The sequence below is a fragment of the Staurois parvus genome, unplaced genomic scaffold, assembly GCF_062004578.1.
Source record: "Staurois parvus isolate SC_StPar_1 unplaced genomic scaffold, SC_StPar_1.0 ptg000025l, whole genome shotgun sequence".
In the NCBI taxonomy this organism is placed as follows: domain Eukaryota; kingdom Metazoa; phylum Chordata; class Amphibia; order Anura; family Ranidae; genus Staurois; species Staurois parvus.
In genome coordinates this window covers 17,717,835-17,789,923 of record NW_028317821.1, presented here as the reverse complement: position 1 = coordinate 17,789,923, position 72,089 = coordinate 17,717,835, and positions in this window count along the sequence as shown.

Below are 72,089 nucleotides of genomic sequence, written 5' to 3'. Positions count from 1 at the left end.
TTGGCTGCAATGAACACCATGGATTTCGGAATGAGACTGAATTGCCAGAGCCAAAGGTTCAATTACCAGTGCAAAAAAATCAGTGGGGAAAGTGGACAGTCCTGTCTAGTCCCTCTGTGGCCTGCAGGGTAGTAAATAAATATTCCCACGTCAGACTATCAAAGGCCTTATGAAGGTCCAGAGAAAGAAAGAGTGCCCTAGAGAGAGGAGCATCCCAATTGGAATGGGCAGCTGATATCAGGGTAATAGATCTATGAATCTGGTCCAACGTTTGATGACTCGATATAACTCCCGACTGATCTTTATGAATATACTTTATGAATATATTGTGCCTGAAAGGAATTAAGGCATACAACTAGGATTTTCCTTAAAATTTTCAGGTCGCAATTAATGAAATAGGACGATAATTATGAACATCAGTGGAATCTTTATTGGGCTTAGGAATGACACTAATATATTCCTTATTCTCATCTAAAGGAAGTAAGAGGAAGTAAATGTTCACAAAAAGTTTTGTAGTACTGGTTGGGGAGGCCGTCAGAGCCCGGGGATTTATCCAACGGTAGTAATTTAATAGCTTTTAGGAGCTCCTCAGAAGTAAAGGGTTGTTCCATAAGCTCTTTAAAGGCTTCAGTAAGGGAAGGGACAGGCAAGGACTCTAGGAAGGATTGAATAGAAGAGGGTTCAGCTGGCCGTGGGTGACTGTATAGAGAAGCATAAAAATTGTGAAATTCCCGAACGATCTTCTGAGAATTCTGCGTGATAGTACCCCCCGTCTGCCAGAGTTTAGGTAGTGCCGAGTGAGTAAATTTGGTAAGCTTACATGCAAAAAGAGAACCCGGTCTATCGCTCCACATGAAATATTTATGATTCATCCAACGCAGTTGTTTTTCCGCCTTTGTGGTGAGGCAAAGGTTAAGCTCCAGCCAAGCGTGTTCCACCTTAGATAAAAGATCCAAGGTCAGGGTAATTTTATGTTGGGCAGCTAACGATTCATATTCTCTAGATTTGGTAGAGATCAACTCTTCGCAGGATTTTTTAATTCTGGAGGACAGCTGGATAACCCCCCCCCCCCGAACAGAGGCTTTATGGGCTGCCCAATTAATGGAGTGATTCGTGTCTTCCACTTTTTTAATTGCAAAATAGGACTTGAGATGTTCACCCACTTCCAAGCAACAGGCTTCAGGACTTAGTAAGGACTCGTTTAATCGCCAGTGTGGTTTAACCGTTTTAATCATCAAATTATAGAGCGTTAAAAGTGCAGGGCCGTGGTCTGACCAAGGTGTCGATATAATTTTAGCTGTATGCAACTTAGCGATCATGTCCGAGGGGAGGAAAACATGGTCTATACGGGAATAATAACTATGAGCCCTTGAAAAGTGGAGGTAGTCTCTAGAGGTGGGATTGGCCTCTCTCCACGCGTCAATTAGGTCATAGTGATATAAAAGCCACGCAATATCGCAGCTTTGTTTAGAAGGTGATTTAAGTTTAATCACATTGGATTTATCGAGTATATGGTCTAAGGCCAGATTTGAGTCCCCGGCCAAAATCACATTTCCCTCTAGTTCTTTAAACAGAGACTTGAAAAGAGAATGGAAAAAGGCCACCTGGTTTGTATTAGGGGCATAGTAGATAAGAAAAGACACCATATTATCCTCTAAATGACCCTTCACCAGAAGGTATCGTCCCTCCCTATCCCTTAAAACTTTAGTTTCAGTAAATGATAACCGTTTACAAAAGCAGAGCACCGTCTTTTTTTCGGAGGCTTTAGCGTAAAAACCCTATGAATATATCTGGGAGTAAAGGATGGGGAAAAATATGTTTCCTGTAAGGCCACAATATCTGCTCCCAAAGACGTATAATGGGAGAATCAATTTTATTACAAGCCTCTGTGTTAACAACTTTAGATTCGATCTTCTCGAGGCAATCCCCCAATTTCCAAAAATCCTGTTTCGGGTCAGAGGCCAATTTCGTGGTAGCTTTATCTAATTCCCGCTGCAGTAAATCAGCAAAATGTGCAATAAGTATGGAATCTCCAGAATAGTGTGGGAGTGCAGGAGAAAGGACAGGAGAGTCCACTGGACGGTTGTGAGCGGAATCTTGGCTGCCTGATTGACTAATGAAAGTGTCTGCCATCTCCCTGTCTAGCATGGAAGAAGTGTGGGAGTCATGGCCCGGAGAGAGGTTTGCAACCTATGAAGGAGACCTGGGAGAGCTAGGAAGAATGGCAGAAGGTGCAGGGAGAACACTCACGTGAGCCACGTTGCAGAGTTTTTGTCATCCTGCTTTCCAGGGTCATATGAAGAAGGAGCAGTCCCCTGTGAGCACTGCCTTGATCCCTCAGCAGCCAAGGAAGCCTTGGAGCTGGAGCTGGGTACCATCTTGCCTCCCCTGCCCACTCCTTTAAATAGTGTGGGAGCTGCCTGTGGATTTTACTGGTCAGTCGGGTGTGCATGGAGAGAGCCCCCACCATCTCCACCAGAGGCTCAGGTGTGTGTCTGGGGTGTTGGTGACCTGGGGCCACTATATTTCACCTCTGAAATGCCGTGAACAAGTGGAGCGGTCAGCAGGACATCCGCTCTGGCCGCCCGAGCATACGCACTCCTCTCTTACAGCAATTTAAATGTTTTTATTGCTCTGCTGTGCAGTGTATAAAAGTGTCTGACACCATTGTTCTCTATACTGTCGCAGATTTCACTGACCATTATTTACCAGAGCTTCTGATAGGTTTTGCTGCGTGTCAGTATCATGTTGCAGTCTTCAGGATTGCTTCACCAGGAGGTGAGCAAGCTGGGGTCCAGTAGGGATCAAGTAGAAGCATAGTCAGTAAAAAAAGCCAAAGGTTGGTAACAAGTGGTTGCGGGTTAGGATCAAGTGGAAGTGTAGTCGAGGAACAAGCCAAAGTTCGGTAACGAATGGTAGTGGAGATGAGGACAGCTGCAGATATGCAAAAAGCAAGATAGAGAGTGGAGAGAGCACAATAATCTGCCAAACAGGAAGCGCAAATGCATGGCTTAAATGGGAAGTTCATGGGAGGATGAAGGAGTTCAAGGTTCTCCAGATCAAGGAGTTCAAGGTACTCCAGAAACCAGGTACAAGACAATATTACCCAATGAATCAGACAAGCATCTCAGGAGGCTCAGTGAGAAGAGACAAAGTACAGAAGTTGTTTTAAAACTGGTTTAATGCACAGATCTGAAGAAATATACAAATGACATCAAGATTCAAGTTCAAATACACGTGCCACTTGTATATACAGGATATTTGTTAGCGTTGGTTTAAATATCCACTGGCACTTTACTAATAGTAAAAAGGTACCAAGAGATGTATGGAGGGTGCATACTTCTCCTTCTGAAAATGGTAGTTGCTTGACTGTCATGCTGAAGTAATGGTTTCTACCTGAGTCACTAAGCTGAGACAAGTAGCTTAACTGGCTGCATTCATATTCCAGCCCCCATGGCTCAGATAATGCTGAAGTCAGATAACTGGGCTCTGACAGGCATTTGGCATTTTCAGTAAGAGATCAATAAAGTCAGCCTTCATATTTCTTGTTACAGTTATTTTTTACTCATGGACACACCTAGCATTCTGCATGCTCTACCTTGTGTGCTCCACTCTAAAAAACATAATCATATTTTATTAGGCCCCCATTTATATATACCCTGACACGTACATTTTCTCTCTAATTATTTCTAATTATGATGGCTGCTAAGCAGTTTTTACTATTGTAAGGTTTACTCTCTAATTTGAAAACATTTTTGGGATGAATTAGAGTGGAGACTGCGAACTAGGCCTTCTCGTCAATACCTGACCTCACAAATGCACTTCTGGAAGAATGGTCAAACCTTCTCATAGACACACTCCTAAACCTTGTGGACAGCCTTCCCAGAAGAGTTGAAGCTGTTATACAGTTGCAAGAAAAAGTATGTGAACCCCTTGGGATTACGTGGAGTTTTGCATGAATTGGGCATAAAATGTGCTCTGAACGGCATCTAAGTCACAACAATAGAAGAACACAGTCTGCTGAACATAATACTACACAAATATTAGATGTTGCCATGGTTTAATTGCACATAACATGTAAACATTCACAGTGCAGGGAGGAAAAAGTATGTGAAGCCCTAGCTTAATGACTTCTCCCAGAGATAATTGGAGCCAGGAGTGAGCCAACTTTGACTCCAATCAGTGTGATGATATTGGATGTGTTGCTGACAGCTGTCCTGCCCTTAAAAAACACACACCTGTTTTGGGTTTACTGGTTTCAAGAAGCACTGTCTGATGTGAACCATGCCTCGCAGAAAAGAGCTATCAGAAGACCTACGATCAAGAATTGTTGACTTGCATGAAGCTGGAAAGGGTTACAAAAGTATCTCCAAAAGCCTTGATGTTCATGTGTCCACGGTAAGACAGACTGTCTACAAATGGAGAAAGTTTAGCACTGTTGCTACTCTCCCTAGGCGTGGTCGTCCTGTAAAAATGACTGAAAGAGCACAGCGCAAAATGCTGCATGAGGTAAAGAAGAATCCCAGAGTGTCAGCTAAAGACCTACAGAAATCTCTGGCACATACTAACATTTTTGTTGACACATCTACAATAAGGAAAACATTAAACAAGAATGGAGTACATGGGAGGACACCACGGAGGAAGCCATTGCTGTCCAAAAAGAATATTGCAGTAATTGCGTTTTAAGTATGCAAAAGAACACCTGGATGTTCCACAGCACTACTGGCAAAATATACTGTGGACAGATGAAACCAAGATTGAGTTGTTTGGGAAGAACACACAACACTATGTGTGGAGAAAAAAATGCACAGCACACCAACATCAAAACCTCATCCCCACTGTAAAACATGGCGGAGGGAGCATCATGGTTTGGGGCTGCTTTGCTGCCTCAGGGCCTGGATGGATTGTTGTCATTGATGGGAAAATGAATTCCAGAGTTTATCAAGACATTTTGCAGGAAAACGTACGACCATCTGTCCGCCAACTGAAGCTCTGCAGAGGATGGGTGAGGCAACAGGACAATGACCCAAAGCATACAAGTAATTCAACAAACCAATGGCTGCAACAGCACAGAATACGCCTTCTGGAGTGGCCCAGTCAGAGTCCTGACCTCAACCCGATTGAAATGCTGTGGCATGACCTTAAGAGAGCGATTCACACCAGACATCCCAAGAATATTGCTACACTGAAACAGTTTTGTGAAGAGGAGTGGTCCAAAATGACTCCAGATCGTTGTGCAGGTCTGATCTGCAACTACAGGAAACGTTTGGTTGAGGTTATTGCTGCCAAAGGAGGGTCAACCAGTTATTAAGTCCAAAGGTTCACATACTTTTTCCTCCCTGCACTGTGAATGTTTACATGTAATGTGCAATTAAACCATGGCAACATCTAATGTTTGTGTAGTATTATGTTCAGCAGACAGTGTTCTTCTATTGTTGTGACTTAGATGACGTTCAGAGCACATTTTATGCCCAATTCATGCAAAACTCCACGTAATCCCAAGGGGTTCACATACTTTTTCTTGCAACTGTATCTGCAAAGGGTGGGCCAACTCAATATTGAACCCTATAAACTAAGACTTGGATGCCATTAAAGTTCATGTGTGTGCAAAGGCAGGTGTCCCAATACTTTTGGCAATATAGTGTATTTAGAAGTAGAAGTATGTAAACATCTTGAGACAATATATGAACTGTCATATGTCACAGAAAGTTTATTTGTTGGAAACCCCATGAACTTTAGCAGAAGCACTTGCACTTTAATTTTTTGTAACGTACTTTTTGTATTTTGGTATATATTTATGCACTTTTTTGCACTTTATATACTGTATATGAATTGTGTATTTGGGAATTTAGTGCTGCTTTAAATATTCTGATTTGGTTATTGATTGGTCTTACAATTGTAAAGTGGCAGCTTTATTCTGCCTTTTTTTAACACCTTTTTTTAACACTTCTTTAACCCCCCTTCCTGACCAAGCCATTTTTTGCAAAACATCGCTGCGTTACTTTAATTGACAGTTGTGCATTCATGCAATGCTGCACCCAAATGAAATGTATGTCCTTTTTTCCCCACAAATCAAGCTTTCTTTTGGAGGTATTTGATCACCCGTGCTTTTTTTATTTTATGCGCTATAAACCAAAAAGGACTGACAATTTTTTTTAAAAAAAAAACAATATTTTTGACCTTTTGCTGTAAAACATATCCAGTAAAATTTTTTTAAAAAAATCAAATTTATTCAGAAATTTGGGCCAAAATGTATTCTGCTACATGTCTTTGCTAAAAAAATCCCAATACATGTAAATTAATTGGTTTACATTAAGGTTATAGCGTGATATATACTGGAATTTTTATTTTAATTTTTTTATACTAATAATGGCGGCGATCAGTGACTTGTAGTAGGACTGCGGCGGGCATTCTAACACTCGGTGGGAACTGACTAACTGCCACTGACATCCCAATGACACTAATGTAGTGATCAGTGCTAATAATAAGCACTGACACTGTCCTAATGACACTAGCAGGAAGGGGTTAACATATGGGGCAATCAAAGGGTTAACTGTGTGCTGTGCAGTGTTTTACATGTGCTGTGTGTTTGTTTTACATGTGCTGCTGTATATTTCTCTGCTGTGCAGAGTGAGCACTGACCACTGTCTGCAGTACACTGTGATCTGTGAACTGTCCCCATCTCCCTCCCTTCTCTCCCCCATGTCCCCCCCTCCCTTCCCTCTGTTCCTCCACTTAGCATTTAGGCAGTTCATACATTGATTGTTTTTTTTTTGTTCAACCATAAGGTTGAACAAAAAAAAAAAAACGATCCAATTCCCCCATCAAAACATTCCAAGTGGATGGGGAACCTCCCACTGAGACAGTGGCAAAACTACCAGGGTCGCACTTGCGACTGGGCCCTGGCGTTTCGCCATCGTGGAGGTTATTTGCCTCCCTTTGTCATCCTGCCCCTGCTATCGACAGCGCTGGTCCAGCTGCAGCAAAACCTTAGGACCCAGTGCTGGTTACATTATGAGGTTTATTGGGCACAGGCACGGGAGGGCTAGCACTATTGCTTGTGGACATGTGAGCCCCCAGCTAGTCACCCACCAGTGGTAATGCTACATAGTCTTTTCTGTTGACATGCTGATTGAGATGCCATCTAATCAGATCTAATAATAAATATGATAGTAGTTTTATTGATTGGTTGCTATATATGTGATTGTAACCTTGGTTCTAATAAATACAGTTTTTATTAGATCTGAATAAGAGCATCAACCGGATTGCATCCTGATAGGCATGTTAGCAGAGAAGGCTATGCACCGTTACCACTGGTAGGTGACCTCCTGGGGGCGCAGCTGTCTACATCCAATAGCGCCGGCTCTCCCATGCATACACCCACCAGCCCCATAATGTAACCAGCACTGGGTCCTAATGCAGTGCTGCAGCTGTCTTGCAGACAGAAATGCTGGACCTGGACTGTCAATAGCAAGGGAAGGACAGCAAGAGGAGGCTGGGAACCCTCACAGTGGTGGAATGCCAGGTCCCGGTTGCAACTGCAACCTTTACAACCCTGGTAGTTTTGCCACTGTGTTGGACCCTTATATGGAGTTCCCTAGTGTGCTGGTTACTTATCTCTTGCTGTCTGCCACTGTGGCGGGGACCCCAAGATGGTTGGAAGGGGACCTGCTGCAGAAAGGGTCCCACTATGAGACTGTAATAAAGGGCCCCATGACAGGATAAAAGGGCCCCGGGATCAGTGGGAAGGGCTGTGAGGCCAGAAGTAAGGGCCCTGGGAACGATGTGAGGGGGGCCCTTCATGGTTTCTTGCAGACCCTGAAGGTTCTAGTTATGCCTCTGGGAATGGGGCTGGTAAACACATGTTTATCAGCCCCCCCACACTCAGGAAATGAAGGGGGCCCCACCTCTCCAAGCTGACAGCGATCTGTCAGCAGCTGCAGCTGTTGGGAGGGAAATCAGGGAGCAGCAGCTGCAGGCAGGGGCACCCCAACATAACAGAAGTGGAGGGCACTAAAGTGGGGATTGGAGCAATGTGGGAGACATCTGGTCTTGCAGATGGATTGCTCTGTGACTGCCCTGCAGCACTGAAAATCGGCAGGAGAGGCAGTGGAGGGAAGCTGACAGCTGCAGGGCAGCCACAGAGAGTTTGAGGTTTCCTAGAGGAGGATCGGTGCTGGGGGGGGGTGAGTGATTAATGAAAGCAGGGGAAGGCAGTGTTAGAGGGAAGGCATAGGCAGGTGGAGGGATGGGAGACACAGGGCAGAGAAACAGTGGTGGAGGGGGGGTCACATTTTAGATTAATAGCTCTAATCAGCAGCTTGTTGGCTGCTAATCAGAGCTATTCTTTTGTTCAGCAGAGTCTGCTGAACATTTCTGCTATAAGTTCATGGTCACTGAAGTGACCGTGAGCTTATAGCAAAGGAGAAATGCAGGTCCATACGGCGTACAGACCTTGCCAGCTAGAAGCAGTGCTGTAGGTTCATAAACCGTACGGACCTGGCAGTTAAAGGATTAAACTGACCTCTACCAACTCTACTCGCCATTTCAGTAACATTACTGGCACGTGCGGCAGATTCAGGTAGTTCTTAATAGTGCCACTTTTACAAAGCGGAACTATTAATGCACCAAATTAAAAAATAATTACTTCCAGTTGATAGATAATGAAACTGGAGGGGTAATTAAAATTAAGCTACTCTAAGTTGACATACAGAGACAGGCAAAAAAACCCCCAGAAAACAAACAAACAAATGAATTAAAAAAAAGATTCAAAGGTCTTTTTTCTGCCATCAGTTTTGTGTGTTTCTATTAGGCAAAGTGCCTGTAACTGTGGCAGTGTAGCAGAGCGGCATATTCGCTGCTGCTACTTCTTCCCTGTCACTGGTTGTTAAGGAGGCTTTTGGCCACACAGCTGACAGTCTCCTAACAACCAATGATGCTGCAGGGGGTGGTGCCTGATGGCTATGCTGAGACACTAGTTCCCAATCTGGTCTGCTTTTGCCTTCTTCTTTTGTCAATCGTAAGCTGTCTGTTGGTTAAGGATACACCCACTGCTTGCTGACAATCACAAGGAGAGCTGACCTGATGGGAAACTAGTATCTGTAATCCCCATCAGGCTCTGCCCCCTGTACCAAACTCCCTACTGCTGCGCTCTCTGTGTAACAGATTCAAGCAGCAAGAGAGATCCGTTGTACTGAGGTTTGAGTGTCCATATGGACACTCGGCTCTCAATGTGCCTCCACACTCGGTGCTTGCTCCAAATTCATGTACTTGTGTACAACATGTACATGAATCTGCTGCCCACACTGACATTTGTTGTGTGGAGGCACATTGGAATACTAAAGAGTGTCTTAGGAACTCTGTATGAATTCCAGGGATTGACCTTTAACATCTAGGCACAACTGAAATGTAGCACTCCTTCTCTGGCTAGTTGAGGATGACCACCTACGTAATGTGGCTGGCTAACCCATTTCAGGGTTAGGTAACTGACATGTGGTGTGGAAAAAAAGAAGATGGCATTAGTCACTTTAGTCTTTTTTACCATTTATTGCTGAACTCAATTCTGAGAGAGGGGTAGGGGTACAGGATGCTTGAAAATATAGCAGTGAAGCTGGTCTACATGCAAGGTGAATCTCAATTTCCATACCACAATTCAGTGTAGCTAGTACTTGCCTTTTTCAAGCTAAATTTATTAATAGTTTGTCCATTTTAAGAGTAGCTAAATAACATAAAAGACATACTGTAGATTACTGATAATTTTCTATAGTGACTGGCTGGGCAGTCAAATATTTAAAACTCAGATTGTCTTTCTTACACTGACTACTGGAAGCACTTCCTCAAAAGTACCCAGCAGAAACAATCAACATTCTGAGTTCAAGAGAACCTGCAGAACTCAGAAAATGCAAATAATGCTCATGCTGGCACCAGCCCAGTTGAAAAACATACTAAAATGTAATTATGGACACACCAGCTTAAGGCAGGGTCCCTACGGATAAATTTAAATTTCCATGTAAATACGTACATTGGCAGAAATGGCCATTTTTACATTGTTGAATGTATCATTCCAATACATTGTTTAGTGGATGTCACTTGTTAGGTATCAGTCAAAGGTGAAAATCAGGGTCATCCAAAATGTGGATACATTTTCTCAGTTTAGGTCTAAAACACATTGGCAACTACTTTATACCATGACACATGCTTTGCAACAAAAGTCAAAGCAATATAAAAAGCACAAAATGTCAAGGAGCCATGTGCTCTACATCATTGTAGGTTGCTGGTTTCAATATCAGATAACAGTCAACAGGCATAACTTACTGACTATCCAGCAATTAGGGCTGCCACTCATAGGCATGTAAGACCAAAATGTATCAGGTCTCATGTTAAATAGCTTGTTGGATGTCTGCTTTAATCAAGCCTGTTTCAGGATAGTGTGTATATTGGAACACATTGTAATTCTTGCATCCGTAATAGAAACATACTTGAAGTTTGTCTAGGATCTTAATTTGTTGAATTTGCTTTGCTGTTTGTGGATTTGGATCATATTCTTGACCAGGATAGCTGTGACTAATCTTTCTTGTGGAAATTTGTGATAAGGAGACCAACAAATTAAATAGTGGTCATCATATCTTGATACATAATACTCACAATTCAGTATTGCCTTGTGGATTAGTTGTTTTGTTTAAAGTTTTGCATATTTAGATTTGAAATATATTTGGTGTATTTATAATAATAATAAAAAAAAACCCAAAACTTTATTTTATATAGTGCCTTTAAAGGTAGTTTCTCAAAGCACTTTACAATGAAAACAAACAAGTAATACACAGGATAAAACAAAGGAAAAAAGGACCATTAAGTGAAAGCTTGTCTAAAGAAAAAAGTGTTTAGATTTCATTTGAATGAGTTTAGAGAAGATGACTCTGATGTTCCTTGGAAGAGAATTCCAGAGTTTTGGAGCATAGCAGGAGAAGGCTCTGTCTCCTATCGAGTATAAGTGAGTAGGGGACACACACAGAAGACCAGGATTTGAGGAGTGGTGGTTGCAAGAGGGGAGAGTAAGTTGATAAACGTTCAGACAGATAATGTGATGCTAACCATGAAGAGCCTTGTAGTTGTGCAAGAGGATCTTAAAGGCTATGCGATGGGTAGCTAGTGCAAGGACTCCAGAATAGGGGTAATATGGTTACTTGTAGCAGACCTAGTGAGGATTCTGGCTGCAGACTTTTGTATGTATTGAAGTCGATTATTCAACTACAATATTTACATTTATATTTTTCAATTACATTCTTTGTGGTTGTGGAGTCATGCAATATATAGTTGTGTTTGTTTTCAGGCACTTATATATTTTGGGCAGTACAGCTTTTGTATTTTTACATATTTGTAGGAATATGCATCCCAAGTTTCTAAACAGTTCATTTTCTAATTTATAGTTGTTCATTTACCTGCTTCCCTACTAACTTATGTATACATGTATACCTACATACAGTATACTGTATATATACAGTGTGTGTCATATATATATATATATATATATATATATATATATATATATACTCACACACAGAAGATATAAAAAGTCTACACACCCCTGTTAAAATGTCAGGTTTATGTGATGTAAAAAAATGAACTTTTTACACCTTTAATGTAACTATAAACTGTACAACTAAGTTGAACAACAAACTGAAATCTTTTAGGTGGAGGGAATTAAAAATAAAAAACTAAAATAATATGGTTGCTTGGTAAAGGTGTCTTTCTGGAAACTTGACCATATAGCTAATTTTTCTTCAAGTATCGTCATATTGTGCTCCTTGAAACAACCACACCATCTTTTTCCAGAGCAGCCTGCATTTCTCCTGATGTTACCTGTGGGATTCTTTGTATCCTAAACAATTCCTCTGTGGCAGTTGTGGTTGCAATCTTTCTTGGTCTACCTGGCCTTGGCTTGGTGTCAAGAGATCCCCAAATTTTCCACTTCTTAATAAATCATTAAATGGTACAGACTGGTATATTCAAGGGTTTGGATATCTTTTTTTAAAATTCTTTTCAATCTTTATAAAGTTCCATAACCTTGTTACGCAGGTCTTTCGACAGTTCTTTTCTTCTTCCCATGGCTCAGTATCAAGCCTGCTCAGTGCATCCATGTGAGTGCTAACAAACTCATTGCCTATTTATACACAGACTCTAATTGTAATTTAAAAATTGATGTTACAGATGTGGGAAATTAACCTTTAATTGACATTTTAACCTGTGTTTGTCACCTTATGTGTCTGTATCAAGGCCAAACATTCCAGGGTATGTAAACTTTGATCATGGTCATTTGGGTGATATCTGTTATCATTATATTTAAAAAGGAGCCAAAAAACGATGTGATAATAAATAGCTTCATATGATCACTATCCTTAAATAAACAACAGTTTTTGGAGTGATCAGTTAATATTTTCAATATCAATAGCAAAGTTTTGCCATGTATATTCTGTATATATACGTCCTTGGGAATTGGGGGTAATATCTAGATTATGGCTACAGCTGCAGCCATGATCCAGATTGTGACAGACCCAACCGGGACAGGGGCTTTTGGAGGGGACTATGGGCTAGCCTTCTACCCACTGATTATGGCCCATGAAGGAGACCGGGGATTTTGTCTGCTTCTGGAGCATGGAAGAGAGCTGTGTCCTGAAACCCTTTGAATAGCTGGGAGTATCTAACAGGATTATGCATCCAGGAAGTCCCCAGAACAGTGATGCATCTGTGGGAATATTGTATCATACAGATCATGCAGAGGCAGTTCACCAGCCAGAGTTATGGAACTTTTCTTGGGCATATTTCCTATCTAGCCCGGCTACTACCAACTTTATATTATTAACTTTTTACAATATTTCCACCGAAGATGTGTCATTTGGTAAACTAGATCCAAGTTGGATCTCAGGTAGGACATTTGGAATTGAGTGGTATAATGCACTTTATGTATCCGGGGCTATGGAACCATTTCTGGGCATCCTGGTGGGCACACCCTGGCTAATCAAGACTTATTGTGGATATGTTTTCCAGCACATAGACAAGGGTGGCAGGGTGAGGAATTCCTATGACTAATAACCAGACTGATAAGACTTGTCTAGGTGCCTAGCTGTTAATTAGATTAATGTTTAAAAGCTACATTGTCATGTTTTTACTGGTTGTATGTATTATCTATGCTATTATCCCCAAGATGGGGAATGTCCTCCTGGGGGTATAAAATATGTATCTGGGTTTTAACAAACAGTTATTCCTTTTGTTTTACCTCAACATCTTTTATGCATATGATGCTTGGGGTAAGTGGCTGGTATTAGCTATCAGTCTGCTGGAAGGGTTTGGAGGGCAGGAGGCACTGTTTGGCGGAGTCACCCAGCCGAGGTGACAGGTGGTCCGTCACACAGATATAATTCTTTTCAGCCAGTCATGCCCTTTTTGTAAAAGTGGCCTGAGTGGCTAAACAGCCACTTGATCACTTTTACAAGCAGTGGAAAAGCCCCCCCCCATCCCACTGTGCGCCCCAGTCTTTAGGCTCACCAGAAATTGCCAGATGACTACAGAGACAAAGAAGGAACATTTATTCCACGATCATCGCTGTGGTGTATGAAACTGGAAGTGACGAAAATTTTGTCACTTCCGGTTTCAGTCTTTTGCTTACTGCCTGTTACTGACTAGCTGATCAAACCAATCTCAGTTTGACTGGCTGCTTTGGAGGGCAGAGGAGAGACACCAGATCTTTCAGTAAAGAGAACTTGTCACTGCCCATGCTATCACAAGGAATTCTGTTCATCAAAGTTGACAAAAAAAATAGAGATGGTGAAAAAAAACCATGGTAATACTGGTAACTTGTAAAGGATTTAAAGTGTTGTCTATGGAAAGTTTTGGGTACTATAGTTTCCATTCTGGGCATAAGCAATTTTATAGTGTAACATGTTAGGTAGCTATTTACTTGGGGTAACATCTTTTATATTTTTCCCAAAAAGTGGGTATTACAGTTCTGTGAAAAAGTATCTGCTCCCTTTTTGATTTTTTTTTTGTAGTAGATACAAAATACAGTTTTAAGTGATGATTTCATTCATTAAGGGAAAAAGGTTGTGCAAACCTGCTTGCCCCATATGTAAAAGGAATTGCACCCTAAACCTAATTACTGTCTGTGCCACCCTCGGCTACAAAAACTGCAATCAAGTGTTTGCAATAACTGGCAATGAGTCTTTTACATCGCTGTGGAGGAATTTTTGTCCATTCTTCTTTGCAGAATTGTTTTCATTCAGAAACATTGGAGGGTGTTTGAGCATGAATGCCCTGTTTAAGGTCATGCCACAGAATCTCAATCAGATTTAAGTTCGGACTTTGATTAGGTCACTCCAAAACTTTAATTTTGTTTTATTTTTGAGCCATTCTGAGTTGGACATGCTGGTGTGCTTTGGATCATTGTCCTGCTGCATAACCAAAGCGCACTTGAGTTTAAGGTGAGGAACTGATGGCCGAACATTTTATTTCAGGATCTTCTGATAGAGTTTAGAATTCAGGGTTCCATCATTTGTGGCAAGTCGTGAAGCTACAAAGCAGCCCCACACCATCACATTACCACCACCATGTTTGACTGTTGGTATGATGTTTTTTTAATGAAATGCTGTGTTAGATTTACGTCAGATGTAACAGGACACAAAACTTCCAAAAAATTCTACTATTGTCTCATCAGTCCACAGAATATTTGCCCAAAAGTCTTGGGGATAATCAAGATTTTTTTTGGGGAAATGTGAGACGAGCCTTTGTGTTCTTTTTGATCAACACAACAAACAAGAGATCCCTGTGCTCAAATCCCAACAGCTAGTGCATGCATTTATCCATAAGGTGCTAAAGGGGTATAACCACATATTAACACTAGAAATTCGGAGGACCCTCTGCACACTGGTATATACCCTTTCAAGCACACTTTGCAATAAATAGGGATATTTTGTTCACACATATTGCAATACATGCTTAAGCTGGCCAACTGCGTCAAAGTAATCCCTCTATGGCCAGTCCTACTCTGCTCTGCCTACGCAAATGCTACTGTGGACACAATGCTAACATAGGGGAAAAGACACAATGGGGAGAGCTTAAGCATGTATTGCAATATGTGTGAACAAAATATCCCTATTTATTGCATAGTCTGCTTGAAAGGGTATATACCAGTGTGCAGAGGGTCCTCAGAATTTCTAGTGTTAATATGTGGTTACACCCCTTTAGCACCTGATGGATAAATGCATGCACTAGCTGTTGGGATTTGAGCACAGGGATCTCTTGTTTGTTGTATTGTTGGGTCAGTAGCCAGACCTGAACCTTGTAGCTCTCCCCATTGTGTCTTTTCCCCTATGTTAGCATTGTGTCCACAGTAGCATTTGCGTAGGCAGAGCAGAGTAGGACTGACCATAGAGGGATTACTTTGACGCAGTTGGCCAGCTTAAGCATGTATTGCAATATGTGTGAACTAAATATCCCTATTTATTGCATAGTCTGCTTGAAAGGGTATATACCAGTGTGCAGAGGGTCCTAAGAATTTCTTTTTGATCAACAGTGACATTCACCTTGGACCTTTCCCATAGATGCCATTTTTGCCCAGTCTTTTTCTTATTGTTGAATTATGAACACAGAGCTTAACTGAGGCAAGTGAGGCCTGCAGTTATTTAGATGTTGTTCTGGCTTCTGTAATGACCGCTTGGATCAGTCATTGTGCTCTTGGAGTAATTTTAGAAGACCAGCAAGTTTTTGCTATTTGTGGATAATGGCTCTCACCGTAGTTCACTGGAGTCCCAAAGCCTTAGAAGTGGCTTTGTAACCCTTTCCAGACTGATACTGTACATGTCAATTACTTTAGATCGTGGCATGATGTGTTGCTTTTTGAGATCTTTAAGTGTGCTTCACTTTGTCAGGCAACTTCTATTTAAGAGATTTCTTTAAATCAATAGGTCTGGCTATAATCAGGAGTGGATGTGGCTAGTGAAATTTAAATCCGCTTTTCAAAAAATGTGGTTAATCATAGTTCATTCATGATTTAGCAAGGGAGACGGGGTGAGGCAATTACTTTTTCTCAGAGGACCAGGCAGGCTTGGACAGCTTTTTTCCCTTAATAAATAAAAACATAATTTAAAAACTGCATTTTGTATTTAATTGAGTTATCTTTTTGTAACATTAAAATTTGTTTAATGATCTGAATCATTTAAGTGTGAAAAATATGCAAAAAAGATAAAAAATCAGGAAGAGGGCAAATACTTTTTTAAGGCACTGTATCTGTATGCATTATTTTTCCCCCTGAAAATCTGTGTTTTATAAACCACTCTACAGATGTTATGTAACATTAAAAATTTCAATACCCACCATTTTTATTCTCCAGAGACTTTGCTTTCAAAAAATATCTATTGGGGGTTCCAAGTAGATTTATAGCAAAAAAATGCATATTTTTACATCTGTGTGAGAAATGTCAGAATTGGCCTAGCTTTGAAGTGGTTAAAGTCTTCTGAATGTTTAATTTTTTTAGTGATATTCAAGTATAATGGACTTTTAGCCATTTGTAATGTTATACTATAATCTTGGAAATCAATGAAATGTAGATTTATGCCAGAGGAAATAGCTGCAAATTGATAAGAAAGCAATTGTTTGCTTTACCATAACCTAACCCATTCGCGCCTAAGGGTAAAACAAATGTTAATGTCTAAGCACAATTTTGCAACATTGACCTATGTTAGTAAAACCGTACATATCATCAACTACTTTGTGCATCCAGATGATTTATACCTTGTTTTTTTCAGGACAAATTGAGCTTTCATTTGGTGGTAAATGGTAATGGGTATCTTATGATTTTTTGTTATTGTCAAAGGAAAACTGGTCCAAAATAGTAAGAACAATTTTTTTTAAATTTAGCTTTAAATTTCTTGTTACTGTCATAAACTACCACCAAAGAACAAATCAAAATAAATTCTCCTGCTCCTGACGATTGCAGCAATACCACATATGTGTATGTTAGTTGTAGTTTGTACCTGTAGTACAGCCCAGAAACAACAGTGAACATTTTTCTTTTTTTTGTTTATCCTACCTAAAATACACTGACTCTGACACTAGTGAAAAAAAACCTGCCCAAAAAATACTGACTCTGCCCTTTGACCCTGACCTTGACCCAAATGCTAACCCTGGTACTGACCTAGATCATACCTTGATCTAGGTATTTTTTGTATATTATTATTATTAGTTTTTATTTATTTATTTTTACACACTTGTCTTTTTTTTCTCTCTGCAAGGATAGAGAGAGATACAATGTATCTCTCTCCTCCATTCAGAGAGAGAATACAAGGGATGGACTTCACAGCAACTGATCAGTTAGTACGGGACCTGGGGCTCTCAGTGAGGCCCTGGTCTCTGTGCTGGCGAGCTCACAGCACAGAGACAGAGACAGAAAAGACAGATACACAGATGAGGTCCCACAGGAAAAAGCCCAGTTCAGTGGGGGTCATATATTTGTGTATGCTCAGCGCCAAGGGGTAATGTCATCTGAATACAGAAACAATGCACTGTTTTAAGCATTATTAGAGTAACCCTGTACTCTGATGTCAGTGTCAGTTAGTCAGTTCCCAACAAGTTGTCAGTTAGTGTCAGACTGCACACTGCACCATCACAGTCCCACTACCATTATCACTGCCATTACTAGTATAAAATAAATAAATAAAAAAAGCAAACAAATAAATAAATAAATACCAGTATATAAAATCTTTTGTACAGGCTATAACTTTCACACAAACCAATCAGTCTACACTCACTGGGATTTTATTTTTACCAAAGACTTGTAACAGAATACAGTTTGGCCTAAATTTATTAATTGAATATGTTTTATAGCAGGATGTAAAAAATATTGTTTTTTTTCAACATTTTCTGTTCTTTTTTTGTTTATGTAATAAAAAATAAAAAACCCATTGGCGATCAAATATCACCAAAAGAAAGCTTTATTTGTGTGAAAAAAATTATATAAATTTCAATTGTGTACAGTATTTCATGGCCGCATAATTACCAGTTAAAGTAGCCCAGTGCTGAATAGCAAAAAATGGCTTGGTCATTAAGGTGGTAAAATCTTCTGGAGCATAAGTTGTTAAATGCTTGTATGCTGGGGTTATATTGTCCTGGCACATGGCCATGCTCCTGGCATCCTACAGGTTGCAGGAATAAGCAGGAAACACACCCTGTCTATATGCTGCAGTCTGTGTACTTAAAATAAACATTTTAATAGCAGCAGGTAAAGCAATTTTTTTGTTTGGTGGAAGAAACTTATAAAGTCACTTCTACCAAAAAGCTTCACCTTCTAGCATTTTCTTCTGTTTAAGTTTAGTTTTACTATGATGCAGTGTGATGAGGTTTGTCTATCCATATTTGATGTCCACGCAACAAACTTTGTAATGGCATAACCTTATGTGAGTTCAAGGATGGAGCTAGTGAACTTATCAAGCATGTAATAACAGAAAAAAATCTAGATTTCTATTGTACATTTTATTATTTTTTGCAATGGCTCCATTAAAGGTTTTAAAGTTATAGGTAAGTACAGACTATAGTCAAATGGCCAACTGAAGGAACGCGCACAGCAGGCCTACAACATTGCTAACTGTGAAGCAATTACAAAAACTTTATTATTTTTGCTCTGGTTAAATACCATATTAAGTGATATTGACTCAGAATAAAAAGACATGCTGATATATGTCAAAGGTCCATTATTACCACTGTCTTGCTCTCTTGTGATCAGTTATAAATCCTATAAATTTACACGTCCTGTAAAGTTGACCATACATAGATTGAAATTCCACCAGTTGAGCAGCTGAGTTTTATTCCATGTATGGAGACAGTGGTTGTACAGAAGTACATCTGCCAGTTGACTTCTGTACAACCAGCCTGTTGGATAAGCACCACCGACTATAGCCAGCAGCGCTGATCAATGTATTCTTATGGCGGGGAAGTCTCCCTGCTATCCAAACACAATAGCTCATTTCGAGTGATTCTCCCATCATCAAATGTGTGGATAGAGGATTTGGGTCAGTTTTTTTTGTTCAACCCTCTGGCTGAATGAAAAAATGGAATAATCTATGAGCTACTTAAGGATTTTCAGGTATGTACTTCATATAGTACTGAGGAATCCAGGTAAATAGATGAAACCAGTTCATGTGTATGTGCTGGCATGACATTCAGTACTCACACCCTTATTCCTACCTACTAGTGAACAGGATGATGAGTAATGGTAAACCCACAGGTTACTCAGGGATGACCTAAAAATTACTTAGGATTGCAACTAGAGATGAGCGAATCGAACTCGGCGAAGTGGAATTCGTTTCGAATATTAGAAAAATTTCGATTCACGCCGAATCCGAAAATTAGCAGACTTCGGATGCGCGAATCGAAATTTTTCCAAAAATGGCGGCGACATGTGCGGCGACGGAGCAGGGATCTCTGGGAAGGCGCGCAGACAAGGTGCGCTGACCCATAATGCATTCATTCATGACATGTGATCGCATTAGCCAATCAGCAGCCAGCCAGCCAGCACTGTGTAATGGTGGAGCTATAAATTGCGGCCATCTTACAATTCTCCATTTGCCTCTGGTCATTCAAGAGAGACAGATCTCTTTGTATTAGGGACACAGAATCGTTACTTAGGGACACAGAACCGTTACTTAGGGACACAGAACCGTTACTTAGGGACACAGAATCGTTACTTAGGGACACAGAACCGTTACTTAGGGACACAGAACCGTTACTTAGGGACACAGAATTGTTACTCAGGGACAGACACAGAATTGTTACTGAGGGACACAGAATTGTTACTGAGGGACACAGAATTGTTACTCAGGGACACAGAATTGTTACTCAGGGACACAGAATTGTTACTCAGGGACACAGAATTGTTACTCAGGGACAGACACAGAATTGTTACTGAGGGACACAGAATTGTTACTGAGGGACACAGAATTGTTACTCAGGTACAGACACAGAATTGTTACTGAGGGACACAGAATTGTTACTCAGGGACACAGAATTGTTACTGAGGGACACAGAATTGTTACTGAGGGACACAGAATTGTTACTCAGGGAAAGACACAGAATTGTTACTGAGGGACACAGAATTGTTACTGAGGGACACAGAATTGTTACTCAGGGACACAGAATTGTTACTCAGGGACAGACACAGAATTGTTACTGAGGGACACAGAATTGTTACTGAGGGACACAGAATTGTTACTGAGGGACACAGAATTGTTACTCAGGGACACAGAATTGTTACTCAGGGACAGACACAGAATTGTTACTGAGGGACACAGAATTGTTACTGAGGGACACAGAATTGTTACTCAGGGACAGACACAGAATTGTTACTGAGGGACACAGAATTGTTACTCAGGGACACAGAATTGTTACTCAGGGACACGGAATTGTTACTGAGGGACACAAAATTGTTACTGAGGGACACAGAATTGTTACTCAGGGACAGACACAGAATTGTTACTGAGGGACACAGAATTGTTACTGAGGGACACAGAATTTTTACTGAGGGACACAGAATTGTTACTCAGGGACAGACACAGAATTGTTACTGAGGAACACAGAATTGTTACTGAGGGACACAGAAGTGTTACTGAGGGACACAGAATTGTTACTCGGGGACACAGAATTGTTACTCGGGGACACAGAATTGTTACTCGGGGAAACAGAATTGTTACTCAGGGACAGACACAGAATTGTTACTGAGGGACACAGAATTGTTACTGAGGGACACAGAATTGTTACTCAGGGACACAGAATTGTTACTCAGGGACAGACACAGAATTGTTACTGAGGGACACAGAATTGTTACTGAGGGACACAGAATTTTTACTGAGGGACACAGAATTGTTACTCAGGGACAGACACAGAATTGTTACTGAGAGACACAGAATTGTTACTGAGGGACACAGAAGTGTTACTGAGGGACACAGAATTGTTACTCGGGGACACAGAATTGTTAATCGGGGAAACAGAATTGTTACTCAGGGACAGACACAGAATTGTTACTGAGGGACACAGAATTGTTACTGAGGGACACAGAATTGTTACTGAGGGACACAGAATTGTTACTCAGGGACACAGAATTGTTACTCAGGGACAGACACAGAATTGTTACTGAGGGACACAGAATTGTTACTCAGGGACAGACACAGAATTGTTACTGAGGGACACAGAATTGTTACTGAGGGACACAGAATTGTTACTCAGGGACAGACAGAATTGTTACTGAGGGACACAGAATTGTTACTGAGGGACACAGAATTGTTACTCAGGGACACAGAATTATTACTCAGGGACAGACACAGAATTGTTACTGAGGGACACAGAATTGTTACTGAGGGACACAGAATTGTTACTCAGGGACACAGAATTGTTACTCAGGGACAGACACAGAATTGTTACTGAGGGACACAGAATTGTTACTCAGGGACAGACACAGAATTGTTACTGAGGGACACAGAATTGTTACTGAGGGACACAAAATTGTTACTGAGGGACACAGAATTGTTACTCGGGGACACAGAATTGTTACTCGGGGACACAGAATTGTTACTCATGGACAGACACAGAATTGTTACTGAGGGACAGACACAGAATTGTTACTGAGGGACACAGAATTGTTACTGAGGGACACAGAATTGTTACTCAGGGACAGACACAGAATTGTTACTGAGGGACACAGAATTGTTACTGAGGGACACAGAATTGTTACTGAGGGACACAGAATTGTTACTCAGGGACACAGAATTGTTACTCAGGGACAGACACAGAATTGTTACTGAGGGACACAGAATTGTTACTGAGGGACACACAATTGTTACTCAGGGACACAGAATTGTTACTCAGGGACACAGAATTGTTACTGAGGGACACAGAATTGTTACTCAGGGACACAGAATTGTTACTCAGGGACACAGAATTGTTACTCAAGGACAGACACAGAATTGTTACTGAGGGACACAGAATTGTTACTCAGGGACACAGAATCGTTGAATTAAAGAGTATGTCAAACAACATGCAGAGGAGTGGCAGAGGAGGCAATGTTTTAGGAGTGAGCAGACGTGGCAGCAGAGGAAGGGGTCGAGGCAGCACTAGTCGCAGCCAGAGGCCAGTGCTCCCAGTGTCATCCAGCGGTCGTGTCTCCACCGACAACCCTGCCGTCATCGATTGGTTGGCTCGGTCGTCTTCCTCTTCCCAGGTCACCTCTGACACCTACAGCCAACGGTCGGTGGGTACGTCAGACACAACCGTTAGTTGGCATGGCCCGGGAGCAATCCCACTGAAATCACGTGTCCTCTACCTGCCCCTGTCCTTTAGTGTTCCCTCACCAAGCGAAGTATCGCATGCTGTGGGCTCAGCCCCACTGTACAGTGAGGAAGAGCTAACAGAGGGCGGTCAGGAACGGGGCGACACATCCGCCTCTTCAGCAGCCAGGCGAAGAAGTAGTGGCGAGGAGAGTGGCTCGGTAGCCGGTCTAGAGACAGGTCTGTCTCCTGACCCACACGCAGCCGAGGGGGCTAGTAGTGAGGCGGAGACCCTAATTGATGATGATGAGGCTGATCGCACTTGGCAGCCTCGTCGTCATCAGGCTATTTCTTCCGCATCATCAGGAGAAGAGGGTGCCAGCTTGGCAGCGAGCAAAACAGTCGGTGGGTTGCCCAGGAGGCAGCAGGGTTGCAGCAGTGTCAGTGGAGGCAAACGGCCACGGAGTAGAGCACTAGCTCCACTGCAGCCTACCACCACGGCCAGTAGTGGTGCCGGTGTGCACGGAGGAAGTAGCAGTCAGCCAGTGAGGAGTAGCAGGGGCAAAGTTTCCTACTCGGCGGTGTGGCAATTTTTCGTCAAGCCGCCCGAGGAAGTAAACGTAGCCGTATGTCGACTATGTGGCCAGAAAGTCAAGCATGGCCAGGGGGCCCATGTTGGGACTACAGCGTTGCGGCAGCATATGCAGCGTCGCCATTTGGTGGCCTGGGAAAACCGTGATAAAGATACGGCGGTTCTGCCTGCCCCTGCCCCCGCTCCATCACCCGCTCCGTTACTTGCTCCGTCACCCGACGTCAATCGCCCTCTATCAGCCAGTCAAGGCTCCAACACCTCTGCTGAGGGGAGTTGTCGCTCGTTGGCATCTTCCGCTCGTTCAGATGCTCCTTCTCCTGCTACTCCTCTTCACGGATTCCGTCAGCAGTCTTTCTTGGAATCCGTTTCCAAGAGACAACAGTTTGCGAGCACGCACCCGACGGTGCAGAAGCTGAACGTCCTCCTGTCCAAGTTGCTGGTGCTGCAGTCCCTCCCTTTCCAAGTGTCATTTACGGCCCACTGGGTGAACGTGGTGCCGGCACAGCCGCACCAGCAACTTGGACAGGTCACGCCGCTTTTGCCTCCACGTTTGCACGTCCTTGGTCCGGCAAAGATGTCCTCCTCTACCACCTCTTCTTCCGCCGTGTCCTCAGCCGCCACCCCCGTGCCAAGTCCCATTACCCGACCGGCATATCACATGTGCAGGGCGCAACGGTGTCACGCTGTGCTGCACCTGGTATGCCTTGGCGAACGTAGTCACACAGGGGAGGAACTTCTGAGTGTAATGAACAGAGAAATCGACAGATGGCTGTCTCCGCGCAAACTGAAAATCGGAACCATGTTGACCGACAACGGAAAGAACATGGTGTCTGCTCTGCGTCAAGGAAGGTTGTGCCATGCGCCATGCATGGCTCACGTGTTCAATCTGGTTGTCAAGCGGTTCCTAAAATCCACCATCCCACTGCAAGACATCCTTAAAATGTCACGTAAACTTTGCATGCATTTCAGCCATTCCTACACCGCAAAGCACACCCTCCTTGAGCTGCAGCGGCAGAACGGAATTCCACAGCATCGCCTGATCTGCGACGTTGCAACAAGGTGGAATTCAACCCTACACATGTTAGACCGCCTTTACGAACAGCGAAAGGCCATCACCGATTTCATGATGTTACAAGCGGATAAAGGTACTCCCCTGTGTAACTTAGATGTCAGCCATTGGCAGCTCATGCGTGACACCTGCCGCTTGCTCAGGCCCTTTGAGGAGGCCACGCTATTCGTGAGTCGGCAGGACTATGGGATGAACGACGTCATTCCTCTGTTGCACGTCCTGGAACAAATGCTGTTAACAATGGCTGGTCAGGGTGCGGTAGACGTGGCGCACAGATCTCAACGCCACATGACCCCTGTGGGGGCAGGACAGGAAGAAGAGGAGGAGGTAGAGGAGGATATTGGTGCTCAGGAATTATTGAGTGAAATGGGTGGTTTTTCCACTTAGCGGACAGGAGTGGAGGAGCAGGAGCATCTGGTAGAGGAGGAGGAGGAGACAGAGGACCCAGACGCACCGTGGCAGTATGCTGTGGAGATGGAGGCAGGGAGTCCCTCGCATTCCTTGGCACAAATGGTCCATAGCATGCTCGGTTGCTTGCGTAGCGACAGCCGAATAATAACCATCAGACAGAGGGATGACTTTTGGCTGTCCACCTTGTTGGACCCTCGCTACCGTTCAAAAATGGTGTCCTTTTTCACACCTGCTGAGAGGGAGGCCAAAATAACGTACTATAAAAACCACCTTTGTAGTCAGTTGGTCTCTGCCTTTCTGCGCCAACGTCCATCCTCAGACACTGTGGGCCCTGTGCGCTCGCGTTCCGCTGCCATGGCAGCAGGGGAGGGGTGGGGTGGTAGGAGCAGTGGCAGCTCCACCAGCAGCGGCTGCCACAGTCTGCAGTCGATGATGAGTAGCTTTCTTCACCAGCGCAGTGAGGAAACTACTAACCAGCCGCAGCAGCAGCAGCATCAGGTGGACCTGGAGCAGGACCTCAAACAACAGGCTTGGGCCTACTTGGACAGCACCCTGCCAACCGAGGTAGACAATCCCCTTGACTACTGGGCAACGAAACTTGACCTTTGGCCCCAACTAGCTGAATTTGCCCTTGAAAGGCTGTCATGCCCGGCCAGTAGCGTGGCATCGGAGCGCGTGTTTAGTGCGGCAGGAGGTATTGTAACTCCGCGGAGGACACGACTGTCCACCCAAAGTGTGGAGAGACTCACGTTTGTGAAAATGAATCAGGCGTGGATTAGTCTGGATTTCAAACCACCAGTTCCTGACACAACTGACTAAATCTGCCATGAATCATGCCCCAAACATGTGCCACTTTCAGGTCTCCTCACACTGCTGGTGGGTTCCATTTTGTCATAGGGTGCTGGCAGATTACGGGCCTCCCATTGCTGCTGCAAGGCCCGTAATCTGCCATGGGCCCCCGTACCGCCTCCTCATGCTGCTGCCAGGTCCAGAGTCTCTCATGGGTCCCTGTACGGCCTCCCATTGCTGCTGTCTCCATCGCCACACTCTGCCATGTGCCACTTTCAGGTCTCCTCACACTGCTGGTGTGTTCCATTTTGTCATAGGGTGCTGGCAGATTACGGGCCTCCCATTGCTGCTGCCAGGCCTGTAATCTGCCATGGGCCCCCGTACCGCCTCCTCATGCTGCTGCCAGGTGCAGAGTCTCTCATGGGTCCCTGTACGGCCTCCCATTGCTGCTGTCTCCATCGCCACACTCTGCCATGTGCCACTTTCAGGTCTCCTCACACTGCTGGTGGGTTCCATTTTGTCATAGGGTGCTGGCAGATTACGGGCCTCCCATTGCTGCTGCCAGGCCTGTAATCTGCCATGGGCCCCTGTACCGCCTCCTCATGCTGCTGCCAGGTCCAGAATCTCTCATGGGTCCCTGAACGGCCTCCCATTGCTGCTGTTTCCATCGCCACACTCTGCCATGTGCCACTTTCAGGTCTCCTCACACTGCTGGTGTGTTCCATTTTGTCATAGGGTGCTGGCAGATTACGGGCCTCCCATTGCTGCTGCCAGGCCCGTAATCTGCCATGGGCCCCTGTACCGCCTCCTCATGCTGCTGCCAGGTACAGAGTGTCTAATGGGTCCCTGTACGGCCTCCCATTGCTGCTGTCTCCATCGCCACACTCTGCCATGTGCCACTTTCAGGTCTCCTCACACTGCTGGTGTGTTCCATTTTGTCATAGGGTGCTGGCAGATTACGGGCCTCCCATTGCTGCTGCCAGGCCTGTAATCTGCCATGGGCCCCTGTACCGCCTCCTCATGCTGCTGCCAGGTCCAGAGTCTCTCATGGGTCCCTGTACGGCCTCCCATTGCTGCTGTCTCCATCGCCACACTCTGCCATGTGCCACTTTCAGGTCTCCTCACACTGCTGGTGTGTTCCATTTTGTAATAGGATGCTGGCAGATTACGGGCCTCCCATTGCTGCTGCCAGGCCTGTAATCTGCCATGGGCCCCCGTACCGCCTCCTCATGCTGCTGCCAGGTCCAGAGTCTCTCATGGGTCCCTGTACGGCCTCCCATTGCTGCTGTCTCCATCGCCACACTCTGCCATGTGCCACTTTCAGGTCTCCTCACACTGCTGGTGTGTTCCATTTTGTCATAGGATGCTGGCAGATTACGGGCCTCCCATTGCTGCTGCCAGGCCTTTAATCTGCCATGGGCCCCCGTACCGCCTCCTCATGCTGCTGCCAGGTCCAGAGTCTCTCATGGGTCCCTGTACGGCCTCCCATTGCTGCTGTCTCCATCGCCACACTCTGCCATGTGCCACTTTCAGGTCTCCTCACACTGCTGGTGTGTTCCATTTTGTCATAGGGTGCTGGCAGATTACGGGCCTCCCATTGCTGCTGCCAGGCCTGTAATCTGCCATGGGCCCCCGTACCGCCTCCTCATGCTGCTGCCAGGTCCAGAGTCTCTCATGGGTCCCTGTACGGCCTCCCATTGCTGCTGTCTCCATCGCCACACTCTGCCATGTGCCACTTTTAGGTCTCCTCACACTGCTGGTGTGTTCCATTTTGTCATAGGGTGCTGGCAGATTACGGGCCTCCCATTGCTGCTGCCAGGCCTGTAATCTGCCATGGGCCCCCGTACCGCCTCCTCATGCTGCTGCCAGGTCCAGAGTCTCTCATGGGTCCCTGTACGGCCTCCCATTGCTGCTGTCTCCATCGCCACACTCTGCCATGTGCCACTTTCAGGTCTCCTCACACTGCTGGTGTGTTCCATTTTGTCATAGGATGCTGGCAGATTACGGGCCTCCCATTGCTGCTGCCAGGCCTGTAATCTGCCATGGGCCCCCGTACCGCCTCCTCATGCTGCTGCTAGGTCCAGAGTGTCTAATAGGTCCCTGTACGGCCTCCCATTGCTGCTGTCTCCATCGCCACACTCTGCCATGTGCCACTTTCAGGTCTCCTCACACTGCTGGTGGGTTCCATTTTGTCATAGGGTGCTGGCAGATTACGGGCCTCCCATTGCTGCTGCCAGGCCTGTAATCTCCCATGGGCCCCCGTACCGCCTCCTCATGCTGCTGCCAGGTCCAGAGACTCTCATGGGTCCCTGTTCGACCTCCCATTGCTGCTGTCTCCATCTCCACACTCTGCCATCTGCCACTTTCTGGTCTCCTCACACTGCTGGTGTGTTCCATTTTGTCATAGGATGCTGGCAGATTACGGGCCTCCCATTGCTGCTGCCAGGCCTGTAATCTGCCATGGGCCCCTGTACCGCCTCCTCATGCTGCTGCCAGGTCCAGAGTCTCTCATGGGTCCCTTTTCGGCCTCCCATTGCTGCTGTCTCCATCTCCACACTCTGCCATGTGCCACTTTCAGGTCTCCTCACACTGCTGGTGTGTTCCATTTTGTCATAGGATGCTGGCAGATTACGGGCCTCCCATTGCTGCTGCCAGGCCTGTAATCTGCCATGGGCCCCCGTACCGCCTCCTCATGCTGCTGCCAGGTACAGAGTGTCTAATGGGTCCCTGTACGGCCTCCCATTGCTGCTGTCTCCATCGCCACACTCTGCCATGTGCCACTTTCAGGTCTCCTCACACTGCTGGTGTGTTCCATTTTGTCATAGGGTGCTGGCAGATTACGGGCCTCCCATTGCTGCTGCCAGGCCTGTAATCTGCCATGGGCCCCCGTACCGCCTCCTCATGCTGCTGCCAGGTCCAGAGTCTCTCATGGGTCTCTGTACGGCCTCCCATTGCTGCTGTCTCCATCGCCACACTCTGCCATGTGCCACTTTCAGGTCTCCTCACACTGCTGGTGTGTTCCATTTTGTCATAGGGTGCTGGCAGATTACGGGCCTCCCATTGCTGCTGCCAGGCCTGTAATCTGCCATGGGCCCCCCGTACCGCCTCCTCATGCTGCTGCAAGGTCCAGAGTCTCTCATGGGTCCCTGTACGGCCTCCCATTGCTGCTGTCTCCATCGCCACACTCTGCCATGTGCCACTTTCAGGTCTCCTCACACTGCTGCTGTGTTCCATTTTGTCATAGGGTGCTGGCAGATTACGGGCCTGCCATTGCTGCTGCCAGGCCTGTAATCTTTTATGGGCCCCCGTACCGCCTCCTCATGCTGCTGCCAGGTCCAGAGTGTCTCATAGGTGCCTGTACGGCCTCCCATTGCTGCTGTCTCCATCGCCACACTCTGCCATGTGCCACTTTCAGGTCTCCTCACACTGCTGGTGTGTTCCATTTTGTCATAGGGTGCTGGCAGATTACGGGCCTCCCATTGCTGCTGCCAGGCCTGTAATCTTCCGTGGGCCCCCGTACCGCCTCCTCATGCTGCTGCCAGGTCCAGAGTCTCTCATGGGTCCCTGTACGGCCTCCCATTGCTGCTGTCTCCATCGCCACACTCTGCCATGTGCCACTTTCAGGTCTCCTCACACTGCTGGTGTGTTCCATTTTGTCATAGGGTGCTGGCAGATTACGGGCCTCCCATTGCTGCTACCAGGCCTGTAATCTGCCATGGGCCCCTGTACCGCCTCCTCATGCTGCTGCCAGGTCCAGAGTCCCTCATGGGTCCCTGTACGGCCTCCCATTGCTGCTGTCTCCATCGCCACACTCTGCCATGTGCCACTTTCAGGTCTCCTCACACTGCTGGTGTGTTCCATTTTGTCATAGGATGCTGGCAGATTACGGGCCTGCCATTGCTGCTGCCAGGCCTGTAATCTTCCATGGGCCCCCGTACCGCCTCCTCATGCTGCTGCCAGGTCCAGAGTCTCTCATAGGTGCCTGTACGGCCTCCCATTGCTGCTGTCTCCATCGCCACACTCTGCCATGTGCCACTTTCAGGTCTCCTCACACTGCTGGTGGGTTCCATTTTGTCATAGGGTGCTGGCAGATTACGGGCCTCCCATTGCTGCTGCCAGGCCTGTAATCTGCCATGGGCCCCCGTACCGCCTCCTCATGCTGCTGCCAGGTCCAGAGTCTCTCATGGGTCCCTGTACGGCCTCCCATTGCTGCTGTCTCCATCGCCACACTCTGCCATGTGCCACTTTCAGGTCTCCTCACACTGCTGGTGTGTTCCATTTTGTCATAGGGTGCTGGCAGATTACGGGTCTCCCATTGCTGCTGCCAGGCCTGTAATCTGCCATGGGCCCCCGTACCGCCTCCTCATGCTGCTGCCAGGTCCAGAGTCTCTTATGGGTCCCTGTACGGCCTCCCATTGCTGCTGTCTCCATCGCCACACTCTGCCATGTGCCACTTTCAGGTCTCCTCACACTGCTGGTGTGTTCCATTTTGTCATAGGATGCTGGCAGATTACGGGCCTCCCATTGCTGCTGCCAGGCCTGTAGTCTGCCATGGGCCCCTGTACCGCCTCCTCATGCTGCTGCCAGGTACAGATTGTCTAATGGGTCCCTGTACGGCCTCCCATTGCTGCTGTCTCCATCGCCACACTCTGCCATGTGCCACTTTCATGTCTCCTCACACTGCTGGTGTGTTCCATTTTGTCATAGGGTGCTGGCAGATTACGGGCCTCCCATTGCTGCTGCCAGGCCTGTAATCTGCCATGGGCCCCTGTACCGCCTCCTCATGCTGCTGCCAGGTCCAGAGTCCCTCATGGGTCCCTGTACGGCCTCCCATTGCTGCTGTCTCCATCGCCACACTCTGCCATGTGCCACTTTCAGGTCTCCTCACACTGCTGGTGTGTTCCATTTTGTCATAGGAAGCTGGCAGATTACGGGCCTCCCATTGCTGCTGCCAGGCCTGTAATCTGCCATGGGCCCCTGTACCGCCTCCTCATGCTGCTGCCAGGTACAGAGTGTCTAATGGGTCCCTGTACGGCCTCCCATTGCTGCTGTCTCCATCGCCACACTCTGCCATGTGCCACTTTCAGGTCTCCTCACACTGCTGGTGTGTTCCATTTTGTCATAGGGTGCTGGCAGATTACGGGCCTCCCATTGCTGCTGCCAGGCCTGTAATCTGCCATGGGCCCCTGTACCGCCTCCTCATGCTGCTGCCAGGTCCAGAGTCTCTCATGGGTCCCTGTACGACCTCCCATTGCTGCTGTCTCCATCGCCACACTCTGCCATGTGCCACTTTCAGGTCTCCTCACACTGCTGGTGTTTTCCATTTTGTCATAGGGTGCTGGCAGATTACGGGCCTCCCATTGCTGCTGCCAGGCCCATAATCTGCCATGGGCCCCCGTACCGACTCCTCATGCTGTGACGTTGCAACAAGGTGGAATTCAACCCTACACATGTTAGACCGCCTTTACGAACAGCGAAAGGCCATCACCGATTTCCTGATGTTACAAGCGGATAAAGGTACTCCCCTGTGTAACTTAGATGTCAGCCATTGGCAGCTCATGCGTGACACCTGCCATGCTCAGGCCCTTTGAGGAGGCAACGCTATTCGTGAGTCGGCAGGACTATGGGATGAACGACGTCATTCCTCTGTTGCACGTCCTGGAACAAATGCTGTTAACAATGGCTGGTCAGGGTGCGGTAGACGTGGCGCACAGATCTCAACGCCACATGACCCCTGTGGGGGCAGGACAGGAAGAAGAGGAGGAGGTAGAGGAGGACATTGGTGCTCAGGAATTATTGAGTGAAATGGGTGGTTTTTCCACTCAGCGGACAGGAGTGGAGGAGCAGGAGCATCTGGTAGAGGAGGAGGAGGAGACAGAGGACCCAGACGCACCGTGGCAGTATGCTGTGGAGATGGAGGCAGGGAGTCCCTCGCATTCCTTGGCACAAATGGCCCATAGCATGCTCGGTTGCTTGCGTAGCGACAGCCGAATAATAACCATCAGACAGAGGGATGACTTTTGGCTGTCCACCTTGTTGGACCCTCGCTACCGTTCAAAAATGGTGTCCTTTTTCACACCTGCTGAGAGGGAGGCCAAAATAACGTACTATAAAAACCACCTATGTAGTCAGTTGGTCTCTGCCTTTCTGCGCCAACGTCCATCCTCAGACACTGTGGGCCCTGTGCACTCGCGTTCCGCTGCCATGGCAGCAGGGGAGGGGTGGGGTGGTAGGAGCAGTGGCAGCTCCACCAGCAGCAGCTACCTCAGTCTGCAGTCGATGATGAGTAGCTTTCTTCACCAGCGCAGTGAGGAAACTACTAACCAGCCTCAGCAGCAGCAGCATCAGGTGGACCTGGAGCAGGACCTCAAACAACAGGCTCGGGCCTACTTGGACAGCACCCTGCCAACCGAGGTAGACAATCCCCTTGACTACTGGGCAACGAAACTTGACCTTTTGCCCCAACTAGCTGAATTTGCCCTTGAAAGGCTGTCATGCCCGGCCAGTAGCGTGGCATTGGAGCGCGTGTTTAGTGCGGCAGGAGGTATTGTAACTCCGCGGAGGACACGACTGTCCACCCAAAGTGTGGAGAGACTCACGTTTGTGAAAATGAATCAGGCGTGGATTAGTCTGGATTTCAAACCACCAGTTCCTGACACAACTGACTAAATCCACCATGAATCATGCCCCAAACATGTTATTATTTTTAACATAGGCCTCTGTATGGCCTTCAATTTAAGCTGCTTACGCTTCGCCACTCTGCCATGGGCCCCTGTACCGCCTCCTCTTGCTGCTGCCAGGTCCAGAGTGTGTCATGGGTCCCTGTACGGCCTCCCATTGCTGCTGACTTCATCGCCAGACTCTGCCATGTGCCACTTTCAGGTCTCCTTACACTGTTGGTGGGTTCCATTTTGTCATAGGGTGCTGGCAGATTACGGGCCTCCCATTGCTGCTGCCAGGCCCGTAATCTGCCATGGGCCCCCGTACCGCCTCCTCATGCTGCTTCCAGGTCCAGAGTGTCTCATGGGTCCCTGTACGGCCTCCCATTGCTGCTGTCTCCATCGCCACACTCTGCCATGTGCCACTTTCAGGTCTCCTCACACTGCTGGTGGGTTCCATTTTGTCATAGGGTGCTGGCAGATTACGGGCCTCCCATTGCTGCTGCCAGGCCCGTAATCTGCCATGGGCCCCCGTACCGCCTCCTCATGCTGCTGCCAGGTCCAGAGTGTCTCATGGGTCCCTGTACGGCCTCCCATTGCTGCTGTCTCCATCGCCACACTCTGCCATGTGCCACTTTCAGGTCTCCTCACACTGCTGGTGGGTTCCATTTTGTCATAGGGTGCTGGCAGATTACGGGCCTCCCATTGCTGCTGCCAGGCCCGTAATCTGCCATGGGCCCCTGTACCGCCTCCTCATGCTGCTGCCAGGTCCAGAGTGTCTCATGGGTCCCTGTACGGCCTCCCATTGCTGCTGTCTCCATCGCCACACTCTGCCATGTGCCACTTTCAGGTCTCCTCACACTGCTGGTGGGTTCCATTTTGTCATAGGGTGCTGGCAGATTACGGGCCTCCCATTGCTGCTGCCAGGCCCGTAATCTGCCATGGGCCCCCGTACCGACTCCTCATGCTGCTGCCAGGTCCAGAGTGTGTCATGGGTCCCTGTACGGCCTCCCATTGCTGCTGTCTCCATCGCCACACTCTGCCATGTGCCACTTTCAGGTCTCCTCACACTGCTGGTGGGTTCCATTTTGTCATAGGGTGCTGGCAGATTACGGGCCTCCCATTGCTGCTGCCAGGCCCCTAATCTGCCATGGGCCCCTGTACCGCCTCCTCATGCTGCTGCCAGGTCCAGAGTGTCTCATGGGTCCCTGTACGGCCTCCCATTGCTGCTGTCTCCATCGCCACACTCTGCCATGTGCCACTTTCAGGTCTCCTCACACTGCTGGTGGGTTCCATTTTGTCATAGGGTGCTGGCAGATTACGGGCCTCCCATTGCTGCTGCCAGGCCCGTAATCTGCCATGGGCCCCCGTACCGACTCCTCATGCTGCTGCCAGGTCCAGAGTGTGTCATGGGTCCCTGTACGGCCTCCCATTGCTGCTGTCTCCATCGCCACACTCTGCCATGTGCCACTTTCAGGTCTCCTCACACTGCTGGTGGGTTCCATTTTGTCATAGGGTGCTGGCAGATTACGGGCCTCCCATTGCTGCTGCCAGGCCCCTAATCTGCCATGGGCCCCTGTACCGCCTCCTCATGCTGCTGCCAGGTCCAGAGTGTCTCATGGGTCCCTGTACGGCCTCCCATTGCTGCTGTCTCCATCGCCACACTCTGCCATGTGCCACTTTCAGGTCTCCTCACACTGCTGGTGGGTTCCATTTTGTCATAGGGTGCTGGCAGATTACGGGCCTCCCATTGCTGCTGCCAGGCCCGTAATCTGCCATGGGCCCCCGTACCGACTCCTCATGCTGCTGCCAGGTCCAGAGTGTGTCATGGGTCCCTGTACGGCCTCCCATTGCTGCTGTCTCCATCGCCACACTCTGCCATGTGCCACTTTCAGGTCTCCTCACACTGCTGGTGGGTTCCATTTTGTCATAGGGTGCTGGCAGATTACGGGCCTCCCATTGCTGCTGCCAGGCCCGTAATCTGCCATGGGCCCCTGTACCGCCTCCTCATGCTGCTGCCAGGTCCAGAGTGTCTCATGGGTCCCTGTACGGCCTCCCATTGCTGCTGTCTCCATCGCCACACTCTGCCATGTGCCACTTTCAGGTCTCCTCACACTGCTGGTGTGTTCCATTTTGTCATAGGGTGCTGGCAGATTACGGGCCTCCCATTGCTGCTGCCAGGCCTGTAATCTGCCATGGGCCCCTGTACCGCCTCCTCATGCTGCTGCCAGGTCCAGAGTCTCTCATGGGTCCCTGTACGGCCTCCCATTGCTGCTGTCTCCATCGCCACACTCTGCCATGTGCCACTTTCAGGTCTCCTCACACTGCTGGTGTGTTCCATTTTGTAATAGGATGCTGGCAGATTACGGGCCTCCCATTGCTGCTGCCAGGCCTGTAATCTGCCATGGGCCCCCGTACCGCCTCCTCATGCTGCTGCCAGGTACAGAGTGTCTAATGGGTCCCTGTACGGCCTCCCATTGCTGCTGTCTCCATCGCCACACTCTGCCATGTGCCACTTTCAGGTCTCCTCACACTGCTGGTGTGTTCCATTTTGTCATAGGATGCTGGCAGATTACGGGCCTCCCATTGCTGCTGCCAGGCCTTTAATCTGCCATGGGCCCCCGTACCGCCTCCTCATGCTGCTGCCAGGTCCAGAGTCTCTCATGGGTCCCTGTACGGCCTCCCATTGCTGCTGTCTCCATCGCCACACTCTGCCATGTGCCACTTTCAGGTCTCCTCACACTGCTGGTGTGTTCCATTTTGTCATAGGGTGCTGGCAGATTACGGGCCTCCCATTGCTGCTGCCAGGCCTGTAATCTGCCATGGGCCCCCGTACCGCCTCCTCATGCTGCTGCCAGGTCCAGAGTCTCTCATGGGTCCCTGTACGGCCTCCCATTGCTGCTGTCTCCATCGCCACACTCTGCCATGTGCCACTTTTAGGTCTCCTCACACTGCTGGTGTGTTCCATTTTGTCATAGGGTGCTGGCAGATTACGGGCCTCCCATTGCTGCTGCCAGGCCCATAATCTGCCATGGGCCCCCGTACCGACTCCTCATGCTGTGACGTTGCAACAAGGTGGAATTCAACCCTACACATGTTAGACCGCCTTTACGAACAGCGAAAGGCCATCACCGATTTCCTGATGTTACAAGCGGATAAAGGTACTCCCCTGTGTAACTTAGATGTCAGCCATTGGCAGCTCATGCGTGACACCTGCCATGCTCAGGCCCTTTGAGGAGGCAACGCTATTCGTGAGTCGGCAGGACTATGGGATGAACGACGTCATTCCTCTGTTGCACGTCCTGGAACAAATGCTGTTAACAATGGCTGGTCAGGGTGCGGTAGACGTGGCGCACAGATCTCAACGCCACATGACCCCTGTGGGGGCAGGACAGGAAGAAGAGGAGGAGGTAGAGGAGGACATTGGTGCTCAGGAATTATTGAGTGAAATGGGTGGTTTTTCCACTCAGCGGACAGGAGTGGAGGAGCAGGAGCATCTGGTAGAGGAGGAGGAGGAGACAGAGGACCCAGACGCACCGTGGCAGTATGCTGTGGAGATGGAGGCAGGGAGTCCCTCGCATTCCTTGGCACAAATGGCCCATAGCATGCTCGGTTGCTTGCGTAGCGACAGCCGAATAATAACCATCAGACAGAGGGATGACTTTTGGCTGTCCACCTTGTTGGACCCTCGCTACCGTTCAAAAATGGTGTCCTTTTTCACACCTGCTGAGAGGGAGGCCAAAATAACGTACTATAAAAACCACCTATGTAGTCAGTTGGTCTCTGCCTTTCTGCGCCAACGTCCATCCTCAGACACTGTGGGCCCTGTGCACTCGCGTTCCGCTGCCATGGCAGCAGGGGAGGGGTGGGGTGGTAGGAGCAGTGGCAGCTCCACCAGCAGCAGCTACCTCAGTCTGCAGTCGATGATGAGTAGCTTTCTTCACCAGCGCAGTGAGGAAACTACTAACCAGCCTCAGCAGCAGCAGCATCAGGTGGACCTGGAGCAGGACCTCAAACAACAGGCTCGGGCCTACTTGGACAGCACCCTGCCAACCGAGGTAGACAATCCCCTTGACTACTGGGCAACGAAACTTGACCTTTTGCCCCAACTAGCTGAATTTGCCCTTGAAAGGCTGTCATGCCCGGCCAGTAGCGTGGCATTGGAGCGCGTGTTTAGTGCGGCAGGAGGTATTGTAACTCCGCGGAGGACACGACTGTCCACCCAAAGTGTGGAGAGACTCACGTTTGTGAAAATGAATCAGGCGTGGATTAGTCTGGATTTCAAACCACCAGTTCCTGACACAACTGACTAAATCCACCATGAATCATGCCCCAAACATGTTATTATTTTTAACATAGGCCTCTGTATGGCCTTCAATTTAAGCTGCTTACGCTTCGCCACTCTGCCATGGGCCCCTGTACCGCCTCCTCTTGCTGCTGCCAGGTCCAGAGTGTGTCATGGGTCCCTGTACGGCCTCCCATTGCTGCTGACTTCATCGCCAGACTCTGCCATGTGCCACTTTCAGGTCTCCTTACACTGTTGGTGGGTTCCATTTTGTCATAGGGTGCTGGCAGATTACGGGCCTCCCATTGCTGCTGCCAGGCCCGTAATCTGCCATGGGCCCCCGTACCGCCTCCTCATGCTGCTTCCAGGTCCAGAGTGTCTCATGGGTCCCTGTACGGCCTCCCATTGCTGCTGTCTCCATCGCCACACTCTGCCATGTGCCACTTTCAGGTCTCCTCACACTGCTGGTGGGTTCCATTTTGTCATAGGGTGCTGGCAGATTACGGGCCTCCCATTGCTGCTGCCAGGCCCGTAATCTGCCATGGGCCCCCGTACCGCCTCCTCATGCTGCTGCCAGGTCCAGAGTGTCTCATGGGTCCCTGTACGGCCTCCCATTGCTGCTGTCTCCATCGCCACACTCTGCCATGTGCCACTTTCAGGTCTCCTCACACTGCTGGTGGGTTCCATTTTGTCATAGGGTGCTGGCAGATTACGGGCCTCCCATTGCTGCTGCCAGGCCCGTAATCTGCCATGGGCCCCTGTACCGCCTCCTCATGCTGCTGCCAGGTCCAGAGTGTCTCATGGGTCCCTGTACGGCCTCCCATTGCTGCTGTCTCCATCGCCACACTCTGCCATGTGCCACTTTCAGGTCTCCTCACACTGCTGGTGGGTTCCATTTTGTCATAGGGTGCTGGCAGATTACGGGCCTCCCATTGCTGCTGCCAGGCCCGTAATCTGCCATGGGCCCCCGTACCGACTCCTCATGCTGCTGCCAGGTCCAGAGTGTGTCATGGGTCCCTGTACGGCCTCCCATTGCTGCTGTCTCCATCGCCACACTCTGCCATGTGCCACTTTCAGGTCTCCTCACACTGCTGGTGGGTTCCATTTTGTCATAGGGTGCTGGCAGATTACGGGCCTCCCATTGCTGCTGCCAGGCCCCTAATCTGCCATGGGCCCCTGTACCGCCTCCTCATGCTGCTGCCAGGTCCAGAGTGTCTCATGGGTCCCTGTACGGCCTCCCATTGCTGCTGTCTCCATCGCCACACTCTGCCATGTGCCACTTTCAGGTCTCCTCACACTGCTGGTGGGTTCCATTTTGTCATAGGGTGCTGGCAGATTACGGGCCTCCCATTGCTGCTGCCAGGCCCGTAATCTGCCATGGGCCCCCGTACCGACTCCTCATGCTGCTGCCAGGTCCAGAGTGTGTCATGGGTCCCTGTACGGCCTCCCATTGCTGCTGTCTCCATCGCCACACTCTGCCATGTGCCACTTTCAGGTCTCCTCACACTGCTGGTGGGTTCCATTTTGTCATAGGGTGCTGGCAGATTACGGGCCTCCCATTGCTGCTGCCAGGCCCCTAATCTGCCATGGGCCCCTGTACCGCCTCCTCATGCTGCTGCCAGGTCCAGAGTGTCTCATGGGTCCCTGTACGGCCTCCCATTGCTGCTGTCTCCATCGCCACACTCTGCCATGTGCCACTTTCAGGTCTCCTCACACTGCTGGTGGGTTCCATTTTGTCATAGGGTGCTGGCAGATTACGGGCCTCCCATTGCTGCTGCCAGGCCCGTAATCTGCCATGGGCCCCCGTACCGACTCCTCATGCTGCTGCCAGGTCCAGAGTGTGTCATGGGTCCCTGTACGGCCTCCCATTGCTGCTGTCTCCATCGCCACACTCTGCCATGTGCCACTTTCAGGTCTCCTCACACTGCTGGTGGGTTCCATTTTGTCATAGGGTGCTGGCAGATTACGGGCCTCCCATTGCTGCTGCCAGGCCCGTAATCTGCCATGGGCCCCTGTACCGCCTCCTCATGCTGCTGCCAGGTCCAGAGTGTCTCATGGGTCCCTGTACGGCCTCCCATTGCTGCTGTCTCCATCGCCACACTCTGCCATGTGCCACTTTCAGGTCTCCTCACACTGCTGGTGGGTTCCATTTTGTCATAGGGTGCTGGCAGATTACGGGCCTCCCATTGCTGCTGCCAGGCCCGTAATCTGCCATGGGCCCCCGTACCGACTCCTCATGCTGCTGCCAGGTCCAGAGTGTGTCATGGGTCCCTGTACGGCCTCCCATTGCTGCTGTCTCCATCGCCACACTCTGCCATGTGCCACTTTCAGGTCTCCTCACACTGCTGGTGGGTTCCATTTTGTCATAGGGTGCTGGCAGATTACGGGCCTCCCATTGCTGCTGCCAGGCCCGTAATTTGCCATGGGCCCCCGTACCGCCTCCTCATGCTGCTGCCAGGTCCAGAGTGTGTCATGGGTCCCTGTACGGCCTCCCATTGCTGCTGTCTCCATCGCCACACTCTGCCATGTGCCACTTTCAGGTCTCCTCACACTGCTGGTGGGTTCCATTTTTGTCATAGGGTGCTGTATGGCCTCCCTTTGCTGCTGCCTCCACCGCCACACTGTGGCTCCACACTCTGGTTTTGGCCCCGTGACTGCCCAAATGAGTGAAGTGTGCGGTGATTCTAAGATCGATGGCACTCATCTGCATGTCATAATGACTGACAGTATTATTTCTCTTCCCCAGCAGACTCCAGGGGCATTTAAATTAAAGGTACAGTGTTCTGCACTTATATAAAGGCTCTCTGAAGCCTAGAAACCCTTTTTATAAGTTAAATTCGCAGCGAATATATTCGCATCGAATCGAATTTATTCCTCGAATTCGCCGAATCAGCCGAATCAAATTTTTGAATACTTCCCTCATCTCTAATTGCAACAGTTACAGTAGTACTGAAGCATTTGAGTATATAATGTAATGCAGCTAAAGAGTTCATTATTGATGAGCACAAACTATGCCATTGAACCTAATTGTGCTGACAAGGTGGTTCTGGATAATGATGCACTACTACTGATATATGCAATCCATATGTATTGTAGCAGAAAGATACCATAGCATAGCACTTTAATTGGATCTCCTGAGATGACACATCTTGCATACTATATTCAAATTAAAATTCATTTAAATGCCTGACTCGTCATGGCTCAGTATCTAGATAATGGCCACAAAGAATGTGCCACCTTACTATATTCATAGAAAGTGTTTAATTACATTGAATATGAGACTAGGATTGCAATTTATGGTTGCTAAAGGAACGTGTTAAAGATACTAACATTAACTACAACATACAAAAAAATTGCCAAATCTTGGTGCAACACTAATATAAAAACAACAAGGAGGGCTGAAGAAAAATGCTTCTCTGGAAAATCAGATGTACAACAAATAGCAACATAGCAAATAAAAGCCAAAAGCGCAAACACGTCCCTTATAATAGGCTGGAACAGAATTGTAGAAAATCACAGATCTAAATAGGTCCACAATGATAAACTCTCCAAAATGCTGATGGCTTGCAACAAATAACATGAAGGAGTCCACCAAACAACAGGAGCATTGCTACACAGAGGAAAAATCTTCACTCTCTGGAATGGCATTAGAAAAGGGGAAAGTGAACTGCACCAACGTAGCAGAAATACAAGCAAATTTATTTGAACCACTTCAGTACTAGACACTTTCACCCCCTTCCTGCCTAGGCCAATTTTCAGATTTCAGTGCTGTCAGCTGCATCTGAATGAGCATTATTCAGGCATGCAACACTGTACCCAAATGAAAATGTTATAATTTTTTTAGACAGCGTTTTCTTTTGATAGGATTAACCACTTGCCTACTGCCCTGATGATCTGTGTAGATGTCCCCTCTGAGGAATGCTGATTACTGGCTCTCCTCTCCTCACAAGCTGTCAGCATGACAACTCATGAGGAGAGAAATCCCTATAACCGGAATTTCCTTATTTACATGCAATCAGCTGTGATTGGACACAGCTGATCACATGACAAAGCCGAAGTCATCAGCTCTTTCTGGTAATCGGTGATCCGCTGTGTCCCAGGGACACAGCGCACCACCAATCGGTGCGTACGTGTGGTTAGAGTGGGAGGACATCATATGACATCCTCCCATAAAGAGAGAACCGCCTTGCGCCCATCATTTCCTTATATGGTGGGAGAGAGGCTGTTAATCACAACTATTTTTTAATTTTTTTGCTATATAAATGAAATAATACTGAAGATTTTGAAAAAATAATGTTTTTCTTTTTTAAATTTTTTTTTAATTCTGTTTTTAAAATTTTGCAAATAGGGAACATTTCGTCATAACTTTAGGCCAAATTTAATCTGCTGCATTTCTTGGTAAAAAAATAACCCAAATCAGTGTATATTACTTAGTCTATGTGAAAGTTAGAGTTTACTAGCTACAGTACATATTGTTGAAAATTGATAAGGCTACACTGGCATGGCTGCACTGGCATGGCTGATTAGGACACTAATGAGGCTACACTAGCATAACTGCACTGGCATGGCTGATCAGGACACTGATGAGGCTGCACTGGAGTGACTGATCAGGACACTGTTGTGGCTGTACAGTCATGGCTGCATGTGTATAGCTGATCAGGACTCTGATGTGGCTGCACTGGCATGGCAGATCAGGACACTGATGTAGCTGCACTGGTGTGACAAATCAGGACATTGATGTGGCTGCACTTGTGTGGCAGATCAGGACATTGATGTGACTGCATTGTTGAGGCTGATCAGGACACTCATGAGGCTGCACTGGTGTGGCTCATGAGGACACAGAAGTGGCTGCACTGGCGTGGCTGATCAGGACTTTGATGTGGCTGCACTGGTGTAGCTGCACTGGCATGGCAGATCTGGACACTGATGTGCATGTACTGGTGTGGCAGATCAGGACATTCTTGTGGCTGCACTGATGTGGCTGATCAGGATACTAATGAGGCTGCACTGGTGTGGCTGATCAGGATATTAATGAGGCTGCACTGATGTGGCTGATCAGGATACTAATGAGGCTGCACTGATGTGGCTGATCAGGATACTAATGAGGCTGCACTGATGTGGCTGATCAGGATATTAATGAGGCTGCACTGATGTGGCTGATCAGGATACTAATGAGGCTGCACTGGTGTGGCTGATCAGGATACTAATGAGGCTGCACTAATGTGGCTGATCAGGATACTAATGAGGCTGCACAGATGTGGCTGATCAGGATACTAATGATGCTGCACTGATGTGGCTGATCAGGATACTAATGAGGCTGCACTGATATGGCTGATCGGGATACTAATGAGGCTGCACTGATGTGGCTGATCAGGATACTAATGAGGCTGCACTGGTGTGGCTGATCAGGACACTGAAGTGGCTGCACTGGCATGACTGATCAGGACACTGATGTGGCTTCACTGATGTGGCTGCACTGGCATGGAAGATCAGGACACTGATGTGGCTACACTGGTGTGTCAGATCAAGACACTGATTTACCTGCACTGATGTGGCTACTCAGGACACTAATGAGGTTGCACTGGCATGGCTGATCAGGACACTTATGTGGCTGATCAGCATACTGATGAGGTAGCACTAATGTGGCTGCACTGGCATGGCTGATCAGGACACTGGTGTCACTTCACTGGCGTGGATGACTGGTATGGCTGATCAGGACACTGATGTGACTGCACTGGTGTGTGACACTGTAAAAATCACATCGTATGTTAACAAACTGACTGAATGATTCACTGACTGACTTACTGATCCCACATGGATCAGCTTTTTTTCCCACACACGCAGTCTCTGTGTGAGGAAAGGAGAGCGGGTAACAGGCAAAGAACCTTGTGTTTGAGAGCAGAGGAATAACTAGAACCTTGAGAGCCCCGGTGTAAGAAACCATGAAGGGGTCCCTCTGACCCCCATCTGGGGCCCTTTCCTCCAAGCCCGGGTTGCTTCCCACTGATCCTGGGGCCCTTTACTCCCCTCATGGGGCCCACAACAGGACTCTTTTACATGATCTGCAGTGGGCCCCCTTTCTGTTATCTTGGACCCCCCCCCAAGGTGGCAGAATGCCAGGGCCCGGTCACAAGTGCAACCTTTGTGACCCTGATAGTCTCGCCACTGGTGTCAGTATTATTTTTTTTATTTTTGTTATTGTATTTTTGTATTATTTACCATTTTATTTATTTATTTATTTTACAATGTTATTTTTTATTACTTTTTACAATTATTTTTAGGAGCCCCGATGGGAGGGGAGAGGGGTTGATAAAATAGCAGGGGTCTAAACAGACCTCTGATATTTCACTTTTGAGGCAGAGAAAAGAGATTGAGGACACAGCCTTCAATCTCCATCTCTGCAGCCTCAGCTGCACAGAATGAATGTAAAGCAATAGCTCTGCACAGAGCTTCCTATTCATTCACAAACCTAAGCATCGTAAAAAAGTGATCAATACTGATCTCTGACACTGTCCATGCAGGGGCCAGTAAGTGACATATTTACCTGCTCTTTCCCTACTCTCCATCCTGACACAAGCCAGAGGTGCTTCAGGGGGAGGGGGGGACCAGGAGAGCACACAGACGCCTGGGGGCAGCAGGACACAAATAACTTGTATAGGTGGGGTGACGGGGGTGGCATATAGAGGAACTGATCCCCTTCATTTTTCTCCACATAGTAATTGTTGTTTTATTTGTATTTTATGGTTATACTAGATTCACATTATGAATCAGACAGCGCATTCCCATGCAATTCACATGCTATTTAATGCACTGCGATTTGAGCACATTCATTTTGAAGGGTCTCAAATCTTACTTCATGGCACCAAAGATAGTGCATGCACTACTTTTGCAAATGCACTGCAACTGGATTGCACGGTTGTTTTGTATCATGTGATCCAGTGCCGGCAAAGGCATTGCATTTGTGACCTGTGTTTGGGTTGTCCATAACATTGCAATGGCACCTGCTGCAGATCGCAAGGGTAGTGAAGTTTGAACGCGGTGCGGGAAACACGCATGGATTGTGGGGTTTCCTGCACTGCGTTCTAGTGTGAACCGGGGTTAATTGATTGTTAATTTTTAGCTGATAACTCTCCCACTTCCGTTGTCCATTTGTGGAGTATTATTTAATGTCAGCTATAGTCTCTAGAGATGAGCGAATCGAACCAGGCGAACCGGAATTCGAGTCGAATTTCAGGAAATATTCGATTCGCGTCGAATCCGAAATTTTGCCTACTTCGGGTGCGCGAATCGAATATTTCCCGATCAGCCGGCAAAAGTGTCCCTGCAGTGAGCTCCGCTATTTCTGACATTTCTCTGACAGAAGGAACACATGTTTAGCGGTTGAAACATTGTATCTATTAGTTTCCATTTAGGATACAGATGTTTCAACCGCTGTACATGTGAAGAAGCTGTCAGAGAACTGTCAGAAATAGAGGAACTCTGCACATACACTTTTTGCCGGCTTGGAATTATTCTTATTTTCATCCTACTTCTTCTTCTTCTTCTTCTTCATCCTCATCCTCATCCTCTTCTTCTGAGGATGAGGATGAAGAAGAAGAAGTAGGATAAAAATAAGAATAATTCCAAGCCGGCAAAAAGTGTATGTGCAGAGTTCCTCTATTCTGCAGATACACTTAGAGGAGCTCTGCAGATACACTTAGAGGAGCTCTGCACATACACTTTTTGCCGGCTTGGAATTAATCTTATTTTCATCCTACTTCTTCTTCTTCTTCATCCTCATCCTCAGAAGAAGAAGAGGATGAGGATGAAGAAGAAGTAGGATGAAAATAAGAATAATTCCAAGCCGGCAAAAAGTGTATGTGCAGAGTTCCTCTATTCTGCAGATACACTTAGAGGAGCTCTGCAGATACACTTAGAGGAGCTCTGCACATACACTTTTTGCCGGCTTGGAATTAATCTTATTTTCATCCTACTTCTTCTTCTTCTTCTTCTTCATCCTCATCCTCAGAAGAAGAGGATGAGAATGAGGATGAAGAAGAAGAAGTAGGATGAAAATAAGAATAATTCCAAGCCGGCAAAAAGTGTATGTGCAGAGCTCCTCTAAGTGTATCTGCAGAGCTCCTCTAAGTGTATCTGCAGAATAGAGGAACTCTGCACATACACTTTTTGCCGGAAACCGCTGTATGGAGGGAATGTCCCAGAACTGTCAGAAATAGACTATTTCTGACAGTTCTGGGACATTCCCTCCATACAGCGGTTGAAACATTGTATCTATTTGTTTCCATAAATGGATCCATTTATGGAAACAAATAGATACAATGTTTCAACCGCTGTATGGAGTGAGTGTCCCAGAACTGTTAGAAATAGTCTATTTCTGACAGTTCTATGACATTCCCTCCATACAGCGGTTGAAACCGCTGTATGGAGTGAATGTCCCAGAACTGTCAGAAATAGACTATTTATGACAGTTCTGGGACATTCCTTCCATACAGCGGTTCAACCGCTGTATGGAGTGAGTGTCCCAGAACTGTTAGAAATAGTCTATTTCAGACAGTTCTATGACATTCCCTCCATACAGCGGTTGAAACCGCTGTATGGAGTGAATGTCCCAGAACTGTCAGAAATAGACTATTTATGACAGTTCTGGGACATTCACTCCATACAGCGGTTGAAACATTGTATCTATTTTTTTCCATAAATGACATTCTGCAAATACACTTAGAGGAGCGCTGCAGATACACTTTTTGCCAGCTTGGAATTAATCTTATTTTCATCCTACTTCTTCTTCATCTTCTTCATCCTCATCCTCATAAGAAGAAGAAGAGGATGAGGATGAAGAAGAAGAAGAAGAAGAAGTAGGATGAAAATAAGAATAATTCCAAGCCGGCAAAAAGTGTATCTGCAGCGCTCCTCTAAGTGTATCTGCAGAATGTCATTTATGGAAAAAAATAGATACAATGTTTCAACCGCTGTATGGAGTGAATGTTCCATAACTGTCAGAAATAGACTATTTATGACAGTTCTGGGACATTCACTCCATACAGCGGTTGAAACCGCTGTATGGAGGGAATGTCATAGAACTGTCAGAAATAGACTATTTATGACAGTTCTGGGACACTCACTCCATACAGCGGTTGAAACATTGTATCTATTTGTTTCCATAAATGGATCCATTTATGGAAACAAATAGATACAATGTTTCAACCGCTATATGGAGTGAATGTCCCAGAACTGTCAGAAATAGTCTATTTCTGACAGTTCTATGACATTCCCTCCATACAGCGGTTGAAACCGCTGTATGGAGTGAATGTCCCAGAACTGTCAGAAATAGACAGAAACTGTCACAGAACTGTCCTTCTTCTCATCCTTCTCCTTCTTCTCCTTCTTCTCATCCTTCTTCTCATCCTTCTTCTCATCCTTCTCCTTCTTCTCATCCTTCTCCTTCTTCTCATCCTTCTCCTTCTTCTTCTCATCCTTCTCCTTCTCCTTCTCTTTCTTCTCATCCTTCTCCTTCTTCTCATCCTTCTCCTTCTTCTCATCCTTCTCCTTCTTCTCATCCTTCTCCTTCTCCTTCTTCTCATCCTTCTCCTTCTCCTTCTTCTCATCCTTCTCCTTCTTCTCATCCTTCTCCTTCTTCTCATCCTTCTCCTTCTTCTCATCCTTCTCCTTCTTCTCATCCTTCTCCTTCTTCTCATCCTTCTTCTCATCCTTCTCCTTCTTCTCATCCTTCTTCTCATCCTTCTCCTTCTTCTCATCCTTCTCCTTCTCCTTCTTCTCATCCTTCTCCTTCTTCTCTTCCTTCTCCTTCTTCTCATCCTTCTCCTTCTCCATCTTCTCATCCTTCTCCTTCTCCTTCTTCTCATCCTTTTCCTTCTCCTTCTCCTTCTTCTCATCCTTCTCCTTCTTCTCATCCTTCTCCTTCTCCTTCTCCTTCTTCTCATCCTTCTCCTTCTCCTTCTTCTCATCCTTCTCCTTCTCCTTCTCATCCTTCTCCTTCCTCATCTCCAAGGGCATTTAAATTAAAGGTACAGTGTTCTGCACTAATTTAAAGGCTCTCTGAAGCCTAGAAACCCTTTTAATAAGTTAACTTCTTCTCATCCTTCTCCTTCTTCTCATCCTTCTCCTTCTCCTTCTTCTCATCCTTCTCCTTCTTCTCATCCTTCTCCTTCTCCTTCTTCTCATCCTTCTCCTTCTTCTCATCCTTCTCCTTCTCCATCTTCTCATCCTTCTCCTTCTTCTCATCCTTCTCCTTCTCCTTCTCCTTCTTCTCATCCTTCTCCTTCTTCTCATCCTTCTCCTTCTCCTTCTTCTCATCCTTCTCCTTCTCCTTCTTCTCATCCTTCTTCTCCTTCTCATCCTTCTCCTTCTCCTTCCTCATCTCCAAGGGCATTTAAATTAAAGGTACAGTGTTCTGCACTAATTTAAAGGCTCTCTGAAGCCTAGAAACCCTTTTAATAAGTTAACTTTGTAGCGAATTAATTCGCATCGAATCGAATTTCATACTGGAATTCGCCGAATCAGCCGAATCGAATTTTTGAGAAATTCGCTCATCTCTAATAGTCTCCCTGCCAGGCATGACAAAGAGTTTTTCCCTTGAAACAGGGAGAGACAATCCAGAAGGAGATGCTCTGCTGTCACACTGAGTTGCTCATTCAAGCATTGAGGACACTGTAAGATTTCATTTGTGGATGGGTCCTGCAATCTTACCTATCCCTCACTGTCGGCCATGGAACTAGGGATGAGGAGCATCTGCTTGTCCAGTTTCCGAGCATTAATTTCAGCACTGTTATGTAGGTGTGTACTATTTTTTTTAATTAAAAGTGCTTGTATGTCTATAATATTGGTACTGTGTGCGTTCTTTTCCTGTGTAGAGATGCTCCTGTCCTATGGTGGACTCTTTCAGGTTATTTGTTGCCAGACATCTACAAAGGGAGAGTTTTTCCATGTGGACTTATGTAGATCTGAGGTTTTCCTATTTTTTCCCTGCATGTTTTAAGAATGGTATCTGTACTTTTGGATTTTATTTGCTGTGTAATATTAACTCTTGTATCTTTACTATTTTTGTTTCAGCTTGTTCACTATCTTGAGTTCCATATAATGTGTACACATAGCAGGCACTATGATTTTACAATGCAGATGAGAAGATCCTACTCTTTTATAGACAACATTGTCTAGATTTTTTATATGTATACAGTAGGAGATAGATTTATACAGTACATTTTTCAAGAGCAGAAAAAGAGCAAAATTAGAAATTTGTAGCACTTAGAATTAAGTTTTGGTACTGCTTTGATACAGTAGAGAGCAAATGCAGCATTCACGGGACCAGTGAGCTGGCAAAGTCTTATTGATCACAGTAGGGTATATAAAAAATGTGGTTACCCTCTCTCTCTTTCTCTTTATATGCCCCCATATTTTACCCACTGGAAGGCTGGCATGGTAACAATGAGCAGGAAAAATAAGATACTGGTAGAAGTGACAGCTTTGGTTGTGGATCTTCTTATTAGTATCCAAAAGAGGTGATTAACAAATAATGGGGAGATTATTACAGTAAATAACATTAAATATAATAAAGTAGCATATAATATCCAGTATATATCTATTTAACCAAATACTAGTCGCTATGTATGGCAGTTATAGGCCATAAGGCAGCCATGGTCTGGGCGAATGGAGTAAACTCAGTGTACTGTGAGAGTAAACTTTTCACTGATGGATCAGCACTGTGTTAGCAAACCTATGGTTTGGAACATCTACAACATATGGACAATGGATGAAATTGCTCTGAGACATAAGCTTTTAGGTCAAGAGGATTGCCAACATCAACAAAGGAAACACATTTATCTATCTGAAAGATATATAAAGGCGTACCTCAGTTTACAGACGCCTTGGTTAACGTAATTTTCAGTTTACGAATGAAAATCCATTGAAAATAATGCCTAGGTTTACTAATTGTTTTCGCAATACGAACGGATTAATTGGTTTTCAGTGCATTTTTAATCATGTCCCTGTGCAGTATTTATGCTTTTAAAGTGCACTTTATAAAGAGTTTTGAACAGATAAGACTTTTTTTTTACTTTTTTCTGACCTCCAGAACGAATTAATTGGTTTTCAATGCATTTACAAATTAATTTTTAATCATGTCCCTGTACAATATTTATGCCTTTAAAGTGCACTTTATAAAGAGTTTTGAATAGATAAGACTTTTTTTTACTTTTTTTTACTTTTTTCTGACCTCCAGAACTAATTAATTGGTTTTCAATGCATTTATGAATTCATTTTTAATCATGTTTTGAACAGACAAAAGACTTTTTTTTTTACTTTTTTCTGACCTCCAGAACGGATTCATTCGTTTTCAATGCATTCCTATGGGAAACCACTTCCGGTATATGAATTTTTCTCAATACAAAAAGTCCTTCAGAACGCATTCAATTCATAAACCGAGGTACGCCTGTATATTTAGAAGATCCAGTAATCAAGTTTAGTGGGAACAAAAGCAATCTGTGTAAACTATGATTTATTCTGCAGACTATGGCTTTTGTTTGGTACCTCAGCTGGAAAAGGTTGACCATTATGGTTACTAAATTATTTTCGGTGCTGTATCAGTGGTTGCCACTGTTAACGTTGCTGTCACCACTTGCCAGTGCAGTAAAGTGTTGGAGAGGTTATTGAATTCAAAGGCAGGTGGGGTCTTTGTACTCCAATGTGGCATGTTACAATAAGGCTACTAAGTATTCCTCTCTCTATGTGATATTTATGCCATTCATTGTCCTGAATCAAGCTGCCATGCAACATGCCATGTTTGCCTCTGAGTATGAGGGCGGGATTTGCAAATGTGGGTTGTCAGAATTATTTCTAAGTAATGGTGACATGGCTGTATCATGTGCCATTCCTCTTCCAGAGAATGATATTGATACAATATAATTGCCACAGTTACAGTATATGCTGCAGTTTCTTATCCAATAAGTTTGGTTAGGAATGTCTCAGCATCTAACACATGTACTTAATTAACTGCAACTGCGTAGGCTCAAGGTACAACACATTTACTTATATGGTGCACCATAATGCATAATGCTTTTATGAAGGTTTTCAAAGATGTTCTGTAAATCATTCACTTTATCTTGCATACAGGCACATGAGGCAGTACAATAAAAATCGTGAATGTATTTCCACATCTGGGAGACAATGCAATATACCACTGCTCATAGTCAGGGGCGTATCTGCCGCGAGGCAAACAAGGTGTGTGCCTAGGGCGGCAGTTTACAGGGGGGCGGCACCCCCTCCCAGGCAGAAGGGACGCTGTGTGTGCAGGGCTGCCATGTGTGAGGGTACAGCCAAGACAAGCCGACACACAAGGAGGGGCACCTAGGCCAAGCGACCGGTTGCAGAGGAGAGCGGAGTGGTGGGTGGATCCCCGTGTGCACTCGGAGCACGTGAGTCCCGGGGCCCGCTGTCAGTGTGCCCAGATGTGCAGGATGGCCAGAAGGTGCCACGGAGGAGGAAGAAGAAGAGGACGAGGTCAGGGTGGAGGAGCCCCCCACTCTTTTGCAGCCGCCGCCGGAGATCCTGGGGAAGATGGAACACAGGCGCCCCTCCTTGAGTGATGCTGACACCATCTGGAGGAGCCCCTGCTGGACAGGTAAGTGCTTGGAGGACTGGTGCTTCCCCACTCCTGTCTCACTGTCCCCCTGACACATTGCCCCCCACCTGTTCTACTTCCCTCCCCCGTGTCATTGCCCCCCATCCGTCACACTGCTCCCACCTGTCACCCTGCCCCACACCTGTTCCACTTCCCCCTCCTGTCCCCAACATTGTCCCACTACCCTCCCATCTCTCCCCACTGCCCACTGCACATAAGAATGCAAGCATGGCATATATCCACCTACAGTTAGAATGCAGTCTTTCATTACAATAGGTGGCAATACACTCAGCTGTATTTCCCTGGTGCAGAAATATGCACACAATTTATTGTATGGCTGCTTGTGCATATGATCACATTATTAACTATCTCCTCTCTCCTCTCTCCCCTCTCTCTTCTATCTCCTTTCTCCCCCTCTCCCCTTTCTCCTCTCTCCTTTTTCCCCTCTCCCCTCTCCCCACTGTCACATACCTGATTGGAGACTGAAACAACAAGGTCTGCCTCACTTGTGTCACTAGCCCTGACCCCACTGGAAGTGGAACAGAGGGTGTCTCGGGACCAGGGGGACACGAGTGCCAGCAGATGTTCTTTGCAGCTCTTACAGCTGGAGTCCTTAAAAGACTGATAAACCACCGATTCAGGCACAGTAGTGATATGCAGAGCTGGTATGGTAGATCGCTAGGCGTGCACCAGAGCAAGGCAGGAAGCTGGGATGGAAGACAGGAGCAATGTCATAGGAATAGCCCAGGTCATCAAAGGGTGGACAGCGAGGTACCAAATCATAAGCAAGCCAAAGTCAGGAGCAGTGTGCCCAGATGTGCAGGATGGCCAGAAGGTGCCACGGAGGAGGAAGAAGAAGAGGACGAGGTCAGGGTGGAGGAGCCCCCCACTCTTTTGCAGCCGCCGCCGGAGATCCTGGGGAAGATGGAACACAGGCGCCCCTCCTTGAGTGATGCTGACACCATCTGGAGGAGCCCCTGCTGGACAGGTAAGTGCTTGGAGGACTGGTGCTTCCCCACTCCTGTCTCACTGTCCCCCTGACACATTGCCCCCCACCTGTTCTACTTCCCTCCCCCGTGTCATTGCCCCCCATCCGTCACACTGCTCCCACCTGTCACCCTGCCCCACACCTGTTCCACTTCCCCCTCCTGTCCCCAACATTGTCCCACTACCCTCCCATCTCTCCCCACTGCCCCCCACCTGTCCCTCTGCACTCTTCCTGTCCCGCTGCCTTGATCCTGTCCCAAGCCCCCATCACACTACCTCCCTCCTGTCCTGCGACACCCCCTCCATGTCACCTTGCCCTCCATCATGCTCCTGTCCTGAAGAGGTGGATCTTAAACAGCAAAGGAAGGGACACATTTAGATGGGGAGTGCCTGATTTTAATCTTGCCTGCTCACAGTAGTGAATGACTATATGCTAGCTGTATGTGGGTTTATGCTGTGCCGTGGATGCTTCTAAATCCCTGGGTGCACATAAGAATGCAAGCATGGCATATATCCACCTACAGTTAGAATGCAGTCTTTCATTACAATAGGTGGCAATACACTCAGCTGTATTTCCCTGGTGCAGAAATATGCACACAATTTATTGTATGGCTGCTTGTGCATATGATCACATTATTAACTATCTCCTCTCTCCTCTCTCCCCTCTCTCTTCTATCTCCTTTCTCCCCCTCTCCCCTTTCTCCTCTCTCCTTTTTCCCCTCTCCCCTCTCCCCACTGTCACATACCTGATTGGAGACTGAAACAACAAGGTCTGCCTCACTTGTGTCACTAGCCCTGACCCCACTGGAAGTGGAACAGAGGGTGTCTCGGGACCAGGGGGACACGAGTGCCAGCAGATGTTCTTTGCAGCTCTTACAGCTGGAGTCCTTAAAAGACTGATAAACCACCGATTCAGGCACAGTAGTGATATGCAGAGCTGGTATGGTAGATCGCTAGGCGTGCACCAGAGCAAGGCAGGAAGCTGGGATGGAAGACAGGAGCAATGTCATAGGAATAGCCCAGGTCATCAAAGGGTGGACAGCGAGGTACCAAATCATAAGCAAGCCAAAGTCAGGAGCAGAGCCAAAGTCAGGAAAGAGTACCAAGCAGAAGAGGAAACAAGAGTCAAGTCAGGAACAAGCCGGATCAACAACAAAGGAATCACACAGGAACAAACAGGACACGGGGCAGCTGAAGACCAGTCAGCACTTAGCATAGGCAGAGGCACCCTTTAAATAGTCCTTCTGGCGCCAATCTTCACATTGCGTGTGCACAATCGTGCATTTCTGTGCGCATGCGCACGACTGGTCACTCTTCTCCGGACATTTCCGTGCTCATGCGCATTTCTGTTCATCAACCGTCTCACAGGAATTCTGTTACACACTCGCTCCTTTCTCTCCTCTCCCCTTTCTTCCAAAAAGCTCACCAAACATTCTCTTTTTAAAATAAAATTTTACTTGACTAATTGAAGAGTCTTTGTTCCTTTTGCAGCTATTGAGATAGGTGAGCTGGTATGAAAGAAAGAGCTAGTTTCTTATTATCAAGGTCAACAACTACATTAAGAAGGCAGTCACACAGTCACACTGTCTGTAAAAGAAATGTATTTCCCTTTTTATTTTATTGTCTTTAGTTCTGTTGTCTCTCCTCACTAGTTTCTTACAACAAACATTTTGTAATATAAGTTAATTCTTGTCAACTCACATGGAATGACTTCCTTTCTTCAGAGAATTTGAATTATGAAAAACTGTTTTCGTAGGTCATCATTAGTGTTTGTATATTTGTTTTGGCATATTGAAACATTTTGAAAATGTAAGCTGATGTTGAAAATGATTTGCTATGTTATCAAACACATGTTTTGTAAGAATATATTATGAGCGTAATGCTGTTCAAATAAACTTCAACTAACTATAAAAATATCATGAACATTTTTGGAACGGGAAATATGTCCTTAGAAATGTTATTAGATTCTGGCATTTTATAAGATAAGCTGGTAGTATGGTGACTATACAGAGTTTGGACAAAAAACTGGAAACACTACATGATTTGCAGGTGTGAAAGTGACAACAAGGTTTGCCTGGAAGCAGAGATCCTGTAACACTCTTTTGATTCCACTGAGTGATGAGACACATAGCTAACAGGTGGGAAGCCTCACTTTCGTCATTCACCATGAGAGCTGCTAGTAATAGGGAGTCGTGTTAGAGCTTACTGAGCTTCAAAGAGGGAAAATTGTTGGTGATGGTTTAGCTGATGCCTCTGTGTCTGAAGTGTCATGAGTATCAAAGGTTATGACGGCATATACAGTTTCCAAGGAAAACATCGTCTGATAAGCATTAGCACTAGAGATGAGCGAAGAAATGAAAAATTCGATTCGGCTGATTCGGCGAATTCCAGTGTGAAATTCGATTCGATGCGAATTTCTCCGCTACGAAGATGACTTATTTAAAGGGTTTCTAGGCTTCAGAGAGCCTTTAAATTAGTGCAGAACACTGTACCTTTAATTTAAATGCCCTTGGAGATGAGGAAGGAGAAGGAGAAGGAGAAGGATGAGAAGAAGGAGAAGGAGAAGGATGAGAAGAAGGAGAAGGAGAAGGATGAGAAGAAGGAGAAGGATGAGAAGAAGGAGAAGGATGAGAAGAAGGAGAAGGAGAAGGATGAGAAGAAGGAGAAGGAGAAGGATGAGAAGAAGGAGAAGGAGAAGGATGAGAAGAAGGAGAAGGATGAGAAGAAGGAGAAGGATGAGAAGGAGAAGGATGAGAAGGAGAAGGATGAGAAGAAGAAGGCTGAGAATAAGGAGAAGGATGAGAAGAAGGAGAAGGAGAAGGATGAGAAGAAGGAGAAGGATGAGAAGAAGGAGAAGGAGAAGGATGAGAAGAAAGAGAAGGATGAGAAGGAGAAGGATGAGAAGAAGAAGGATGAGAAGAACGAAAAGGATGAGAAGAAGAAGGATGAGAAGAAGGAGAAGGATGAGAAGAAGGAGAATGATGAGAAGAAGGAGAAGGATGATAAGAAGGAGAAGGAAGAGAAGAAGGAGAAGGAGAAGGATGAGAAGAAGGAGAAGGATGAGAAGAAGGAGAAGGATGAGAAGAAGGAGAAGGATGAGAAGAAGGAGAAGGATGAGAAGAAGGAGAAGGATGAGAAGAAGGAGAAGGAGAAGGATGAGAAGAAGGAGAAGGATGAGAAGAAGAAGGATGAGAAGAAGGATGAGAAGAAGGAGGAGAAGGATGAGAAGAAGAAGGATGAGAAGAAGGAGAAGGATGAGAAGAAGGAGAAGGAAGAGAAGAAGGAGAAGGAGAAGGATGAGAAGGAGAAGGATGAGAAGAAGGAGAAGGATGAGAAGAAGGAGAAGGATGAGAAGAAGGAGAAGGAGAAGGATGAGAAGAAGGAGAAGGATGAGAAGAAGAAGGATGAGAAGAAGGATGAGAAGGATGAGAAGAAGGAGAAGGATGAGAAGAAGGAGAATGATGAGAAGAAGGAGAAGAAGGAGAAGGATGAGAAGAAGGAGAAGGATGAGAAGAAGGAGAAGGATGAGAAGAAGGAGAAGGAGAAGGATGAGAAGAAAAAGGATGAGGAGAAGGAGAAGGATGAGAAGAAGGAGAAGGATGAGAAGGAGAAGGAGAAGGATGAGAAGAAGGAGAAGGAGAAGGATGAGAAGAAGGAGAAGGATGAGAAGAAGGAGAAGGATGAGAAGGAGAAGGAGAAGGATGAGAAGGAGAAGGATGAGAAGAAGGAGAAGGAGAAGGATGAGAAGAAGGAGAAGGAGAAGGATGAGAAGAAGGAGAAGGATGAGAAGAAGGATGAGCAGAAGGAGAAGGATGAGAAGAAGGAGAAGGATGAGAAGAAGGAGAAGGATGAGAAGAAGGATGAGAAGAAGGATGAGAAGAAGGAGAAGGATGAGAAGAAGGACAGTTCTGTGACAGTTTCTGTCTATTTCTGACAGTTCTGGGACATTCACTCCATACAGCGGTTTCAACCGCTGTATGGAGGGAATGTCATAGAACTGTCAGAAATAGACTATTAATGACAGTTCTGGGACTGTCCTTCCATGCAGCGGTTGAAACATTGTATGTATTTGTTTCCATAAATGGATCCATTTATGGAAACAAATACATACAATGTTTCAACCGCTGCATGGAAGGACAGTCCCAGAACTGTCATTAATAGTCTATTTCTGACAGTTCCATGACATTCCCTCCATACAGCGGTTAAAACAGCTGTATGCAGTGAATGTCCCAGAACTGTCATAAATAGTCTATTTCTGATAGATCTGGGACATTCACTCCATACAGCTGTTTTAACCGCTGTATGGAGGGAATGTCATGGAACTGTCAGAAATAGACTATTAATGACAGTTCTGGGACTGTCCTTCCATGCAGCGGTTGAAACATTGTATGTATTTGTTTCCATAAATGGATCCATTTATGGAAACAAATACATACAATGTTTCAACCGCTGCATTGAAGGACAGTCCCAGAACTGTCATTAATAGTCTATTTCTGACAGTTCCATGACATTCCCTCCATACAGCGGTTAAAACAGCTGTATGCAGTGAATGTCCCAGAACTGTCATAAATAGTCTATTTCTGATAGATCTGGGACATTCACTCCATACAGCTGTTTTAACCGCTGTATGGAGGGAATGTCATGGAACTGTCAGAAATAGACTATTAATGACAGTTCTGGGACTGTCCTTCCATGCAGCGGTTGAAACATTGTATGTATTTGTTTCCATAAATGGATCCATTTATGGAAACAAATACATACAATGTTTCAACCGCTGCATTGAAGGACAGTCCCACAACTGTCATTAATAGTCTATTTCTGACAGTTCCATGACATTCCCTCCATACAGCGGTTAAAACAGCTGTATGCAGTGAATGTCCCAGAACTGTCATAAATAGTCTATTTCTGATAGATCTGGGACATTCACTCCATACAGCTGTTTTAACCGCTGTATGGAGGGAATGTCATGGAACTGTCAGAAATAGACTATTAATGACAGTTCTGGGACTGTCCTTCCATGCAGCGGTTGAAACATTGTATGTATTTGTTTCCATAAATGGATCCATTTATGGAAACAAATACATACAATGTTTCAACCGCTGCATTGAAGGACAGTCCCACAACTGTCATTAATAGTCTATTTCTGACAGTTCCATGACATTCCCTCCATACAGCGGTTAAAACAGCTGTATGCAGTGAATGTCCCAGAACTGTCATAAATAGTCTATTTCTGATAGATCTGGGACATTCACTCCATACAGCTGTTTTAACCGCTGTATGGAGGGAATGTCATGGAACTGTCAGAAATAGACTATTAATGACAGTTGTGGGACTGTCCTTCCATACAGCGGTTGAAACATTGTATGTATTTGTTTCCATAAATGGATCCATTTATGGAAACAAATACATACAATGTTTCAACCGCTGTATGGAAGGACAGTCCCACAACTGTCATTAATAGTCTATTTCTGACAGTTCCATGACATTCCCTCCATACAACGGTTAAAACAGCTGTATGGAGTGAATGTCCCAGAACTGTCATAAATAGTCTATTTCTGATAGATCTGGGACATTCACTTCATACAGCTGTTTTAACCGCTGTATGGAGGGAATGTCATGGAACTGTCAGAAATAGACTATTAATGACAGTTCTGGGACTGTCCTTCCATGCAGCGGTTGAAACATTGTATGTATTTGTTTCCATAAATGGATCCATTTATGGAAACAAATACATACAATGTTTCAACCGCTGCATTGAAGGACAGTCCCACAACTGTCATTAATAGTCTATTTCTGACAGTTCCATGACATTCCCTCCATACAGCGGTTAAAACAGCTGTATGCAGTGAATGTCCCAGAACTGTCATAAATAGTCTATTTCTGATAGATCTGGGACATTCACTCCATACAGCTGTTTTAACCGCTGTATGGAGGGAATGTCATGGAACTGTCAGAAATAGACTATTAATGACAGTTGTGGGACTGTCCTTCCATACAGCGGTTGAAACATTGTATGTATTTGTTTCCATAAATGGATCCATTTATGGAAACAAATACATACAATGTTTCAACCGCTGCATTGAAGGACAGTCCCAGAACTGTCATTAATAGTCTATTTCTGACAGTTCCATGACATTCCCTCCATACAGCGGTTAAAACAGCTGTATGCAGTGAATGTCCCAGAACTGTCATAAATAGTCTATTTCTGACAGTTCTGGGACATTCACTCCATACAGCGGTTTCCGGCAAAAAGTGTATGTTCAGAGTTCCTCTATTCTGCAGATACACTTAGAGGAGCTCTGCAGATACACTTAGAGGAGCTCTGCACATACACTTTTTTCCGGTTTGGAATTATTCTTATTTTCATCCTACTTCTTCTTCTTCTTCTTCATCCTCATCCTCATCCTCTTCTTCTTCTGAGGATGAGGATGAAGAAGAAGAAGAAGAAGAAGAAGAAGAAGAAGTAGGATGAAAATAAGATTAATTCCAAGCCGGCAAAAAGTGTATGTGCAGAGCTCCTCTAAGTGTATCTGCAGAGCTCCTCTAAGTGTATCTGCAGAATAGAGGAACTCTGCACATACACTTTTTGCTGGCTTGGAATTATTCTTCTTTTCATCCTACTTCTTCTTCTTCTTCTTCTTCATCCTCATCCTCAGAAGAAGAGGATGAGGATGAGGATGAGGATGAGGAAGAAGAAGAAGAATGAAAAGAAGAATAATTCCAAGCCGGCAAAAAGTGTATGTGCAGAGTTCCTCTATTTCTGACAGTTCTCTCACAGCTTCTTCACATGTACAGCGGTTGAAATATCTGTATCCTAAATGGAAACTAATAGATACAAATTGTATCTATTAGTTTCCATTTAGGATACAGATGTTTCAACCGCTGTACATGTGAAGAAGCTGTGAGAGAACTGTCAGAAATAGAGGAACTCTGCACATACACTTTTTGCCGGCTTGGAATTATTCTTCTTTTCATCCTACTTCTTCTTCTTCTTCTTCTTCTTCTTCTTCTTCTTCTTCTTCATCCTCATCCTCATCCTCTTCTTCTGAGGATGAAGAAGAAGAAGAAGTAGGATGAAAAGAAGAATAATTCCAAGCCGGCAAAAAGTGTATGTGCAGAGTTCCTCTATTTCTGACAGTTCTCTCACAACTTCTTCACATGTACAGTGGTTGAAACATCTGTATCCTAAATGTAAACTAATAGATACAATGTTTCAACCGCTAAACATGTGTTCCTTCTGTCAGAGAACTGTCAGAAATAGCGGAGCTCACTGCAGGGACACTTTTGCCGGCTGATCGGGAAATGTTCGATTCGCGCACCCGAAGTAGGCAAAATTTCGGTTTCGACACGAATCGAATATTTCCTGAAATTCGACTCGAATTCCGGTTCGCCTAGTTCGATTCGCTCATCTCTAATTAGCACGTTCGACATGATCAATTGACCAAAAAAGACAAAAGGACATTGAGAAGGATTGTAACTTGGAATAAGAAACCATCTGCTGCAAACGTGTCTGCAGAAGTCAATCTCAGTCTTCATGAGACAGGACAGGAACAGTCTTCACAGGAGGAAAAAGCTTTTGCTTTGTGTTTGATGCATCTGTAATAAATGAATATGGACAGGAATGCACTTTGGCATCTAGAATACCTTTCTGCAAGCTCTATGTTTGAATCTGACCCCTACAAAAGGGATTGTTTCAGTCAGAATATACAATATTTATTTGACAATGAGTGTCAGTATAGTTTCCAAAACTGAACATTTTGATTCTTTCTAATGGTAATTCCAAGCACAAAGTGTAATGAACGAACTACTAGTGCATTCCAACTTGCTTCATCAGTCTCCGTTCCAATGTGGTCACTGGGGCTGGAAGTGAAAGAAAATATTCCCAACAGAGCTACACGCAGCAGTAAAAACCTAGCAAAGGTTTTAAACTTTTCACATTCTAACCAAAATGAAAAATCTACCCTTAAAACTGTCCCTTACACTAACCTAACTCCTAAACCAATCCATAACATTGTAAAATGAATTCTTCTGTATGCTTAGTTTCTTTCAGTTTTCTTCATGTTAGGTCATATATATTATGCAGTAGGTACTTCTTGTAAACCCCTCCAGTGTTCAATTTCATCAACCCTAATGTATCCTTTTCCTGTTTTTATAAAAGCTTTCTAAACATACTGGAAAAATATGAAGCTTTATGGGAACCATTTATATTTTCAAAGCTTCCTCTCTGGCAGGACCAGTGGTGGACCAGTACTTACAGAATGCACTATATACAGTGACTTGAAAAAGTATTCATACCCCTTGAAATGTTCCACATTTTGTCATGTTACAACCTAAAACGTTAATGTTTTTTTTTGGGAGTTTATGTGACAGACCATCACAAAGTGGCAAATAATTGTGAAGCGGAAATAAAATGATAAATAGTTTTCAAAATTTTTTACCAATAAATATCTGAAAAGTGTGGCGCACATTTATATTCAGCTCCCTTGAGTCAATACTTTGTAGAACCACCTTTCGCTGCAATTGCAGCTACAAGTCTTTTTGAGTATGTCTCTACCAGCTTTGCACATCTAGGGAGTAAAATCTTTACCCATTCTTCTTTGCCAAATAGCTCAAGCTCTGTCAGATTGGATGGAGAGCATCTGTGAACATCAAATTTCAAGTCTTGCCACAAATTCTCAATTGGATTTAGGTCTGGGTTTTGACTGGGTCATTCTAACACAGTCTTTTGCAGACTCTAACAGGTTTTCTTCTAAAATAGTACAGTATGCAGCGCTTATTATAATAAGGATAAATTAACACCAAAAGTGTATAGGATAATAAGTATAAATATCCAGCACTGTGATACGCTATAAAGCGACAAATAATACAATAAAGTGATGATAAATAATAAGGGATCCTCCTGCGCTCATGGGAATAATTGACAAAATACAGCTGCTGTCACTTAGCTGATACCAATAAGTGCAAAATAAAATTAAAAATTAGTGAAGCGCTTGTATCACATGAATACAATCATGTATCTCCATATAGTGTAATTATAAATCAAAGTGACCACTATATATAATAAATGTGTGTTGACTCCCTCTAGTGAAAAGAAAAAATAGTGTCAACCAAAATAGCTAAATAACACACATTAGGAAACTAAATATATAGTGCATAAATCAAATATAATGAACAGAATATATATATACGTGAAAACAGAATATTGGCCACATACAATGGTGTCTAAATTATACATAAATGATATATGCCATAGGTGAACAAGACAATATCAAAGGTGAAAAAAATATATTCCATGCATGTGACTGTGCTTTAAGCTGGAACACACACGTGATCTCCACTTCTAAGTGCAAGTACTCTCCTTCAAATGGCAGCAATGCCTGCTCACCTCCCTTCCTCGACCCACACAGGGCCTCAAAGCAGTTACCACCTCAGTGGTGTATTCCTCTGGCAGACTCCTTATTCCTCCTCCTCTCTTATGCAACTCATAAAAAGACAAGAAAGCCTTCCATAGTGTAGTAAATTTAATAGGCAAAGTTAAAAATTACAAAGTTTTCCACTCACATGCTCCTTTCCATAAAAAAGCGTTTTTCCCAGCCTGTGGGTAGATATGCATGCACCTGGGGGAATCCAATATGGCCACTGTGTCCGGACATACGTCACCAGGAAGTAGACAAACCGACGCGTAGCGTCACGTGCGTCGTGACTTCATCAGGTCACGACGCAGTCACGACGCACGTGACGCTACGCGTCGGTTTGTCTACTTCCTGGTGACGTATGTCCGGACACAGTGGCCATATTGGATTCCCCCAGGTGCATGCATATCTACCCACAGGCTGGGAAAAACGCTTTTTTATGGAAAGGAGCATGTGAGTGGAAAACTTTGTAATTTTTAACTTTGCCTATTAAATTTACTACACTATGGAAGGCTTTCTTGTCTTTTTATGAGTTGCATAAGAGAGGAGGAGGAATAAGGAGTCTGCCAGAGGAATACACCACTGAGGTGGTAACTGCTTTGAGGCCCTGTGTGGGTCGAGGAAGGGAGGTGAGCAGGCATTGCTGCCATTTGAAGGAGAGTACTTGCACTTAGAAGTGGAGATCACGTGTGTGTTCCAGCTTAAAGCACAGTCACATGCATGGAATATATTTTTTTCACCTTTGATATTGTCTTGTTCACCTATGGCATATATCATTTATGTATAATTTAGACACCATTGTATGTGGCCAATATTCTGTTTTCACGTATATATATATTCTGTTCATTATATTTGATTTATGCACTATATATTTAGTTTCCTAATGTGTGTTATTTAGCTATTTTGGTTGACACTATTTTTTCTTTTCACTAGAGGGAGTCAACACACATTTATTATATATAGTGGTCACTTTGATTTATAATTACACTATATGGAGATACATGATTGTATTCATGTGATACAAGCGCTTCACTAATTTTTAATTTTAATAAAGTGATGATAACGTCCTTTTATGACGTATGAAGTGCTAGAGGTGATAAATAAAATAAATTAAAGAGTCCACACAGCAACCACCTTATAGGTGCAAATTCGTGATTATTGTGGTAATAAATAGGTGTAGATTGCACTAACCGGAAAGCGCAATAAGATGAGCATTTGAGTAATTAAGACCAACTCCTGGTCATCTGGATCTGGACAGTAGAACCTCTGGGGGTCATCTGGCAAACCACAGCATGTCAGTCAAACCTCAGCATACAGCTCCAGGCTCCAGGGATATGACATCCATCCAGCAGGGGGAATCACTCATAGGTGTAGTAGCAATACAAGCGGTTCACCTTGGGGGGGGGGGGGCTCATACAAAAAACAAGCCAGAGAAAGTGCTTCCAATAGTGCAGTATTTATTGCAAATGGGTAAAGATAAATATAAAAATAGTGTGTGCACTCACATCTGGCATATATCCAAAGACCAAGATGGCCACCGGCCTTCCACAAGGGGCGTGCGGCGTGACGTCACCAAGCGTAGGGCACCTCCCAATTCGTTTTGTGCACAAGCACATTGTCATAGGGATCGTGCCTGTCTTACAATGGTGACTTAAATATCGTAAGTGGCTCATGCGCAGTTACACTGACGGATGCCATATTGGTCCACTCGTGCATGCGTGAAACAAGTAACAGTGGCCATTTTCTTGTAGAACAGACGGAGGAAAAACTTGATCATGAGCTCCTCAGTGCCGAGTTCATGTTTATGGTAAAAACTACAACATTTTTTTGTTATATTAAAGAAAAATTACATAATCATTCAACATATGGACGGCATTGATTGTACACCATTATATGAAATATACAACTAAGGGGGTTGCAAATAGCAAAAATCCCTGTCATTCAGACTTTCATTATATCGTAGTCCCAAAAGGGAGTATTGAGATGCACCTAGAGGTTGTGGGACCAAAAGATCCCAGCCAAACTTCCAGCTTAGTTAAAAGTGAAATGCATCCAATGTAAGGAATAAGGATAATAACATAAGATGGTGGTATAAGTAATATACAAAATATAAAAATAATGAACTTTATAGTATATATAACTTAATGTTGTCAATTAAGAACTAAATAATGCCATACTAGGCAATATAAATATAAATATGCATACAATCAACACCACTGAAGAATGAGTAGTGAAATAAAATATATTATAAAGTTTAATAGAGTTGTAGAAAAATATAAAATCAAGATATGCAAACCAATGATGATGCCAGGTAAGAATGCATGTGGTGCAATTCATAAAATATACAAAATAAAACACATCTGGCAAATAATATATCAATGATAAATAAATATATATAAAACACAGTGCAATAAAAATATTATATAGTAGGAATTATGTTTTAAAATATTTAGAAAAATAATAAATACAATATCAAATGAGTAAAAATATTAAAAGCATGATCTACAACGAAATCTAGATCTCTTCTATGGTGGAAAGGCATCCCACAAAGGATACCGAAACCTCCACAAACAATGTGTCTTAGGGTTTCAAAAAACTGGTAAAATACTGTATGCAAATGCATTAAAAAGGAATTATAAGGTAAAAGGACAGACATATGGCAAAAGAGGGAAATCAACTAGTGTTGATAAAAAAATTAATATCAAGATCAATATTGAGACCTTGAGGAGAGAGTGTCTGTAGCAGATATTTCCATTTAGTTTCAAGCATGGACACAGCTCTGCGTTTAAAAACTCCTCTCCAATGTTTTTTAATAATATGGATTCCTGTAAATTTCAGATAGTGAGGATTTTTGTTACGCGTTACACAAAAATGCATAGAGAGCGAATGTTCCCTAAATCCTTTTTTGATATTGCATAGATGCTCTCTAAGTCTGTCCCTAAGTCTTCTCGTGGTTCTTCCCACATACTGCTTCCCACACAAACATTCTAAAAGATAAACAACATGCGTGCTGTTGCATGTGATAACTGACTGTATGTCATACGATTTGTTTGTTTGTGGAATTGGAATGGAATGACCTTATAGGCTTCTTATGGACTCCGTTGTTGACACATAACATCTGTTGCACGGATAGAAACCATTTTGACTAAAACTGAAGGACAGTTGTTTTGGATGATTTACTATATTGGGGGCTAGAATATTCCGCAAAGATGGAGCTTTGCGGTAAGTAATTTCAGAGTGATCAGGTAAGGCTTCACCCAAGACTGGATCATTTTTTAAAATGGTCCAATTTTTCTTAATAATTCTTGCCACCTCTTTGTATTGACCAGAAAAATTAGTAATAAATGGACAGAATCTGTCTGACTTGGATCTGTTCTTAGAGGTAAGGAGATCTTCTCATTTTAGCCTGCCTGCTTCTAAGATTTCTTTTTCTAAAATAGTAGTACTGTAGCCTTTTTCTATAAGTCTACTTTTCAATATATTAGATTGGGCGATGTAATCATCATTACTATCGCAATTTCTACGTAGACCTAGAAACTGTCCCTTCGGAATATTATCAAGCCACCTAGGATGATGGCAGCTGTCTTTGGGGATATAACTGTTTCTATTCGTTTTTTAAAAAAAGGTTTTGGTAAAAATCCCTGTTCCTTCAATAAAAAGAGTCAGATCTAAAAAATTGATTTCATTGTAGTCATACTGGTATGTGAGTTTAATATTCAAATTATTAAAATTTAAAGTGGTAAAAACGTTTTTTAGTGTGAACTCATCACCCTGCCATAGCAGCAGTATATCATCAATATACCGGCGATAAAAAAGGAGATCTGGTCACTCTCTGGAATAAATCAAATCCTCCTCCCACCTTGCCATAAAAAGATTTGCTAAACTGGGGGCACATTTTGCCCCCATAGCTACGCCAGTGGTTTGTAAATAGTATTGTCACAAAACCAGAAGTAATTGTGACTCATGGCAGATGCCTCTATTCATACTAATTAGACTGGATGGGGGACTTAAGTAATTTCACCCATGGGGCTAAACAAGAGAAATTTGTGAATGTATAACTATTCCTAGTTTCGGTTAATGTGTTTCCAATATTTCTGGTTCAACTAACTTTCTTCCTGCCTGTTCTCAGTCTGCCTAGACTTTGATACTTTCCTGCTTCTTATTTCCTTGAGCCTGCTTTCTCCTGTCCTCTAACCAGTTGAGTTCCCTTGATTGGACTGTTTGCCCATTCTGACCTTTCTTCTACTTCACAAAATCTGCTATTTGCATTGTTTTTGGTTTTAATCCTGCTTTTTGCTCTGGTTGTGGTACTAATCTTTGATTATTCCCTGCAACCTTTACTGACTATATTCATATCTCCCTTTTGGTTCTTCTGTATTGAATATTACCTTAGCTTGTCCAAATACTCTATGCATTCTAGCTTGCCCTTGCAGGGGAAATTCCTCTTTTTAAGACACGATACCCTGGTTCTTAGCTATAAAGCATCCTCAAAAGATGAATACTAAGGTGAAGTATGACTAGGCATTGGTCATCTGTTCTTAATAGAAGCTTTACCCTTACAACTTACAATAAAATAGAAAATACAGTTGAATATAAAGCCTACCTGTGATTGGTGCAAAGCTAGGTAACCGGTCCAATTTGCTCTTTAGCAAGACCAATGTAAGCAACATACTAAAAAAAAAAAAAAAAATAATAATCTCCTAGTGCCACAGTTTGTAAGCTCTGGTATATTTCTACGTGTTAAAAAAAACTAGTAGCAGTAAAAGAAACATAAAAGCGCATTTGTAAAACCTTGCAGTGTTGGCAGATCTAGTATAAAATGTGGATAAACATTTCTATTGTAGACCAGAAAAGTAAAATAGAAATAAATAGAAATGTACTAAAGGGGATTTTCTGTCCTCTTGAGAATCATTTTCTGTAATCTACATGACAGCTGTTTTTGTTTAACTATAACACACTATATATTTTAAAGCCAGTGACCACACATAGGGCATTTGTAATAAACATCTCTATTCTGACAAGGATAGGCAAGAAAATAAACAATTGGTGGTTATTTAAAATCAATCACTAATGATTTTATACATCCAGACTCCCCAAACTTTCCCAGATTTTTTATCTTGTTTATATGCAGCTCCTGTGAAGGGTCAAGTGGAGGATGGGAAATGTGTGGGAAAATGGCTTCAGTTCTACCTTGTAATTGTAACCTTGTCACCTAATGTCATAGCTTTTAGGCAAAAATAAAATTCTGCTTTTAACTTTTTGACCCAGTTTCCCAATTTTCAAATAAGATCTGCATTTCCTTCCTTGTTATCTAATAAAAAGGATAGATTTTGCTCCAGGATTGTATATAAAAAATGTTTGTGGCAAGCAAATTTGGAAGTTATGCATTTAGATATGTTATTATTATTATACAGGATTTATATAGCGCCAACAGTTTGTTCAGCACTTTACAAAATAAAGGGAGACAATACACCAACAATACAGTTCAATACAAGAGGGTTAGGAGCAGGGGCGGACTGACAACTCATGGGGCCCCCGGGCAATAGGGGATCATGGGGCCCCTGTGTCCTTGCCCAAACTCAAAAAAGCCTATGAAAAAAAAGGTACCAGGGGCATCTCATGGGGCCTTGCTCCTTGGAGCTTACAATCTAAGAGTATGTTCTCAGAAATGTTTAGAACTGTACCACCATAAGCTTCCAATTGCTATATATTTTATTTTTGTTTACAAGATTCATTTTTCCCCAAACAATATATAGTCATGTTTATGTCATAAATGCATATATATATACTCACTAACCACTTTATTAGGTACACCTGTTCAATTGCTTGGCAGCAGAACCTGCTAATGAGCCAATCACATGGCAGCAACTCAATGCATTTAAGCATCTAGACATGGTGAAAAAGACTTGCTGAACTTCAAAATGAGCATCAGAATGGGGATGAAAAGGGATTTAGGTGACTTTGGATGTGGCATCATTGCTAGATGGGCTGGTCTGAGTATTTAAAATTGAACAGGTGTACCTAAAAAATTGGCCGGTGAGTGTATATACACTGTTAAATTAAAGGAACACTTTTTAATCAGAGTATAGCACCAAGTCAATTAAACTCCTGGGATATTGATCTGGCCAGTTAAGTAGCAGAGGGGGTTGTTAATCAGTTTCAGCTGCTTTGATGTTAATTAAATTAACAACAGGCGCACTAGATGGGCAACAATGAGACAACTTCCAAAACAGGAATGGTTTTAATGGTGGAGACCACTGACATTTTTTTCCCTTCTCATCTTTTCTGACTGTTTTTCACTAGTCTTGCATTTGGCTAGGGTCAATGTCACTACTGGTAGCATGAGGCGATACCTGGACCCAACAGAGGTTGCACAGGCAGTCCAACTCCTCCAGGATGGCACATCAATACGTGCCATTGCCAGAAGGTTTGCTGTGTCTCCCAGCACAGTCTCAAGAGCATAGAGGAGATTCCAGGAGACAGGCAATTACTCTAGAAGAGCTGGACAGGGCCGTAGAGGGTTCTTAACCCATCACCAGGACCGGTATCTGTTCCTTTGTGCAAGGAGGAACAGGATGAGCACTGCCGGAGCCCTACAAAATGACCTCCAGCAGGCCACTTGTGTGTATGTCTCTGACCAATCAGAAGCAGAATTCATGAGGGTGGCCTGGGGGCCCGACATCCTCTAGTGGGCCCTGTGCTCACTGCCTGGCACCATAGAGCTCAATTGGCATTTGCCATTGAACACGAGAATTGGCAGGTCCACCACTGGAACACTGTGTTTTTCACAGATGAGAGCGGGTTCACTCTGAGCACATATGACAGAAGTGAAAGGGTCTGGAGAAGCCGTGGAGAATGTTATGCTGCCTGTAACATTGTTCAGCATAACCATTTTGGTGGTGGGTCAATGATGGTCTGGGGAGGCATATCCATGGAGGGAGGCACAGACCTCTAAAGGCTAGAAAATGACACCCTGACTGCCATTAGGTATCGGGGTGAGATCCTTGGACCCATTGTCAGAGCCTACGCTGGTGCAGTGGGTCCTGGGTTCCTCCTGGGGCACGACAATACTTGGCCTCATGTGCCAAGAGTATGCAGGCAGTTCCTGGAGGATGAAGGAATTGATACCATTGAATGGCCTACACACTCGCCTGACCTAAATCCAATAGAACACCTCTGGGATATCATGTTTCGATCCAACCGACACCACCAGGTTTCACCTCAGACTGTCCAGGAGCTCAGTGATGCCCTGGTCCAGATCTGGGAGGAAATACCCCAGGACACCATCATTGTCTCATTAGAAGCATGCCCCAATGTTGGGGGCATGGGGGTAGGTGGGGGCCATACAAACTACTGAGTACCATTCTGAGTTGCTGCAATGAAATTTTTGCAAAATGAACTAGGCTGCTGCATAATTTTTTCACTTTGATTTTCGGGGTGTCTTTGAATTCAGTCCTCTTTAGGTTGATAATTTTCATTTCCATCAAACAATGGGGCATCCTTACGTTCCCAACACATTTCTCAGTCTATAACAGTATAGATATCCAGCATGATATTTTTCCCCATTGAGATCTAATGTGTTTTCAAAGTGATCCTTTATTTTTTTGAGCAGTGTATAACAGAATGCAAAGTGGATAATTTTACCTCCTCGTAAATGTCCAGAAATTGTAAGCAATTGGATGACACTAAGCGGGTTATTTACTAAAACTGAAGAGTGCAAAATTTGGTGTAGCTCTGCTTAGAAATGAATCAACTTCCAGATTTTATTGCCAAAGCTTAATTGAGCAAGCTGAAGTTAGAAGCTTATTGACTACCATTCACAGCTGCACCAGATTCTGAGTGCAGGGTTGGAACGTTGCGGGGGGCGGTGGGGACATCTGCCATGGACGTGCATTGAGAAGGATGCTGCCACTGAAAAAAATTGTGACAGCAGCATCACTATTCCTATCATCCCAGCAGTGGGTGTGAGAAGGAGAGAGCGGGGAGCAAGGGCGGGCTTTGCATGGTTGCCTACAGTCCCACTTGTTTGCTGTTTGTCCCTGGACTCCCGAAATGGACTTAAATGGACAAGCTGTTGTAGCCGCCTGTTGCTTTCCCATTCCTCCCTCTTCACCTCCTTGCTTGTAGAAAAAGGTTCTGCACAGAGGACACAGCTGCTGGGCAGAAGGGCGGGGCATTTTTCCCTGCCAGAGAAAGGCACGAGCCTGCATGGAAGGAAGAGTTGAGGAGGCTGATATCTGGACTAAAGCACAATGTAGTGCTGAAGATTCCAGTGTGGTCACAGATCTCTTTACAGGTTTGATTTGATTTCTTGTCGACATCTAAGTGTTTGTAAATGGTAGTGCTGTGATAAAGATTGCAGATATCCATAATTATCATTGTCCCTAGGACTTTATGTTTGCTATTAGAGATGTCATATACTGTCAATATGATGTGTTTGGAGATATGGAAAGTTGATAAAGTGACCTAATGCACTGTGAATGTGGATTTATATTTATTTATGATAATATGAATATTTCTTTGGGTTTATTAATATAGTTTATAATAGCTTTGATAATAAATACCCACATGTTCACATTACAAAAAATGAACTAAATATAAAAGCACTTTCACAGTGCATATGGACTTCGGCCAATTTCTGCATCTTCATACACATTATGATGATAACTCCAATAGCAACCTAATGTCCTAATTACACTAATGCAGTAACATGCCCTGCATTGTGGGTGGTTGCCCAAGGTCCTTGATGCTGTGATCACCATCACCACAGCAGCATCTCACCCGTGGCCTGCCACCTGTCTTGACAGGCCCCTTCCACACAGGGTGGAATCCCCTTTGCTCAGCTCTGCTGACCAGAGCACAGTGGGTGGATGACAGGTCCATGTCTGCTCAGTTTATGCAGAGCAGACACAGACAGAGCTCTGTGGGCAGCTGGGAGTAAACAGACCAGCTGTCCATTTACACTCAACTGCCCTCTGATCCAATTCACCTAGATGGAAGTGGACAGGTCCCTCTCCATTATTTTAGTGACCCAGATTGGATTGTAAATAGGCAGTTGTAAATGAACACAAGTTCATTTACACATGCTGGTCCATGGGCTTGAATGTTGGGTCTGATCAGGTCCATCTGAAAAAATTACAGGTGAACCTGATTGGATGCTTTGAGGTTTATTTACTAAAGCTGAATAGTGTAAAATCAGGCTCAGCTTACAGGCTTTATTGCCAAAGTTTAATTGAACAAGAGGTTAGAAGCTGATTGGTTTCTATGCAGAAGTGAGCCTGATTTTGCACTCTGCAGCTTTTGTAAATAAACCAATTTGTGTGAAAGGGGACTTTCAGAGCTGAGGAAAGTCCACAGTTGCCAAGTGTCACAGATCTGCAGGGACAATCCCATTTTCTAGACAGCTGTCATGCAGCATCCCTGAGCAATTTAAAGATGAATTCCAGGCATGGCTATATTATACATAGTTACATTATTCCAACTTGGACCAATGTAACTATTTATATACCATACCTTACTGATGCCCCTGAGGCTGCAGAGAAAGGAATTGGGGAATCTGTTCTCAGTCACTTTCTCTGTCTCAAAAGTGAGGCATCAAGGTCTGTTTAGACCCCAACAAGGCTGCTAAAATGATACAACATAATATTGTATAAACAATACAATTGTAAAACATAATAAAAAAATAATAAAAAATAAACTACTGACCCCACCCTGTTCGGGATGGGGGGGGGGGTGGGGGGGCCGAACTAAGTCTTTGCCCCAGGTGAAAAGAGAATGTCAAGTTTCACTACTGTCTGAGTGCACCAGTTTTAGTAGATCTCCCCCTAAGAGTTGCACTAATAAATTCATAGAAAGTCAAGATTATAGACAGGAACCTGGATGTACACTGTTACTAAACGTAGAGACTGTTGTAACATTAAATGCTTTTAATAAATATTCTGTTTCATTCCTTTTCTTTACTATTATCATCCCTTAATAAGAATGATCTGTCTGCCTGCAACCTTTGTATTTGAAAGCAGCATATTTTATGGTCATCAAGTCATAGTTCAGGAGACTAACCTAATTTACCTTCAAATAAAACACATTTCTAAAAATGATTGCTAAGATATACTTACAGGGCAAAAATAAAACAGCATAACATGCTGCCAATGTAATTATTTAGACATAAAGAAAGATTTGTTATGCCAGGGTCCAGTAACATTGTGTTTAAAGGCAACAGACAAAAAAAGCCTTGAATCTGTTTGTTATCATAATTATGTGTTTTTACCCAGTTTTTGTTAGTTTGATCTATGAATGTTCATGTTGTAATAATTGGTAGTCTTTACTGATTGTTTTTAGATATAGTTTTTATAGTTTTTTTTTCAAAAACATCCTTAATTAAATTTATGTTCACAACATGTTTGTATAAAATACACAGTACACTTAGATTTCACCAAGAAATACACAATCATCAACACATTTTTTTTTAATTATTCAAAGAAGAAATGTTTAAATTATTCAAAGAAGAAATGCTTCTTTATTGATTACACGCATACATTTGGTATGTCAAACACTAATTAAATATGCCTCTAATGAAATAAACTGTTTTACTCCTCAGGACTCCACTGTTTGGGGAAAGGGTTGCTGGCTGGTTTGAAGTTTCTTGGACAACATAGTGTTGTTCCACATGTTAGTGATCCTGAGATTAAAACTGTACCAAAAGTAACAGGACATGCAAGGGACCAGCTCCGGGTTTAAGTTAAACATGGGTTTACTGCAAACCCAGCTTATTTGCAGTTTGCAGACCCAGTAAACAAATGTGGGTGTTCACCACTATAGCAACCATTTAACAATAATTCACTTCCTGGCCTTTGGACAGTGATCAGTTGATTCAGAATTGCCACAAAATCCAGTATATGTTTTCTTATGTGCTAGTCCCTTCCAATAAAAGATTATGTTTCCAACAGCCTTTTGTCAGTGTGTTGTGGAGTAGAGCTTTTGATTGACAGAGGCAAAGCTGCCTTTTTTTTGCAGCACAGCACTAGATCCTTGAGCAGTACAATTTACTGCACCAAAGGACCACGTCCTCATCCTCTTCTTGCTATAGCTGATAAAAAAAGTTGTTTTGCAAAAAATGCACCACTTAGAAAAGGTGCTGCTGAAGAACTTCTTGACCACATTTTCAGCCATTGGCAGGGTCTCCACTCATACCCAATGTGCCCCCAATCCTCCAATTTCTGAATGGAGGAGCAGCAGTAGTGGTGGCTACCACAGTGATCCTTTTAACTTGCTTTTCCAACCACAGCAGACAGGCCCAACTTCAGGCAGCAGTCATAGACAGTGCCTATATCAAATTATTGGAGACTACCTGGGCAACATATCCCTTCCTAGCTTTGTTTGAAATGCTGCAGTGGATCACTTCTTTGTAAATGAGCCCCAAAAGATGACACACTTAGACTGTGACCTAATAAAGCTGCTTACATGCTATGCATCAATTTGTACAATAGCTTGGGCTTTTGTCTCTTAAATAATACTCTAATTTTTATTGCTTGTCTTATCTCTCTTTCCTAAACGTGTGACCTAATTAAACTGCTTACCTACTATGCACCAATTGAATAATACATTCCTTTCAAGGGTCACACCCTCTTCAATGTGCAAATACCACAGAGGGTCTACTATACAATTTTTCTGCAACAGTCTAGTTCTCTCTATGCTTCACAAACATATTTTTTAATCCATTTGAGACATTCCTCACTACTCTCGCTTACAAGGTAGTATTCCTTGTAGTCAGTGCAAATTACTCTGCTAATCTAGTGTCAATTTTTTATTTAGTGCAAGGGAATGGACTATGACAAGTTTCATAGTATTCATCATATCTGGATTTGTTTAACCATTGTGATATTTTTTTCAAACAAATATTGAATAAATACTTTTTTCAGTGGCTTCATTGAGACATTTTTATTGATATAAT